The 72089-nt window shown below is 34.1% G+C and overlaps 4 protein-coding genes and 1 long non-coding RNA gene across 5 annotated transcripts; 1 reads left to right on the plus strand and 4 right to left on the minus strand.

The window, feature by feature from the left end:
* Positions 1 to 4902: 4902 nt before the first annotated feature.
* On the minus strand, positions 4903 to 14263 carry LOC131610544 (topless-related protein 3-like). The gene is made up of 26 exons (XM_058882517.1): positions 14124 to 14263; positions 13886 to 13995; positions 12558 to 12737; positions 12333 to 12446; positions 11895 to 12053; positions 11341 to 11521; positions 11113 to 11242; positions 10687 to 10802; positions 10454 to 10586; positions 10255 to 10364; positions 10068 to 10137; positions 9925 to 9998; positions 9760 to 9855; positions 9588 to 9680; positions 8704 to 8831; positions 8362 to 8596; positions 8111 to 8278; positions 7941 to 8024; positions 7191 to 7343; positions 6988 to 7098; positions 6697 to 6876; positions 6483 to 6611; positions 6296 to 6391; positions 5830 to 6012; positions 5574 to 5749; positions 4903 to 5400 (listed from the first exon to the last, which is right to left on the minus strand). Exons 2-26 carry the CDS (start codon positions 13963 to 13965, stop codon positions 5184 to 5186), a joined length of 3396 nt encoding a protein of 1131 aa, XP_058738500.1. The 5' UTR covers positions 13966 to 13995; positions 14124 to 14263; the 3' UTR covers positions 4903 to 5183.
* Positions 14264 to 25485: 11222 nt separating this feature from the next.
* LOC131612811 (uncharacterized) lies at positions 25486 to 28599 on the plus strand. Its single transcript, XM_058884559.1, has one exon. The coding sequence runs from the start codon at positions 25499 to 25501 to the stop codon at positions 28493 to 28495; it is 2997 nt and encodes a 998-aa protein (XP_058740542.1). The 5' UTR covers positions 25486 to 25498; the 3' UTR covers positions 28496 to 28599.
* A 978-nt stretch (positions 28600 to 29577) lies between these two features.
* On the minus strand, positions 29578 to 31162 carry LOC131612812 (F-box protein PP2-B15-like). The gene is made up of 2 exons (XM_058884560.1): positions 30911 to 31162; positions 29578 to 30299 (listed from the first exon to the last, which is right to left on the minus strand). The coding sequence occupies exons 1-2, from the start codon at positions 31160 to 31162 to the stop codon at positions 29772 to 29774; spliced, it is 780 nt and encodes a 259-aa protein (XP_058740543.1). The 3' UTR covers positions 29578 to 29771.
* A 2527-nt stretch (positions 31163 to 33689) lies between these two features.
* Positions 33690 to 35107, minus strand: LOC131612813 (F-box protein VBF-like). Its single transcript, XM_058884561.1, has 3 exons — positions 34699 to 35107; positions 34492 to 34610; positions 33690 to 34340 (listed from the first exon to the last, which is right to left on the minus strand). Exons 1-3 carry the CDS (start codon positions 34972 to 34974, stop codon positions 33881 to 33883), a joined length of 855 nt encoding a protein of 284 aa, XP_058740544.1. The 5' UTR covers positions 34975 to 35107; the 3' UTR covers positions 33690 to 33880.
* A 21008-nt stretch (positions 35108 to 56115) lies between these two features.
* LOC131610545 (uncharacterized) lies at positions 56116 to 58352 on the minus strand. Its single transcript, XR_009286525.1, has 2 exons — positions 57803 to 58352; positions 56116 to 56700 (listed from the first exon to the last, which is right to left on the minus strand). It is a non-coding gene; the product is annotated as an uncharacterized LOC131610545 (long non-coding RNA).
* Between the last annotated feature and the right edge of the window lie 13737 nt (positions 58353 to 72089).

Genomic DNA, 72089 nt, shown 5'->3' on the forward strand with positions numbered 1-72089 from the left:
GTCATTTGAGGATTGAAATTGGTCGTGTATTCTTAGAAAGCTTTCAATGTAGATTGTACTAATTGAAAAGTTAAATTCAAATCTTTCCAAAATCTTCTAATTTAGAGCGCGTCTGATGTATGTTTAAAAAAAATTACTTTAAAAAATAAATGTAATAAAAATATTTTTAAATTCAATTTTTAATATTAAAAAATTAATTTTCATATTTAATATCATAAATATATATTATTGGAGATTAAAATTGTTTAAATTTTTTTAAAAAAAATATGAATAATTATTCGAAATAATGTCAAATTTAAATAATATTTTAAAATTTTAATTTATAATAAAATATTAAAATACTTAAATAATATTTTAAGAAAAATTATTTAAACCAAATTCACATTGAGACTTTTTTCACAAAAAACAAATTTTATTTTTAAAAACAAATATAATATTATAAAAACAATTTAAAAAAACTGAAACAAAATAAACCCTTATATTTATACTTTTCACAACTCTTTTGATTAGATCCATCGTCAAAATTGTATCCAAGTAGACGGAATTTGAATATGTGCTTACCTAATTAGGCTAACTTTATTATGAATCACCGTTTTCTAATTTTTTTTTTCAATTTCTCTTTTCATCCTTATATATTCTCCTAGGCCCTTTGCGAAATTTCAAAAATGTTTCATATTTTCGAAGATGTAAACGCATCAAATTCCAGTTTTTAAAAATAAAATTCGGAGATGCACAACCGAAGTAATTTAAAGGGTAATGTTCGAAGATGCATCTCCAAACATCCTTTTTAAAAAAAAATAAAATAACTAGTTTGGAGATGCATCTCCGAACTAGATGAACATATTTAAAGGTAGCGCCAAACCTTCCCTCTTCTCCTTCTTTATTTTTCAAAAAAATAATAGTTTCTGTCTACCTCTCAACCCATTTACAGTATGAATTTAATTGAAATGCACTGATAGTGTAAAGAAGTTTTACACTGTCAGTTAATCACAACCGTTAATAAGTTAGTAATGTTTGACTTTTATTTTAATTTTTTAAAAAGTAATACAATTGAATGGTCATGATATAGTAATGGTGTAAAAAAATTTACAGTGACAATGCATAGTAATTAAACTCTTACAGTATACACTCAAGATCAAGTTTTGAAGCTACATTCACGTGTTTCTTACCATTCTCAACTCCTTCTACCTACTGCATTCAACATCAGAGCACTCTAAATCCTCACCAACACATTTAAGAGTAAGTTACTCATTTATCTATTTTGATTTTTGAATAATGTATAAGCTCAAATAGGTTAGTTTTAGTGCATTAGCTTTCTCAAATAGGTTAGTGTATAAATTTGGTGACTCTATTTATATGATTGGGACGAGTTTGAATGTGTTTGCATGCTAGAGCAGTTGCAGAACGAAGCTTCTGCCATTAAAGCAAAACAAAACTTTTTTTAAAGATGCATCTTCGAACTTGGTTGTTTCAGGTGTTCGAAGATGTATCTGAATTCTTTGTTGTGTTATAATTTTCTATGTATTTTTCAAGATATGGTTGAAAACCAAGAAAATCAAGGAAGGATGAGGCTTGGGCGACCCACCCTAACTGCCTCAGCTCGTTGCGAGAGGGCTAGTCAGCACCAGCAGGCTACAATCGTCCCCCCTTTGGCTCACGATAGGGACGCGCCGGCCTTTAGGAGTTACTTTCATGGGGGTCGGGATTATTGAGTGGTGTGACCCATGACGAGGATGAACTTATTGCACCCCAGATACCAGTTGATGCGGATGCCCCCCTTGCAGACCCGTTTTTAGGAGGGCGGACAGACACTTCCTTATTCATATAATTTAATGACCATGTGTCTCCCCGTGTTTGGGATGGAGAGGTATATTTCTGATCGTCCTATATTATTTTATCTGTATCCAAATTAAACTCAACTGACCATGTTATATTTTATTTTCAACAGGAGAGTCCAAGTCTGAAAAGTGTGAATCATGCAAGAATGATTCACCATCTTTATCAGCTCAAGGATGTTTGGTTCCAAAATATACTCCAAAACTTAGGCCTTGCAGGTCTTTATGGGTACACCAACATCATAATTGGCATGCAAGTTTCTTTTGCGGAGAGATGACATAGTCAAACATCATCTTTCCATTTGTCCATTGGCGAAATGACTATCATGTTGGATGATGTAGCTTGCCTCTTACACCTTCCCATCAGAGGAAGGTTGCTTGATCATTCTAAAATCAGCACGGACGATGCGGTTGATATGATGGTGACTTTGTTGGGAGTTGCCCCCGAAGAAGCATTGATCAGTGTAGAACAACCAGGGGTGCACATGACAAGTTCTCTTGGTTGGAAACGTTGTATCACAACAACCTGGAATTATCTAAAAACTCAGACGCCGGTGATTTATGGGTTGTATACCATAAGGAGTGTGCCCTAAGGTGCTACTCCATATTTTTGGGTGGCACGTCCATGTTTGTGGAAAAAAGTGCAACCTACGTAGATGTGGCCTACCTCAAATATTGCATCAACTTTGAGTCCATTCGTGAGTGGAATTAAGGGGGAGTGTGCTTGATTTACTTGTACCACAACCTGAACGAAGCTTGCAAGTGGATGGCAAAGCAGATGACAGCCTCATGCACCCTGCTTACGATAACTTCCAAATCCAACTATCATGTTACAAACTAATTTTTATTGCTTACACTTGTTACTAATACTTTTTTTCTTATTGATTTCAAGGATGGATCCTTGCTCTTTATCACCGCATCCACGGGTTTTTACGTTCCCTGGCCTACACTTATGATTGTCCATATGCTTGCAAGTTTGTCTCTAGTAGAGGGAATGATTATATCTTGTCGTACCGTGTGTACATTGATCGCACTCAGCACGACGACATAAAATAGAAGTCATACGGTACTCACAAGGAGAGAGTTCCATTTGACCCTATGTCATTATACTATGGATGTTGGCATGTGGGGACCAACATCATGTGCAGATATCTGCCCGAGCGGTGCATGAGGAATTTTGGGTACATGTAGATTATTTCCAAGTCACCCTTGCAGACTGCTTCTATCCATACTGTCTGTAGAGACCTGGATGATATTTTGATGGACTAGAAGAATCATCTGGTACTGGTGGAGTATCGGACTCATGATGCCACCACTCAGTGGAGCTATGTTGAAGGGTACATTACATGGTGCCATAAAGTGTCACACCCTTACATGACACGGGACGCTCCGGGGACACCCAGGTCTGCTCATGAGGAGCTCTTGGAGGATCAACATGCATTGGACGGCCATGTCGTTGATGTGTTATCGCGTTGTCAGACCATTCAGCGACTTACACTACAAGGCATCGAGTCGGATGTGTTTGCGAGAGGTGGGGATGAAGCAGTTAGCCTATCAGGGTCTATTCTTGTAAAGGCACAGAGTGCGATGGCTTAACGTCGGCAGAGGAGGAACCAGGGTATTAGGGTTAGGCATACACAATAAAGTATGTATTTAATTTGTATTTTGTTTATTTTTAATCGACTTTGAGTACAATGATTGTACAAATATATTCGATTTTTATAATCTTCATATTTCTATAACATTCTGTTTTATTAAAGCTTTACGTGATTGTATAATATTCGTTTTTATTAATCTTTGAAAAAAATAACAGTAATTCTAATCGAATTGAAATTAGTTTCGAATGAAAACACCATAATCTTAAAAAACGGATAATGTCTAATTTTCACACGGAGAAAAATTCGAAGAAACATCTTCGAACAACTCTTCTTAAGACAAAAGGTGACTTCGATCTGCAAATTTCCCAAAGATGTATCTCTGAATCAAATTTTGTCAAAAATAATATTTATTGCGTTCGAAGATGCATCTCCGAATTAATCCAAACGCATTTTTAAAAATTCAAGGGTGCGTCCTTTTTTTTTAAAAACCAGAAAAGAGATTATATTAATAATCAAACAAGAAATGGATCCAAGATCTATAATTTGTCTATGGCTTTCTTAAATCATAGGCTTGGTAAACCCTGATTGTTGTATTTTATTGTTACTATTGTAATTGTAAAAGAAAATTCTGCAATGATCTATAATTTGTCTATGGCTTTCTTAAATCATAGGCTTGGTAAACCCTAATACAATAGAATTAGCATTGGGGGATATCACATGTATAATAAGCAACTCAAAGAGAACTTAGTTCTTAGATTATTTCTCCAAGCCAAAACAAGCAATTTGTTAGGATTACATAATCTGGACTAAAAAAAAAAAACACGCTCCAATTTAATGTTCTATTCTATAATAATTCGAACTTGCAAAAAAAACTCCCTCCATTTTCATGTTCTTATTATATAATAATTCGAACTAGCAAAAAAACTCCCTCCATTTTCATGTTCCTATTCTATAATAATTCGAACTAGCAAAAAAAACTCCCTCCATTTTCATGTTCCTATTCTATAATAATTCAAACAAATTGCACGTTTTGAGAAATGCGGGGAAGGGAGGAAAAACTATATTCAAATCTACCAAAATACACTATCAAATGAATCTTTTCAGTACACTCCCCGCATTTTTTGGGGGTGGAATGAAAACTCCCTGGAAGAAAACATGTTGTTCTTAACTCATTTTAATCCTCAACCTCAAGTCCTCCCATACTGTCCTTGGTACCGGATCCTTTCTTATTGAAAGGAGGGTTCGGTGTAATCTTAACCACTCATATATTGCCGCATGCCGCAAACATCATTCAATGGAATGGATTCCAAATGAACCTTCCAGATACAACCCGTATCATTATAACCCCTAATATTAACTGCCTTCTAGCTATGCATGTTCTTCCATCTTCATTTTGGGCTGTATAGCAATACTCAGTAGGAAGGGGAGGGGATTATTTCCAACGTCCCTAGGTTGCAATATATATAATCTCTATTTGATCAAAATTTCATATAAACAAATTTGAGAATGCACAAATTCACAACGTTATCAAGAAACAAAAAAACACTGCACTACAGTAAAGTACAGCCAATGTGCTAGAGCTGTGACCATGTACAAGAGCTTACAGCTAAACATTTTCCTTTTTTATGTCCAAGCTGACCTTTACCAGACATTGGTGAGGGACAAATGAGAAGGGCAATCGAAATCTAAATATCTATGCTGCTAAACTTACAGATGGAAAGAATATGCTATTATGATACAATGAATGTTCTTATCGTTGTGTGCCCTGTTCAGGTGTGTGGTTGCTTGTTGTAGATGATGCTGTCCTACCATTCATCATTCCATTGTCCATAGGGGGACTAGATCCCCACTTTCCGTCTGATTCGTTAGGCTCTACCACTTTCACTGACCCATCAGTCAGTCCAAGAGCAAATTGGTTGGGCTCGAGTGGATGAGCTGCCACAACAAAAGGATACACAGCTTGGCCTCTGCAATATGACATTTTACAACACCACTAACGAGTCAAGTTCCAACACAAATATTGAACAATCGTGAATCACAATTTGAAACTAAAATTTCACAACACACCCATGATTAAGAGTTCAAAATTCAGTATAATAAAAACTAAAAGTTGGGTCCAGTCTGTTATACTGAAACTTACCCGTTTAAAGTCGCAGGTGTGAAGTATGTTGATGGTGCAATGCGACATCTTAGTTTCAAGCTGTCAGCGTCAAAAACCCCAGTATTGCCATCACAAAATGTAGCATAAACTAACTGACTATTGCAAGAATAAGCTGCATATGATATGGGAGCAGGCAGAACATCTTGTGGGACCCACTGCAACAATTAACGCACATATATCAATTTAGTTTTATCAGCAGTCACCTCAGTAATACTAACTAAAAGTATAATTTTACCTGTCTAATACGTTCCATCTTAGAGGCATCATATATTGCCAACTGGGTCTCATGGGAGACCAATAATCGGAGTTGGTCTGAATGGAACTGCACTCGAGTTTCACCAACAGGAGCCTTCCCCACAGGTAGTTGTATAGGAACGGATTTTCTTTTCTCCCATGTATCAATACTCCACACGCAGAGCTGTCCAGAAATTATTTCAGTTGAGTTAATGGTTTTCGGAATGCACACTGTATGCTTAGAAACTCAACAATAAAATAATTTCTATGAAGTATATACAAGTTCAGAAAACATAAGGCTATTTTTTAGCATCATTTATATTACAGGAAGCAAAACCATTGATAGATAACTAACAAAGAGATCTTCAAAATAAATTATTATTGTTGGGCACTAAATGATATGAATAAGAGGTTTCGTTTCGCATGTCATTCTGAACCTAACATGAAAGAACCGTTACAAGACTTACATTAGCATCAGCACCAGATGAAACCAAGATGCCAAGATTGGTTGAAAAAGCTAAACCAGAAATTCGCTTTTGGTGACCCTTCAATCTTGATTTCACCTAGAAGATATCCCAAGAAAAGACATGAGATTATTAAAATAATAATGATTTAACTCTTAAAATGATGGAAGCAATTGAAGATAGTAATCACCTCATCCACTCTAACATTATAAATGTGAATAGTTGAATCCTCCATCCCAATGGCGATGATATTGTTATCCATAGGGTGGAAAGCCAGATACGTAGAGGCAGGAGGTGGAGACATGAATGTTGTCATTACCTATAAGAAAGTAAACTATAAAATACAGATAAACTTCGCAACTAGGTGAATTATGAATATCCAGCTGTTCTTCAGCAACACATACCTTAAATGTCATCATGTTAAATAAAGAAACCTTTCCCCCACATGCAGACATAACATATGAATCATTCTTTGAGAGTGCAATGCAAGGAACAGCTTCTTCAAGGTTGACACCCGAGACATCATTGGTCATAAGAAGACCACTGTTGGGTTGCCAATGTTGTGGGGCAGCATTGGCAGTCGCCTAAAATAATATACACTTCAGAATTTAGTTACCTATTGAAAGGGGAAAAGTAATAAAAAAAGCTTTATAGAGAAGGGACTTGAGAGAGATGCAGGTAAATATTTACTTTACCTTCCCACTAGGATTCTGTTCATTCCGCGACCACTTCCACAGCTTCTGAACACCATTTGAACCAAGGGCCAAAATACCAGCTCCAGAATTTGTATATAAAAGTCGAACAACCTATACATGCTCCAGTGTTACAGAATTTCACAGAACACATTTTGTAATAGAAAATAGCTTGCTAATTGTCACATACTCAACAGTCAACAAACCTTGCAGGAAGTATCTGGGCTGTCAGGCATGCTAACTAGTCGACAGTGGGCAGGATCTACAATTTCAGAGAGCTGCCATGATTTAGTTCGATCTATTACATCTTCCGTTGTCCTGGGTTTATCCACATTTCTAACCGTAGGATCAACTCCGTTCTGTATTGAAAATAGAAAAACCATCAATGTGTTGTAAACAAGTTATCAATGTTACTCTAAGAAGCCAGTAAAATGGATATTATATAGTATATTCTAGAAGGAAGGAGGGCCTAGAGGAGAGTTATTGAGTGGCCAGTGGTATAAGGAAAAACAGGATTGTGTCAGAGAGATTGTTAGGATAAAAAATATTGGATAATTACATTTACATTAGTTAAGAGTTAGTTAGTTGGCTAATAAGTTTGCTAGGTGGTTGTTATGAGTTGTTACGTTGGCTATTCTTAGAAAGTCTATAAAAAGCCCTCAATTGATAGAGGGGAACGATAGCTTTGAATAATTAAATTGTAACTAGAAAAAGCTCTAGTGAAAGGAGAGTGCTCCTTTGGATAGCCTTGAGTGCAAGGTTATCATATAATTTTCATTGTCTACCTTTGGTATCTTCTCTTTCAATCTCACTACACAAATAAAAAATTCTTCAGTTGTTTGCAATCTTTATCCTTATCCATTCAAGTTTGTTTTACCAATTCATGAAGATTAGAATTATGAGGTTCCTAATAAGAGAGGAATTTAGGAGAAGGAAAGGATTATTGGGCTCCATACAAGAATTTGAGAAGGCCTCGGAGGGGAGCTCCTTTCCACTTTACAGCTGACGGGACCAACATTAACAACAGAAGAGCCAGATACCTAAATAACAAATATAATAAACTTGTTAATTCTTGTTTTGATCCAAATATCAATAACCAAAGAAAAGCATTGAACTATAGCACAACCTTGTTTACAGTGGATTCAATGGGAGACCTCAATGCTTCAAATGCTGGAGTTTCATTTGTTCTTAGGGATCTAAGACCACCAGCATTAGCGAGAATTTTGAATCCATTATCTGCGGTACTGACAGCAAGAAGATTTCCTTTTTTATTGAATCTCAAGTGTGGAAGTCCCTGAATAAATTCACCCAATCATGTGAGGAATGTTACATGAAGTGCAAGTTATGTTCCAGAATACATAAAACAGTAAAACCCACCTGTAGTCCACCCTCTGCATCGATGCTTGTTAGAAGATTAACGTTGTCCATGTCCCAAAACTTTATTTGGCCATCTTCACCAGCAGCCAAAAAGCGATTCTGGGTTGTGTCAAACTGGACTACACCGGCAGATTTCTTTCTGAATCCATTATATGTTCTCCTAATTGCTCCCTCACTTTCATTCCATTCAACAAGGAATGACTCTCCATCTTTACTCGTCCCACAAGAAAATAATCTAGAGAAATAGGGTGAGAAAAAAAAAGGCATGTTGATACAGTTTTCCATTTAATACCATCACAGTTATCTAACAATTTGACAATTATCCCCATTAAAATCTCTTACCTTGTTCCATCAGCACTGTAAAGCATTGTAGTACACCAGTGACCAGGGGCATCGTAGTCGACCCTAGAACCCATATTATCATATAGCCAAGCTTTTATTTTGCCATCAATGGCTGTTGAAAATATGAACTGCGAAGTTTCAATAACAAACTTTAGTAACGTTGAGCGGTGTTAATGGAATAATACAATTATAGACAAAATGCATATAAAACTCATGTAAAGAAAGAGCACTTGAGTTTCCTAGATTCTGAATTTTCTTCGCTTCCAAATTAATAATGAAAGAATTGTAAGTGTGGATTAAAGATGGTGCAGGAAAGATGGGAAAGAAATAAAACAGGTTTCCATCTTTCTTTATTATTGGAAGCATTTTTTGTATGATACTTTTTTCCAAAACATGAGAAGACAACAGAAAACCTAAAATGCTAGAAGATTATGTACAACAAAATTGCATGTAGGACACGCCGGAAATTTTGTCTTATTTGATATGCCTGTTGACTTTGAAGAAATCATAATATCAATGACAATGTACAAGAGGTGAGAGGATGTAATAGCAATCCTGTAAACAATTCGATGGTCCTGCCTGCTCAGTTAGGATTAGTAGTACGGAAGTGCATATTTAAACTGTTGAGTGCTGACTTCAAAGTCATGGATGAAAAACAAATGATATAATAGACACAAAATTGTGAGGAATTGCAAACTGCAACTTTCTAGTGACTACAATGAATTAATGATGTTTATATATCTTCATAAATTAAATCACAAATCCCAATGGAGATGGCTAAAGTTACATGATAACATAACTAGCAAATTACTATAATCTATGGAAAGCTGCACGATATCTTCCGAAGAATAAACTAACAGAAAAAAATATATATATCTTCCTACCTGAATGTTCTCCTTGTGATGAGGACAGACAGAATATACTGGAGCCTCATGCCCTTCAAAGTTAAATAACCTTCGTCCCGTTAAATCCCACACCTGATAAGAGTTTCATTTTCAGAAAAAATAGACAACTTATTTGCATAATAAAAAATGACAATTTGTAGATCTTGTGCACCTTAATCAACTTATCATCTCCACAAGTCACAATACAAAGTTGTTTATTTGGATGAGCAAATGCTAAATCATTCACACCACCAATATGGGCATCAATCTGCACCAAGAAAGAAATATAAATCAAACTGCAATTACAACTTTAGCTACCTTAATAAGAATAACTCACCTCTATACGTTGGGTAAGCTCATTCGATCCAATGAAGGCATATATGTGAATCAAATGTTTAGCAAATGCAACACCTACACCAAAGCAACCAGTTAGATATTGAATCAAACAGCTTCAAAATATGTTTTGAAAACATAACATACCCACAAAACTTCCATCAAGGCTCCAAGTGACACGCCTGACAGAAATAGGTGTTTCTTTGACCATAGCTGCCTGTGAAATTAAATTCTCAACTATAAGATTCCAATGGTTTTCAATTCTCAGAAAACAAACACCCCATAATATTACATAGAGAAAATACTGAACAGTATTAACAAATGAGATTCAAACCTGAAATGGTAAAGAGCATGCTGATATGTCCCATATCTTGAATGGTTTTGACACCAGCCTTTCTCGCAACCCGAGTTCCCAAAGCGAAATTTCACCATTGTTAGAACCGACTGCTCATGAAAAAATGCAGTCACATAACACTTGTCAGGATTTTAGTAGTGAAACATTATAAGTGAAACACCAAAATTATAGGAAATACCAAGGAGTAAGGTTTGGTGAGAAGGATGAAAATCCATGCTTGTCACAGAGGATCCTTGATGCAAAGACATAGCTACTGTTCTTGGAAGATCATCCAGCGACCAAGAGGCTTGTCGAGCCGAAGGATAAGAAACCTAAGATAACATAAATGAACATTAGTGATGAGTTAGACAATTTATGTGCGTAGAGAAAAACAATCTAATCATATCTTAAACAGAAGATTACTGATATTACCTCCTCCACAGAAGGAGCAGGCCGGAGTCTTTTCATCAGCTGCTCATGATCAGTATTCTGATACTCAACCATGCCAGGAGTGGTTGAAGGTGTCCTTGGACGCTTCAAGATAGACACTGTTAACCAAATGACAGGAGCACAAATCACGACACCCTCTAACACCGAGGTTTTTGAATATCTAAAATACTAAGCAAAACTTCAGAACATGCTATCCTGCTCAATAATTTACATAATTTTGTTTTATAAATGCAATTTGAACGGCTAGGCCACTAGTTACCATAATTTCGTTCAAATGAAGCTAAAGAAGTGAAAAAACTAGAATGTGTAGAATAAAGTTTAATGGGACTTATGATGCGAGTTATTGGCAAAATAAGGTAAACACATTTTTTTAAAATAAAAGGGCAAAAGGAGAACCAAATTTTTAACCTTGATTCTGTAGGACAGGTATGCTTGATGCAGTGGCAACAGCGGCTTGGACAGATGAAGAAACTGAGGCATTGGCCATCCAACCGGCCAAAGCATTAGTATTAGTAGTGGCTGCGGCAGGTGGAAAGGGCTAAAGAAATAAATGAAAACAAAATATTCATTAATCCGCATGATAAATTAAATAAACAAGTGTAAGGAACCAAGTTTTTGAAATACAGGGTATCATACACCATGAGCTCCCACTCCAAGGGAAGTATAAGCAGCAGGATTTGCAACAGCAGAAACTGGAAGATTGACAGGTGTTGGTGCTAGAGGACCATTGGAAGGTGAACATGAGTGATCAATAAATAAAGTTTTTATATCTGGGTTTGGCCTTGGGTTTTTGCAAAGCTGGTGCTGCCAGTTCAAACTGAATCAACGAAAGGCGAAGAAAGATTAATAATAGAGAAGGCAAGGCATAACACACAAAATCCAACAATTAAAATTAATGAAAAATGTGGCCAAACTTCTAAATTCTTACCATTAATCAAGTAATCTACAATCAATTTTATATAAGGAGTTAAAATCTCAAGCAAAAGTCAAAAGATATAGTATTTGTATGTATCAGGAAGGCAAAAGCCACAAAAACTTCTTTCCATTTTCCATGCAAAGAGACCCCAATGAAGTATGAAGCAGCAGTTATAAAACACAGTAAATTCTAATGAACTGTGTGGGCGGGGTGAGTGAGACTAGGTTGAAAACTTTAACCTGAATATTTATCTACTATTGTAGCATCTATATACCTTTGATTGATTAATGTCCGCAATCTTGATGACTTCAATGCAGGAAAGATAAGCTTATCACGGAACAGAGGATTTGCCTCTATGAGCTTTTTTAGCTCTAACAGCATAATCCCTCGAGCAGTTTTGGTGTCACCGTACTTGGATAGCTGCTCATTCTCCCTGACATATGAAATGAAAAGGAAAAACTTATCAGTCTTGCAACTTAATGGATCTGGTAAGTCTACTGGTCATAAAAGGCATTTAGCACAATTAGATAAACTTGGTACTTTACAATCTCCACACTGTTATCATTTTATGAGTCTTGAATGAATATTAAAGAATACTAATGTTTGAATCAGACTAGATTAACTTCATTTTTCTCACCAATGTAACAGACAAGATAAGATATGACATACAAACGATATTGTATTACACCGGACTATGTATTCAACACATTACCTGAAATTAGTAAGAGTTAACAGCTGGGTTATTTCTTTGTATAGTTCTTCATTGAAGGTGGAAAATGCTTTTAAATCACCCACTAATATCTCAACAGCCTTTGGCTTGTCTTGCCTAAAATTTAAAAACATCAAAGATAAAGCAACATGTTAAGTACTTTAATAAACTACAGATACAACTAGAAAAATCCAAAAAGGATTAAGAATTGTAGGTAATAATATATACCTATCGAGTGCTTCCAGATATTTCTGCTTTCTGATTTCAAAGAATATTTTCATGGAGTATCTATTATCATCAACTTTGGTAAACCCTGATAAATACTTCTCAACTTCTTCCCACTCACCAGCCTGTACTTTTTCCTCAAAGTATTTCATATTGAAGTAAAACCCAGATTCTTTCTCAAGCCTGTGCGGTAAACAAGCATTATAAAGAAAGAAATAAGATGCAATGATGACGTACAAAATGGGAAACATTCAGCAATGAAAGAGAGAGTTTTCAGTTAATTTTATCATCATCTACATTCCAATTTATAAGTGATGGGATGGTGGATCTATCTCAGCCCTTGTTGTTACCATTAGAAAAACTACAAGAGCTGCACCTGATATGTACAGCTTTCATATTCAAAAAATAAGTTTCTTTCTGCATTTTGTAGGGCAACCCTGACAATCTGGCAAGATGGTTAAATCTTGATCAGTGTTGTCCATGGCGGAAAGTCAAAATCCAGCAATCCCAGCAGCTTTGCGGCGCCATTATAGCGAATTATTGGCCGATATTTACTATTACAGCGGGCCCAAATACTGCCATGTTTATCCGCTATAGCGCCGCCATGGCCGCTATTTGATAACACTGATCTTGATACAAAGTTTAATAAACAGGCTACGATTTCGATGTGCGGAAAATACTTGTCTATTAATGTTTCGATAGATTACGATAATTCACTATCATGCACCTATTCCACTCATGACTCAGTATTCTATACACAAAGAACTCAGCATTAAATTAATACAAAAACGTGAAAGAAAAAAACAAACATTCCTTTCATATCTTTGTTATTAAGCCCAATTCAAATACAATTCACAATCCAGACCATAGCTAAAGACCAAAACCAAAGTTTTTAAAATCGATCCGATACCGCGAAAACGGCCGCAACAAAACAATATCAAGAGATACTGATACCGTTATTCACCGTTTTTATGATGGAAAATATATTATGATTAATTCACATCGCGATGACCGCAATTAATATCGCAACACCTGTACCAACCCGACCGAAATCACGATTTACACAACCGCAACGAGACTGCTACCGTTATTCAAAACCTTGACCAAAACTACTACACAGATAAATAAGTCGATTACCAATAACACCATCCAACATCAAAAAAATAATGTCATCTATATAAAACAACAATAACAACAGTAATAATTAAATATCAACAAAAATCAGGAAAAATTCAAAAAACAAAAAACAAAAAAATTCACCCAAAAAGTAAAATTTGCAGGAGAAAAACACAAGAACAATGACAAATAAAAGGCCAAGGAAGATTATTCACCTATGCACAGACTCTTTGAATTTCTCCTCTTCCAGAAACTGGAGTATCAGAAATACCAGCTCTCTGCTCAAAGAAGTCATCTCCAGTGCTCAAATCGAAACCAAACAAATCTACAAACACCGATATTCAATTTCAAACACACAAAAAAAAAAAAAAACCAGTATAAGAATTCAATTCCACCAACAAAATACAAAATTAAAGATGAACTACACAGCTTAAACTCGAAATCTAAACTTACAGAGTCGAAAACCTGAAAAATTCAAGAGAATTATTACAAACGGAAAATTTCTAGGGTTTGAAAGACTGCGGATAAGAGAGAGAGGGGTGAGAGGAGAGAGAAATAAAAAGACTCCGTTTCGCTATCTTCGATGCATTTATATAATGTACACAGAAGGGTCTTTCATTTTCTACTGACCTATCAGAGATAAGTAAAATAGCTTATCTGATAATTAAGTTAGGTTATCATGATAAGTTATCGTGTTCTGATTGATAAGTGATAAGTAGAGAGTTTTACGGATTCGAAACTAGTGATTAAAATCTAGTGAATATTCGGACACACGTCCACTCCGAACACTTTTTTTCCTCTACCATCGCTTTCTTTTTTAAAATCATAATATTTTTTTTATTTAATTTATTGAACACTTTATTTATGCTTCTGTTTTCTCGTTGCTTTTGGAATTTCTCGTGAGAAATTGGGGTTTTGATGTTTCCGAGGATGTGAGAACACGCGCTTGTAAGTATTTGGTGTGGGGACCACGTGAAATTTGTCGTTTTGTTTGTTTTGAGGGTTTAGTTATGTGTTTGGTAATGAGGCATTTGTATCGGGTGAGGGTATTTAACCAATAATGGAACTGAAAATTCATCTCACGAGAATCAAGCAATGTCGTATAACCACATATACATGAGTAAAACAAAACTAAAGAGCAGAAATTAATAATGGTAGTAATAAATTTTAATACGGTTATTTTTTATATTAAATTATTAATACTCTCTCTAATCTTTTTGAGAAAAAAAGTTTAATTTTTTAAATATATTAAATAATAAATATATTTGGACTATATATTAATCAGATAGGAATATATCTAAAAAAGATAAGTTTTTTATGATAAAAATTATAAAAATTAATATTATTGATTATTAATATATTTCCACCATCATAAATATGATTTGAATTATAATATTTAAATTTTTGTAGTGTAGTATACAATGTACTTTTATTTTTTTTATAAAAAAAAGTATAATATTTATATCTTTTTCTCTATTTCAAAACAATTGTTATATTTGTTCTCGTTATATGATTTTCTTTATTAAATTTATCATATTAACTATAATTAATAAGAATGTTCCACTAAACAATATTGATTTTACTATTTAATTCAATTTAATTAACTTTAAATATATAATTCATAATTTAAATGGAACATTTGAGGTTGAAGTTATAAATTGAATAACACAATCAAGAAAATAATTAATTGTTACATTCAAAAGTAAAACTTACATTCATTTTAAAATAATTAATTATTTATTAAAGATGTTTATTATTAAATGACTAAGAGTATTTAAAATAAAAACATATTTAAAATAAAAACATAAGTTTTACAAATTTTATAAGAATTGAAAGCAATTTGTTCAAACAAATAAGGGTAAATAATTGGAAATTGAATATTCAATGTATCAATTGAAATTTTTATTTTATAAAAAAATATTCTTTTTATTTAAAATTCTTATATGGTATATATATGGTCCTCTTTCACAAGGATGGTCAATAAAGCATATTAGTTAAATCCTTAACTTAATATATAATTTAGTAAAATGGTGTATTTTAAGATTTTATTTATATTTTTTATTAATGATATGATTCTCTTTATTTAATACATATTATTGTTTATATATTTTAAGATTTGTTATTACATGCGATTGACATCATTTTATACTAGAAATATAAAATAAGATGTCATGATAAAGTGTTAGACATCGTGTTTTGATCGTCTCTCAGTGATCAAGTAAGGACATAACATGTTGAGCATAATGTTTATCATTTTGTGAGACATCATGTCTCGCTTGGAAGAAGTAGATTCTCGTTGAGTGAATCTCTGGTTGATTAAAGATTTGTTTCTTTATTTATCGAATTAGGTTTAATCATTTATGCATTTTTTGGAATAAAGAAGTTTTTCCAACGATCATTTTGAGCAAGATTAAAATTGAGGAATTCTGATATGATCAAGATATGAGCAAGATTAAAATTGAGTAATTCTAATATGATTAAGATTTTAATCAGTCAAATATTTTAAAACAACATAATGGAAGGTTGATTGCTTGCGCTTTGTGAAGTTCATATGTGCTAAAAGACCAAAACCCTAATGGATTTTTTAGTTGGACCTTGTTGCTATTTGTTTTGTACTCAAACTAGAATGGAGTAAGGATCAGAGATAGTGGTGGACCTTTGATTCTAATGTGGTGCCGATAAGGCTGACAAATTAGCTCTATAATGTTCAAGCCAGTATGTGAGTGAGAATAGTGAATTAAAATTGTATTTTAAAACTCAATACCTGAATTGACAATTATATATATATATATATATATATATATATATATATATATAATCCAACCACAATGGTTCCAGCCGACCACCTTTGAAGAAGTTGCAACTCTTATAGAATCTTCTCAGCGTACGAGAATTATCCTACTAATAATCATAAAGGATCTAAACTTCAGGTGCATCCAATGGTTCTCTGTGATCTACGTATGGAAAATACCAATTATGATATTGCCTCTCTATTATATTTAGAGAACATGTCAATTCAGATACTCAGTTTTAATTCACTTTCTCCCTCACATATTGAATTGAGCATTGAAGTGCTAACCTTGCATATTAGCCATATCTCTACTGCACTTGAAGCTCTAATTTGCCATTATCTTTGACTCGCATTCCTTTTATGGTTCCAGAACGAAACAGTGACGTTGTCTGTGGAAATTTGCTTCTAATTCATGTGCTTTCCATGATTTCACGTTCGCTCTATGATTCATCAATTTGAAACCTTCTTAGGTCAACGAATTAAGAGCACTTGAAATCGATCATGAAGATTCATCGTGTTGGATTCAATCAAGCACCATTTAAACTTTGATTTCCTGAATTTCCAAATCTATGACTCATACGCTTCCAAGTAATGGTTAGATCCAAAGTTACTCATTTCGCCACTACGCAAGAAGCCATCGTTGCTGTCGCAGCTCAAGCAGCAATCAATCAACCATCTCCTCCACAAAGGCGTTACAAATCTAGGAGCATAGGTTCCATTGCATCCAGATATGGTCTTGGCTTCTTAGATAGTTAGACGCGTCCAAATGCCTCTGATTGGACCTCTAGTTCCACCTCTAGTCTCAGAACTTGAAGCCTTACCTTTTTTTCTAACTATTGTGCGCAAACCTTGAATTGTAAGGCTAACAAGGTGTTGAACAACATGTACCACATTGTTTGACATTAGAATTTCAATCAATTGAGAAAAGGTTTTTGCGCCTCGAAGAAAGTTTCCATAATGCTCCTCCATGAGAAAACGTTGTTCAAGAGGTTGTATCAAGGAGAACTCAACCGCGATGAAGAAATTTGATACTCCTAAATTAAGAAATCGGAAGAGGAGTAAGAAAAATCAAAGTCATCCCCAAATCCCCGAGGGATATTGAAGCAGTCACGCTCTTCCCCTAGATCAAGTAGAAAATCAGTTATCAAAGAATCAGGAGAAGCATCCTCTGTGCGGTAGGATTTTGGAAAGCAAAATACATAAATCCATGGAGAAATTGCCCAAGCTAGTGGATTACAATCGAAAGGGAGATTTAGACAAGCACGTGCAATTCATCAACAACTGGTTTAATCACTTCATGGTGACAAAGCCTCTAAATGCAAGTTGTTTGCATTAACTCTGGTCGAGTTAGTCATGTTATGGTTTAGTGGTCTGTTGGGCACAAGCACTGAATCATGGAGAGATTTCTAGAAATGGTTCTTTGCGTGCTTTATTGCCTGGAAAAGGCAGTCGATGATTGTATTTGCTTTGAGTGAGATTATTCAAGAGAAGAAAGAAAGCATGTAATCTTATATAGACTGATTTACAGAAGGTGTAATTGATGTCGACAGAGCCAAACAAGGCCTTAAGTGTTGGATCTTTAAAAATGGCTTTCTATGAGACCATCCCTCCAAGTTGAAGATATAAAGGAAGAAGGTACAAAACACTCATGAGATCCTAAACATGGCTTAGTACTACATGATCCTAGAGGAAAATTAAATACACATGATTTAATAATCCAGTTTTTGCCAAAATGGAAGTCAATGGTATCTTCATCCCGCATCGTGGACTGAAGGATGAGTATGGATTTTACGGTGGTCTAAGATGAATTTGGTAAAGCTAGTACGCTAAGAATGGAAGTTAATGGTATCTTCATCCCGCACAGTGGGGTCGAAAACATCACTAGTTTCTCGAAGACCAGTTATTGTAGCGACAAATAATGGGCGTAATACACCCACAGCGGAGCTGGAAAGTGTTCGTCGTACTTTCCTAAAACTGCAACGTTGCGAAGATCATGTTGTAACAGTACGTAGGGCCAACCCTATACAATTGGATCAAATTGAACATGCCTTGTTCTCTCCAAATTTGCGCTTTCTTCGATTCTACCTTGTTTGACCACTTGATGTAATCTTTTTGCATAGGGTAAGGTGCGGAACGAAAGACGCGACAAGGAGTGCTCATGAAGCTTAGATCATAAGGTTGATTTAAGAAAACAAGAGGTTTAGTACGATAATAACAAGGAAATATTTCCTCCACTTTCTTAGTTTTTGCAGTAGAGTCGGGAAGTGGACCCAAAAACACATGTATTTTATCAGAAATGGGGAAAGGAATGAGTACTTGAGATTTACATATTCGAGATTTTTCTTCTTACATGGGAGCTTTTTCTTCTTCCATGGGTGGTTTAGGAACATAAACTTGATTTCCAGCAGGAATTATAACTTTGATAGTTGCGGCAAGGGGTAGAGTGTCCTTTGTTTTTGATGAAGATGTCATTGTTGTAAAGTTTGTGAGTAACTTTGAAGAAGATGAAGACTAAGAAGATTTTGGAGATTTTTCTGAAATATTGGAGAGCTGAAGTAGAAATAGAGAAAAAGAAAAATGGTGGAGAAGAGAAGTATTTATAACTGTTTGAAGGAGACTCTTTGTTTCTTCTCTCTTTTTTAAAAATAGGCAGTTGGTATTCCCTATGCTGACAAGTGCCTCTTCATTTTATTATTTTTAAATCCGAAATTGGATTAGAAAAAGGTGGATTTTTTGTGTGGCCGCGATCAGCCTGGGAAAGCTGAGCCATGATGAAAATCCTTGGGTGCAAGTCTCAAAAATACGTTTTGCTAAAGTAGTTATGATGGCGATGACGTCGGCGCACTACTTGGAACAATTGTGGAAGTTTAAAAAATGTCACCTATCTCCCAAATGGTTGAAAGTGGTATTTTTTGGGGGACAATTTGTTAGCATGGAATTCTCAATGTGATAAGTTTGATGAAGGAATATGGTGTTGAGATAAAACTTAGCGGAAAATAAGAGCATTTGATGAAGTGTTTGACAAAAGCGATTTTGACAATTGATGTCAAGTTCGCCACATTAACCCTAAGACCCGAGACTTAGCATATTTTCTAAATTTATGAGAATAATGTTCTCATGAGCTCGACAAAAATAATTATCGACAATGACGCTTGAGATAAGACCAAGATATTAGATTGAGTAACTGTTTTTTTATCTTATCCATGCATTGAAGACGTGTGGAAGCAATTTAGAAGGTTGGGAACCATGGAACAAATTATGCGTCGAATGATAAAAACATAGCCGCTGCAGACAGTTATTTCTGTAGTAGTATATATAGTGGTTCTAACATTAGGATTCAATGTGGCAATCTCATTGTAAAACCTTTGTAAAACTCAAAGTACCCATGTTAAAGCGAGAAATGAGTTTGTGAGAACTATATATGATTTTGCACACCAACTTTTATACATTTAAGCAAATTCTTTTTTTCATTTACTTTCGCCTATTTTTTCCAGCCTTTACTTCAATTTGCAATTTCTTTTATAGTAGACGTTGATCTAGTTGAAGCCTTTGTTGTCTTTCATACATTTAAATTCTTCTAAAGTCATTCTCTTAGTCGATTCTTACGCTTACAACAACATCCAAACACTTTTCTTTGAGAAATTACGCACAAAACGTCTTAGGATTTTCTAGTTGGATCCTGTGAGTAGCTATTTAAAACTAAGTCATTGTTTAACCAAAATTAGTGGTAAACACATATATTTACTAGTATTATAAGTGCATAAAATTTTAATGGAAATGTCAATTTGGTTTTTAATTCTGGTATAAAACTCTTGGAATATATAGAAGACATATGGATGGTTTTCATCAAAAATAAAAAGTACATCGTGAAAAATCATCGATGAAGGTTACGAGGTAACAATATTTGACTTGACACGACTAGGGCCTCATATATTAGAATGAACTAAATCAAAATGTGACACAACACTTTTATTTATTCGTTGACAATAGGTGTGACAAGTATGTTTGTCTAATTGACATGAGTGATACTTATATGGCGAAAGCTTAGGAAAAATAGGAACTAAAAGACACATTTTATTAAGGCTAAGAGTGACTCAAACCTTGATATGTAAGGCTTAAAGAAGCAATAGAAGCACATGCCATAATGGTTATAGACTATATAATCTTCCAGACTCAGTCCTTGTCCCAATCGTCCGTCCCGTACGTCGATCCTAGGCATAAACAAAATTATCAATAAACAGAACTGGACGATCAAGCGTACAAATGATCTTTTTGACAATTATTAGATTGAAAGGACAACCGAGAATATAGAGCATAAAATCTAAAGACAATTTTGGAAGTGGGTGTGTTTGGCCAAGGCCTTGAACTTTGATTTTAGATCCATTCACCAAAGTGACTGAAGACAGAGAATCAGAATAAGACAAGTGAGATAAAAGAAATTTATTATCAGTTATATGATTAAAGGCATTAGAGTCAAGGACCAAGGGAGGGGGATGTAGAGACAAAGGCTACAATTTTTACCAGACTGAGCAATGGTGGCAGAAGATGATGGTTAATGGGTTGTTTTAAGTTGAAGGAACTCATTGTAATCAGCGGTCGAAATAGTAACTTCTTTGGTTATAGTTGGTTGAACAACAACCTTAGGTTGACGTTGTTGCTCTCTTGCCTTTGTATGACATTTAACTATCCTAGTTAATTTTTCGCACATGCTGGGAATAACTTAGGTAAAAGTGGCAGAATCGGTGCCAAAGTGATCTTCCGTGAGAGTTGGTGGTTGAAAAGCGTGCAAACAAGGTTGCTGAATGGTGGGGAGAACAATGACGGTCACGATGAATAGCGAAACATGACTTGTTTGAATTGGAACATGTACTTCTATAGATGGAAAACAAAAATTATGTGCAGGTCTAGAACCATGACAGAAAACCGAGCATGGCGGAAAAAACGACAGCGACATCAGAGTTTGGGTGCATCGTCCCGTGCTGAAGGAAAGTGGGCGCGTGAGGCCCATGCACTGAAGAGATGGCGCAGTATGTGGGTGCATGCAGAGGCGGATGGCGCCAATATTATGGGGATTTGACATATCTGAAGATTTGCTTTTACTGATGGTGTTATTTTGCCGGATGGTCTCCAAAAATAGTGGCAACAATGACAATGTGGTGGTGATCATGAAATCAATGTTGGAAAGACTAAAGTAAGTGAATGAAAGGCAAATAGGAGTTGGGACACATTTTGTCGAAAAAAAGTATTTTTATCACCGGGAGACAATGGGTCAACTCAGTAAAGCACGATGAAATGTTGTCTCTCAATAGGCTCTTCATACCACTCTTCATACCATGTTGAAAAGAGGGAGACTGAGAGACATTTGAATAAAACTGTGCATTTGAATAACACTACAGAGATTATATTATTTAGTGAAATTTACAGCTTATTGTATTAATTAGATCAAAATATACTACGGTATATTCTATTTTATTCTAGATAGGCAAAGGAATATTTTAGATACAAATATTAAAATAATTGATTCTTAACGTATGATTTGCATATAAATTAGATACATTACAGTCCAATTCAGGATGCTTGTGAGTTTTTGGTTTCAAAAGTCAATTTTAAAATCAAAACATGTTCATCAAATCATGGAGTTGTTACACTTTTGCGCTGAATTTCAAAATAAAAATATATTCATCAAATCATGGAATTGATACACTTTTGCACTGAATTTCAAAATCAAAATATGTTCATCAAATCATGGAGTTGATACACTTTTGCACTAAATTTCAAAATAATCCTCTACAAAAACATAAAACCAAAAATAACAAATTTTTAAATTCTTATTTTTGTTTTACGACCACTGTTATGACCACTTTCGACCACCACTACTCTAACCACTGTTACGATCACTGTTGTAACCAGGCCACTTTCGACCATCATTCTGACTACCTTTAATCACCACTTTAACCACTATTATGACTAATACTTTGACCACCTTAACTGGCCACCATTTTGACCACCTCTAACCACTGCTTTAACCATTATTTTGATCAATATACTGATCACCACTTGACTATCATTGACCCTCACAACCACTTTGACAACTACTCAAACTACCACTGACCCTCGGTAACCACCAGTTAGGCCACTACTCTGACCAATATTTTGATCACCACCGCCAGCTACCACCTCCGATTACCACTTAATTCATCTATGATCTCTAATTTAATCACAGTCAACCATCACCCTACTTTGGTCACCATCAACTATTACTATAACCACCACCAACCACTACTATGATCATCGTCAATCACCATCGACCACCACTCTGAACATCGTCGATTGTCACTTAATCCACCTCTAATCACCAATATCAACTATCACTCTAACTGTCACTCTCACTATTGTAAACCACAAAATATGTATTTAGAGAAATGTCATTAATGAGAGAAATTTTTGATATTCATGTATTTAAAAAATACTTAAATGAAGTTTTGGCCCTCCAAAATTTTCAATTGTTTGATTTTGGCCCCCCAAGTTTCAATTGCTTGATTTTGGTCCCTCGGGTTTTCTAATTGCTTGATTTTGGCCCCTAAGTTTCAAGTTCTTGACTTTGGCCCCTCAATTTTGTCCCATTTTACATTTGATAGTCCCCTAATAACATGTAGACAAAACTTATCTTTTTTTTGTTACTTTTTCTCTTCTTTTTTTCTAATTTTTTCTCTAAAATTCTATTTTTCTTCTCTTTTTAATAATTAAGCTTTGAACATAATATCTTGAAAATCTTAAATATTTTATTCAACATAAATTTGATGGCAAATTGTTTTGACAACAAAAAAGATAAACCACTAGCTAATTAAAATAACAAACTTTTTTTGCCAATAACTCCATCCTATTTAAGCATAAAGTCCCAAAATCTAACATTCTTATCGGTCATATAGAATTTGAATATTTTTATAAGGAATATTTTAAGCTTGTCTCTATATTCTAAAATAACTTTTTTAAAATGTTCCCACATGTATTGGCTAAAGAGTTTGTTATTTTAATTAGCTAGTAGTCTATCTTTTTTTTTTGTCAAAACCATTTTTCATTAAACATATGTTGAATTAAATATTTAAGATTTTAAAGATATTTCGTTCAAAGTTTAGCTAATAAAAAGAGAAGAAAATTCTAAAAGAAGAGGAAAAGTAAAAAAAAAAAAAATTTAGTCTACATGTTATTAAGGGACTATCAAATACAAAAAGAGACAAAATTCAGAGTCCAAATCAAGCAATTCGCAAATTTTAGGGGTCAAAATCTAACAATTAAAAAACTTTAAAATAATTAAAACTTATAGGAACAAAATCAAACAATTGAATAAGTTGAGAGGTGTCACCATTTATCATTTATTTATTTCTTAAATGAAAAAAAAATGGGATATTTCAATATGTATCAGGGCATATCTTTAGCATATCAATACATGCATTCAGCGGAGATAGTGGCTTAGTATCCATGCTTCATTAGAAGGGAAAAAAATGGAGTTTTCCTTCATTCATATGGATTAGTTGTACATTTTATTAAATAAATTTTATGTAAATTTGTCTCCCATATACAGTATATATATTTCTCAATTTCTGGGGTGTATTAAGGTGCTTCTTTTTCCCAATTCCTTTGTTATTGTTTTTATTTTCATCACCTCAATTCTGTTTCACTTGTTGTTGAATTCATATTCATGTTCTGTTCTAGTTTTCACTTTGTTTTTTTCTTGTTTATTCTTTTAAAAATATGGTTCAAATTAGTCTCTTCTTATGATCATTTTCTTAGTCTTTACGGTGGACCGATTTTACAAACATTTGAAGTTCCTACTGCGAATTTGTGTTTTTTCTTTTCTTAAGGACCAATATTAGGTTTAGTTCGGCGGTGAAAATTTGATTAGGAGTAAATTGATTCTGAATATAAGTGAGATAAGGTAAACAGATTTTATGTTTGGTGAGTTTAACATTTATAGACTCAAAAACTACTATAGAGCAATCAAATATGTCGAAATCAATTATAGATATCTAGAATCTATTTTAAGTGCTTCAATTGTGAAACCAAACATACACATAGAAACTTTTGAATATTCTAGTAAATTATATGTAGGACAAGATGAGGTAAGAAATTAGAATAGTAGTAAAAGAGATTTTGAACTTGGGAGTAAAGAATATTGTCGTTGAAACAAAATTATTCAAAGTAAAATTAAAATCAAAGCTAAGAAAGAGGCCTAGAAGATGACAGTGAGCAAGCAAGAATTTAAGCTTTTGATGAATTATAAAAATTCTTGAGAACTAAAGTGTGAGAAAAATCTTTATGTAGGTTTGCTAATGGAAGATTGGTTATTTATAGGTGCAACGTTGAAGATGAAATCATATAAATTATACCCTCTAATACTTGTTTCTGGTTTCATATTGAAATTGCTTATTGTTTCTGGTTTCATATTGAAATTGCTTATTATTTCTTTGCAGTACTATCTCAACTGATTTGGATGGAGCACCCTTTGGATAAGCATTGTTTATACAATTCCTTTCTCTAAAGTGAATAAGATTCTGCTGTATAATGACCATCACATCTGGATATATGCAGCTATGTGGTATCATTCAGTGATGGACTACCGGACCAAGGCATCAGCATCCCATACTTCAACTTAACTACTCTCGACCCAACATCAAGACATGCATTCAAAGATGCAAGAGCTTCCTTCACAGTCAGCGAGTACTGATAGGGAGATTAATAGAATAATTGATTATTAGTTAAATGAGTTTTATTAGTATTTTTATGTATTGGGAGTATTTTATATTATGATGTTTTCTAGAATTAGTTGGGCTTTACTTAGTTATTGGGCCTTTAGATATTATCCTCTACTACTATATATGTACTCATTGAGAGATGACAAGATTAGGAATGAAATCAAAAAAAGTTATTTTATCTTTTATTTTATTAAGTTATTTTAGTGTTCTTCCTCTTTTCTAGTAGAAAACCCTAGTTTGCAATCTTGGTAGGAATTGATTCCTATCAATTGGTGCTTTCATCCATGTACTCAAATCCTCCAATGGATTATGCTTATCATACACCTTCATCTCATCAATGGAGCATTCCTCCAACCTATTCCACACTCACACCAACACCTTCATTTCCATCATTCCCATGGGAACTCTTTACACCTTACTACACTCATGGATCATCATCACCAAATTTGTATCCAAATCATGGATATTCACCACATCCACCTAACCCTAACCCATATTCATCCTACTCATCATCTCCTTATTCATATGACTACAATACTTATTATCAACAACTCCAACCAACAAACACCTCTTTTCACCAATATCAATCTCGTTCTAAAAATAGAGGAAGTTTTGGTAAGAATCTCCAAGTCACTCAGCCCCCTTTTAAGAAAAACTCAAAAAAAGGTTCACAAAAACCTTTGGATCTCAACCTCAAACCACAGATGCAACATTTCATTTCGTTCGTGAGACTAGGCGTAGAAACAAACCTAACCTCACCACACCTCACCAAACCCCAAAGCAACCGCAAAAATGGTCCTTTCAAGCCTCCACCACGTCTTCACCTTCGAGTGCCGTTCCGATCCCGATTTCTCCTCTCTTCCATCACCAAATCCACACCCTATTCTTGCTCCATATCATCGACCAGAAATCTCGACCAACTGGGAAATCTCGACCAGAAAGCTGAAGCTATCATCGTTAAGACTCCTCAATTGAAGCGGAAAAGTGAAGCAACTGGTTTGGAAGCTGATTCAAGTATTAGGGTGACTCATGGATCCACTGAACCAGCCAACAGTTCTTCTCATACGCCGGTATCTGATGTAGGGAACGATAGTAGTTTCGGAAGTGGGAAAAACATTGTCGTGGTAGAGGAGGATGTTGGTTCTGATGAGGGTACCAACTCTGAGTTAAGCAATCAGGAGGAAGACGACTTGCCATCAAAGGTGTCTTCCACGGGAAATTCAGGTTTTCTATCTATTGGCGGTCTCCCGTTATACGCAGAGGACATCTCAGAGGATGGACGCGAAGGGAATGATGTTGAACCACCTTCTTTCAAGGTAAGAATTTCAGGTGCTCTCATTGAGACTTTAATACATACGGTTGCTGCTGGGATTTTGTGTGGTGGAACAACCGAATCAAAAAAACATAGTGACATTGTCAATCGCACAACTGATACGTCAATTTCTCAAATTAAGAGGCTTATTGGGAAGCAGTTTTCGGATGTTGATTTGCAGCGTGATCTTAAGTCTTTGCCTTATAACGTTACTGAAGGAACGGATGGGTATCCGTTGATTCAGGTGAGATACTTGAGGGAAGTTAGGGCGTATACGCCTACGCAAGTGTTTGCGATGATGTTGTCGAATATGAAAGAGATTGCTGAGAATAATCTTAATGCGGCAGTTATTGATTGTTGTATTGTGATTCCGGTTTATTTCACTAATCTTCAGAGGAGGGCTGTTTTAGATGCTGCGACTATTGTTGGGTTGAACCCGCTTCGGTTGCTTCATGAGACTACTGCTAATGCGTGGGCGTATGGGATTTTTAAAACGGATCTGCCTGAGAATGATCAGCTGAATGTGGCCTTTGTGGATATTGAGCATGCTAGTATGCAGGTGTGCTTTGCTGGGTTCAAAAAGGGGCAGCTGAAAGTATTAGCACATTTATACGATAGGTCGTTAGGTGGTAGGGATTTTGATAAGGCTTTGTTTCATCGTTTTGCTGCAAAGTTTAAGGAGGAGTACAAGATCGATGTTTATCAGAATGCCAGGGCTTCTCTGAGGTTGAGGACCGCATGTGAGAAGCTGAAGAAAGTTCTCAGTGCAAATCCCGAGGCACCTTTGAACATTGAATGCTTAATGGATGAGAAGGATGTGAGGGGACATATCAAACGTGATGACTTTGAGCAGCTAGCTCCTCCAATATTGGAACGTGTGAAGGGGCCTTTGGAGAAGGCACTGGCAGAAGCTGGTCTTACAGTTGAGAATATACTCATGGTTGAGGTAGTTGGTTCTGGTTCGCGTGTACCGGCAATTAACAAAATATTGACAGAGTTTTTCAAAAAGGAACCTAGGAGGACAATGACTGCTAGTGAGTGTGTTGCCAGGGGAGCTGCATTGCAGTGTGCTATTCTCAGTCCAATTTTTAAAGTCCGAGAGTTCCAGGTCAATGAAAGCTTTCCCTTCTCTATTTCGCTCTCATGGAAAGGTTCTGGTTCAGATACACAGGTCAATTCACCATACAATAAACAAAGTACCCTTGTTTTCCCCAAGGGAAATTCCATTCCAAGTGTCAAGGTACTGACATTCTTCAAGGCAGGAACCTTTTTTGTTGACGTTCAATGTCATGATCAAAGTGATTTAGAAGCATATCAACGTGCCTTCATTTTTATCCTACAGCTGGCCATGATTTTGAGGGACGCACTTAATACAAAAATTGAGGAAGCTTTTCACAAAGTTTATGAACTTTGGACTAATGCTATCCGTGCTTACGGTTCACAATCTGACTTTAAGCAACTTGCATATCAGTTAACCCAAATAATTTTTGGGGTAGCCCGTCTAGTTCCCATAGCTAGATATATTTCCCTTAGGTTGAGATGCATCTCGATGCTGAACCAGCTTGCTGCTTGCACTCAATCATTTGTACCAGTATCTATGCTTCTTTTGGAAATGCTCGAGATGAAAAAGTTGAGTCGACCCCCTACAGGAGGTGTTGGCAAAGCTGTTGATTTACGCAACATATTGAAGGTTTCTTTTAAAGATTTAAAGTTTATTGCTGGTAATGAGTCTGATAATTCCTATTTGAGCTACTTAATAATGGTTAATCATGAGAAGGTTGGGACATTTCTACAGCTGATAGCCACAGTCATTGGTGGTTTTGTGATAGCATTTACCAAAGGGTGGCTTCTTACTCTTGTTACTCAATGGGATCCGGGAACAATATCTCCACTCTCATATTTATTTTCGAACCTTGAGGACAAGGTTCATGTGAACCCCGCGGCAATGATAGGGAGATTAATAGAATAATTGATTATTAGTTAAATGAGTTTTATTAGTATTTTTATGTATTGGGAGTATTTTATATTATGATGTTTTCTAGAATTAGTTGGGCTTTACTTAGTTATTGGGCCTTTAGATATTATCCTCTACTACTATATATGTACTCATTGAGAGATGACAAGATTAGGAATGAAATCAAAAAAAGTTATTTTATCTTTTATTTTATTAAGTTATTTTAGTGTTCTTCCTCTTTTCTAGTAGAAAACCCTAGTTTGCAATCTTGGTAGGAATTGATTCCTATCAAGTACCCTCTCGGATCTTGTGGCTAAATCGACCCTGAGAATCCTACATGTTCGAAAATTACTCTTACAGGGAAGGTTTGTGAGTGAGCGAAGACGAATACTTTTGCATTTCCTTTTATTATTACTTGGAAATTTGATTTCAACTGTGTGTTTCAGCTGAAATTGGTTGATGAAGAGTCCCAGGAAGCCGAATTTTCCAGAAATGCCTTGTTTTCCAAGCATTCTGAGATGAAGGATGGGTAATTGTTAATCCATCATGTGAATGGTTGTAAATTTTAGTTGTTAAGCACTGATTCATACTAACTTCTGGCAATGTTTAACAGATTGGCCAGAGGATCATGATTTGAGACTTTGAGTGATTGCTTTAGAAGAAACACTTTGCATTGAAAGCCACCAGTTAGTAAATATTGTTTTGTTGGTTGTCAAACAAATTTATTTCGAATGCATGGATGCCAACCTGAAGACAATCTGCTGGTCTATAAAAATCCTCTTTAGGCTAGAGACCATAGAGTCATAACCGAGCGAAAAGTGTTGCATACGGCCAAACTTCCTCGCACCACGGTGAAGGTTTTTCTGCTCGCATAAGTGACCTAGCTAGGGATGCCGAGTTCCAAAAGGTTTGGAACATTAGCTGCTGGACTTTAGAGTGAATGGAGTTGTTGGTAAATGACACTGCAGGCCAGGACTATAAGGGATAATGAAGAAGAGGCTCTCATAAAACACAAGATGAGAGAGTTGAGGTTAAAATTCATCTTCGAAAATTAGGAAAGAAAAAAAAAATCAGAGTCTAAATCAACTAATATCTTGTACAAAAGCATTATTGCAAATAATGTGTGAATAACCCTTCATTCTTATTGCACTCTTTTTTTTAAGAATAAAAAATACAAGATGACACCTATTAATTTATATAAGGTCATGAACGACGACTTAATAACGAACTATGAAAAAATGAAAGTGATTATTCTAACAAACTACTACTAAACAATATAAATTAATTATTATTAACAAACAGGTCTTAGTTCAATTCCATCAATGATTAACCCGCCTTTCAAGTGCACACCTTCAACTTCCTTAAGACACATTCTCACCTCTTCAACTTTAACTGATGATTCAGTGTAGAAACTCCCCAACTCAATCTCCAACCATTCTTCATCACACTCACACTTACAATGAGAAGAGAATTTTCCATTTCTTTTGCAGTGCGAATGTATATAAACCTTTTCACATGATTTAAAATCACCAACCTCAATAGAAACCTCTGAAGGTAACAAATCTAACCCATAAGCACGATATGCAATTTTCACTTTTAAATATGCTTTGTATGTTGTTTTTGGAGATAGCATTTCAATGTTAATGGTTCCCTTGATTTCTAGCCACCAAATGGTTCTGAGTTCAGCAGCTTCTGCAAACTTTGAGCCTTCAACATGTTTCCATGACCAATAGAGAGAAGTGTTTCCAAATGTGATTGATAGCTCCCTTGCACCTAACATGTAACATATTTTGCCTCTTCTTTTCTCAATCCAAAACATCTGTTTCATTCATAAACATTTTTAAATATTTATTCTTTCATGTTTATAAAAAATTTAATACTAATATTATATACATACGTATAATAAAAAATACAAAAATTATTAACTTATAATTTATATAACCACAAGCAACGGAGAAAATATGGATATAAATTTACATTCATATTTGCTCCCCCGCCTGAGAATACATAAATAATTTTTAGTTAATAATAATTACATCAAGATTTAATAATAATTTATTAATATTTAAAAATTATTTAATATATTATTAAGCTTAAGCAAAAATAATATTTACAAAAATTGTATATTAAATACAATTTTCTAACATATTTTTAGTTATAATTAAAAATAGAGAGTGAGTATATAAATTGATATTTAAACATGTTTATCAACCTTATTTTTATGGGTTGATATATAAATGAGATTCATTAAATTATGCTATCTTACATAAATTTAATAAACTCATAAATTTCAACAAATAAAAAAAGGTGAATGAATTTATCAAAAGATTGCGAATAAATTAACCACAACCAATTAAAATAAATCATGTGAACATCATCATTAAAAAAAGTTGGAAACAAAAACAAAAGTTGTTGAAATGACTATACTACCTTGTTACCGTCGTCAATTAGCAGCGGTTTGCATAACGTGACAAATAACTCTTTCTTTGAGGAAAATGACAAAGGGGGACCCACCAGTCTAGAAACAATTTGTTGATAATTATGTGGTAAGAATTTCTCCCAAACATGATCTGAATCTGCCATGGATTGAAGAGCTGAAGAGATTAGAGAAACTCTACAAACATCGATTGGTGATGTAAATGATAAAATGTGTGCAAAACAATCTTCAGGCACAAGTTCCATAATACTATAATGTTTTTTTGATTTCTATGTTCACATGTTATATGGTTTTATATACATATATTATAGAAATGGTTTGTGATATATCGATAGTATGACGACATAGTATTTAATGTCAACATGCATCCAAAACATGTGAACATCGTCCAAAATTAGATTGCCGTATCCCTTTAACTTATAAAAACATTTATTTTTTGGGAAATATCTCCCATGGATTTAGGAAAAGATACAAGACTTTTGAAAGTGAATAAATTGTCATGGAGATAATATGAAATCTTAGTAAGGGAGGATGAATTTATGAAAATAAGAAAAATAAGATTTTGATTATTTTATTAAAAAATGCACAATTGTGCATTTCAAATGTCTGTTATCTCCTTGTTGATAAGTAAAATTTACACATCATTTTATATAAAATTAAAATAGAAAATATTTTTCATAAAATAAAAAGGAATAAAGTTTCAAATCAACTTATAAAACTATTAAATTATATTTAGAAAATAAAATACATAATTTTTATAAAATTGTTATTTTAGAATGGGTGAGGTAGTTCAATTAATATGTGTTAGTTGAGTTAAATATGTGTAAAGTAAGAGGTCAATTTGTATCGACAATATTTATTTGAATTTATACATTAATGTAAAAAAGTATTGAAATTTATAAATCAACAACTTAAAAAATCGTCATTTTTATTTAATCGAGTTGGACTCACATGTTAACAAATTTGAAATTATAAACTCATTAACCGAATCCAACACTTCAAATTGGAACGAGTTTATTGGAGCAAAACGGAATAAGATGAAGATGAAAGAAGAGAGAGAGAAAAACTGTAACTAACTTTTACTCAATTGAAAACTATTACAATAATGATTCTACACTGTTCTATCAATTACAAAGCAAAACTGCAATATATACTAAATTCATATTGAACCAAACTAATTAAAGCCCAACACAAGGTCCGAAACAAACTAATTAACTAACCCACTCTGAATGTGCAATTACACTTCAACATCATCCCTTAATTTAAATTCAGAGCTAAAACCAACAACACCAATTCCATTCCTCAAATTGATCATGAAGTGTTCAGTCTTGACAACATTCGTCAAAACATCTGCAAGTTGCTTCTGGATGCTACATTGCACAACTTCTAGCACTCCATTATAAACTTAATTCCTCAGAAAATGAAATTTTGTGTCAATGTGCTTGCTTCTCCCATGCAGCATTGGGTTCTTAGCAAGGTTTATGGCAGATTGATTGTCAATCATCAATTTCATATGGTTCTTCACCTTGATCTTCAGATCCTGCAACAAAATCATCAGCCAAATAGCTTGAAACTCAGACAAAGACCTACAATGTATTTAGCTTCACAAGTTAACAACGCAACCATTGGTTGCTTCTTGGAGTACCAAAAAATTAGACTTTCCAAATACTTGAAAAAAATACTTAGAAGTACTTCTTCTATCAAGTCTATCACCACACCAGTCAGAGCTTGAATAACACGTCAGTTTAGATTCACATTCAGCTCTAGAAGGGAACAAAACTCCAAACTTTAGAGTCCCCTTAATTTACCTCAGAATCCTAATTGCAACTTGGTAATGCAACCACTTTGGTTTGTTCGTAAACCTACTCACAATTTAAATTGTGCAACAAATGTCAGGTCTGGTATTACAGAGATATCTCAGTGAACCTCCAAACTATTTAAAAGTTGTAGCATCTACATCATCACCCTCATCATCAGAATCTAGTTTGTGATTTGTCTCAATAGGTGTGACTGCAGACTTGCAATTTGACAACTCGAATCTCTTCAGAAGCTCAAGTTCATACTTCAACTAATGCAGGAATGATACCCTTCTCAGAGTATAAAATCTCGATCCCTAAAAAATATACCATATGTTCTAGATCAATCATCTCGAACTCATTCATCAGCTCCTTCTTGAACTTGGCTATCTCATCAGAATAACTTCCAGTCAGTAATATGTCAACAACATAGAGACATACCAGGATCATATTACCTTCACAAGTATGTTGAACCTAAACACCATATTATATTTCATTAAACATCTTTTTTTCATATTCCATAAACACCATTTTATACCATAATTAGCATTTTTTTTATATAGATACAATTGTTTTTGTTATTATATTAATTTGAGCTAATCTTTACAAAATATTATTAAATTAATTTTGATCAAACAAGTTTATATATTATTAAGTAATTTTAATGTAATATTAAGAAAAAAATTTAATTAATTTTTAACTGATAACCCAAAATAGTTCTTAAATTTTTAATATTATTATAAAGTTAATTTGAGATAATTTATAAAAAAATAATATTAAAGTAATTTGGAACAATAAATATATAGTGTTAATAAATTAATTTAATGTAATATTTTTTAATAGGCAATTTGTACTAGCAGAAATGTCGCTCAAAAATGTCGCTAAAAAATGAAACATGTCATGTTAAAAAAAGATTTTAAGAGACTAGGCTAATAAATTTATGATAATTTGGTTTCTCAAGTCATTAAGAAATTAATACTTTATCCGTCTAATATTAATATTTTTCACTCTATATTTACTATAATAAAAATACAGAAATAGTTAAAAGACTAATTTAATAAAATATTCTCTCATTTATCATATTCTTTTTAATACATATGAAACTGTGAAACACACAACATTCATTTTTTTTCCCATCTAACTATATACACACAGCCAACGTTAACATTATGTATGTTTGGGCCTGACTTCAATGCCTTCAAGAACAAGTCCTCCCTTCAACTGATGACCAACTTCAGCAACACTCATTTCAATCTCTTCATCACCTTCACCACTACAAAATTCACCTATCTCAATCTCCATCCATCCATCTTCTCTTTTACATGGCATTCTAACATTCTCTCCATTTTCTTGAACCATTCTATTTCTTCTGTTTCCATAAAACAATGCTTCCATATTACACTTGTTCTCATCTTTATCACACAAATATGCTTTCCCTCTCTTTACTATCTTTCCTTTCTTAATTGTTACTTCTGAAGGAGCAAAGTCCAGTCCATAAGCTCGATGATGAGAAACTTTCATTACTAAATATGCTCCATATGACGTGTTTGGCGTTAGAACATTTGTTCTCATTCTGCCTTCTATTTCTAACCAGTTCACCGTTCTCAGCTCAGCAACCACCGAGAATCTACAAATTATTAATTTTATTTTTTTAAATTAACAATCACTAATTAATTGCTCAGTACACCTTTAAAAAAATGTGTATCTGTATCAGTATCAGTGTTTCTGGTGTCTGTGCTTCATACATTAATTGAAATCAAAGATGACTAGAAAATTACCTTGATTCAGGGATTGATTTCCAAGTCCAGAACATTGGATCAATGCTCCACGCTATTGACAACTCTGTTGCTGACATCATGTAACATTTTTTACCCGAACACTTTTCCAATTTAAAACTCTGTTTTTATCACATAACAGAAACAAACCGAGTAAAAAATTATCATAAACTAATTAGCGTTACTAACAGATTAATTAAGGTTAATTACCTTATTACCAGCGTCAAGAAGAACTGGACGACAAAGAAAGCGATAGAGTTGTTTACATGAAGAGATGAATTTGAGAGTGAATTGATTCACAGCCCTCGAGAGAATGTCCTTGTAATCAGAGGGCAAGAAGTTTTTCCAAACCAAATCAGAGTTTGCAACTGAAACAAAAGTTTTGGAAACCATTGAAAATCTACATGCATCTTGTGGTGATGTACGTGACAAGATTGCAGAAACACAGTCTTCCGGCAAAGAAACTATTGATGTAGTGGAATTCATTAAATCAATCTGTTCCTTTGTTCTGTTCTATGATGTTTTTTTGTTGGTATTTTATGTTATGCTTGACGAAAAGGATAACATGGATAGAAGAAAACTTAGGGAGAAGAAAACTATTTTAAAATGTGATATTAAATTAAGGGTTTAGGGTTGAAATTTGTAATTATGGTTATAAATGGCACATGTAATGTAGAAAAGTAGTTAGGCAATTTGCACTTGTCAACTATATTAAATTGGTATTATTTTTTTTAATTCATAATAGTGATCGTTAATGAATATACTAGTCAAATGTATACGTGACGTGTTGGAATTATGATGTTATATGATAAATTTACCATTGAATAAACACATTGTTTGTTTTAACATCTTACTAACAATCTATGGGACAAAGAAACTATTCACTAAAAACTATGTTATAAATTTGATTTTGTTATCACCGCCTGCCTTTAAAGTTGAGGTTAAAAAAGTTTAAGAAACAAAGTGAAGAAGAAAATTGATATCATGTTTATCATATGATTTACTGTAGTAAGCCTTCTAAAATCCAAAGATTTTTTTTTTTTAAAATTTAAGAAGTAACTATTCTGCTATTAGTGGGCCGGATAAGTCCAAGAAAATTATTGGAAAATCTTTTAGGAAGGATCATATTTTAATTAATTTTAATAATATAATTTTACTTGTTATTTCAATTTCTTTAACTATGATTTCAACTAATACTTATAAGTAGGGATGGGAATATGTCAGATCAATTAATAGGGCTATGGTCTAGCCTACACAAAAGATCATGTTAATTTTTTTTTAAAAAAAACCTAGTTTTTTTACAAGTCTATTTAGCCAAATAGGTTAGGCCACAAGACATAAAAAAAAGCTTTTAAACTTATCAAGTCGGCCTATTTTAATAAATATGGATATATTTTTTATTTTTTATATTGTATTTTGTATTTTATATTAAAATACAAAAGTAAAGTTTAATTATTTTGAAGAACTTGTGAAAATAAGTTAAAAAAAATGTTATGAATAACGTCATAAGTTATTTTCATAAGTTCTCCCAAATAAATAATCTCACAAAACTTATGCTATTATGTATGCTCAAATATATCAATGTAAACAAAGTTGTCTCATAGAAACTTTAATTCTCTATTAATTTAAACATTAGTTGAATTGTTTATTTATATATGTTCAAATGATACAAGTTTTTTAAGAACTAATAGTCTAATCAGTCATTCGAAAAGACCAGACTCAGGTTGAAAAATAAGTCTATAATAGACCACGGACTAGACTTAGACTTTAAATTTTTTAGCAGGTCAGACTCAGACTTAACAAAGTCTATCTCGACCTAGCCTGTTTTCACCCCTAGTTATAAGATCCATTAGCACCGATGGAGTATTTAAAGTGTAGTTTGTTTTATTAATGAGCAAATATTTCACATGTTATTTTATTTGATTTTATTTTATTTTATTTTTATTTCTTCTATCTAGTAAACTCTAATTTTGTAGTAGTTATTGAATTTTGTAATCAGTGATGTTTTCATTTCCTTCTTCAATGCTTCACAAACTCACACCCTATTCTAAAAGATATTGATGATTATTTTCAAGTCACAAACCAGCATCTTAACTTTGAAACATTCATGAAAAATATTATGCATCGGTCAAAGGTCCAATACAGGTAAACTTTAAATATCTAACCGAACCATGCAAAGCCCAAGTAAAATTATCCATCATATATATAATGAACCCACGTAAAACTTAGGCTATGTTTGGATATCATAAAATCAACGGAGCGGAATGGAGCGGAACGGAGTGGAATGGAGCGGAGTGGAACAGAGCGGAACGAATATACCATTCCATTGTTTGGAAATTTTAGGACGGAACAAGTTAAGTTGTTCATTCCGCCCAAATCGGAGGGTAAGAAAAATGGTGGTAAGTGATGGAATGGAATGGAATCCATACCACTCTATTCCGCTCCGTTCCATCCGTTTTTAAATTATCCAAACAATGGAATATCATATTATTCCATCCCATTCCGCTCCGCTCCATCCGGTTCCATCAATCCAAACAAAGCCTTAAGGTACACTTTCTGATCTTATAATTTCAGTGTTCTCATCTAGGACTCTATAACTGGCTTGGTTGTTGAAATATTAAATTTGCATGTCCACCCTCGTGCCACCTTATCAGAGATCAACACCACCGCGTTTGGAGTCCATCATCATCATCAATCAAACATAATTTTGGTTCCAAGACAGAACATTGGCACCGTCTATGGGAATCGATTCCTAATTCTCATGAAATTCCATGATCTAAGCTCATTTAATCCAAAGTCAGATCGCAACTAAATTGCATCCAAAGCTCATTTCATTCCCAACCTCGTGTTAGAGAACTCCTTCAAGCCTCACGATCCAACTATCAATTATGATAACTGTAATCAGGTAGATCGGGAAGGAAACATTGTGACAGGGACAATCTCCTCATTATTCCTAGATCTCACTCTATCTGAAAGAGAAAGTGAAAGAATCAATAAACAAGTGTTATCGCGGTTAAAGCCTCCACCACGAATTCGAAAGAACACAAACATAGAATGAGAAGAGAGAAAATAATGATGCGAAAGAAAGGAATATGATTACTTATCTATAGTGTTTCTTCTGATGGTTGAATGTGCAAAATCATCATAAAATACTTGAAGATTTGACCCTTAAAATATCATAACAAAAACTTTCTACAACAAGTTATCTACTCGATTATTTTTATGCCCTAATTGATTAGGTAATTATGATTTTGAAGATTTTACGCGTTCTCTATTAATGTTTTGATTTGATTTGCTTGAAGGCAAGGATACAATCTGATTTGATTTGAAATTTGAAACGCAAGGATCCACTCATTGATTAGGTTGATCGATTATTTCCTTTGGTTTCAGCCTCATTGGTCTTTTTGGGCCTTTGGTTGAAATTTGGCTTTGGCATGTTGTTTTATACCTTTTTTCATCATGTTTTCTATTTAATTTAAATGCTCTCCATACCACTGGTTGGTGCCACGTAAGCCCTAAAATCGTGAATGTATACTCTTTGTAACTTCAATTACATCCTTTATTTAATCTAACTCTCTTCTCAAAGTTGAGGTTAAAATGTTGTTCTAGTATTGTCGTGCCAGGACTCATCAGAAGTTATCTCTATACAGGCAACAAACACATAAAAACTCACAAAATAGAGCACATGTTGTGCTCTTTATAATCTACTAAAAAACAACAAAATGCATTAAATTAAACTAGTAAAAAACTAAATAAAAAGGATAAATTCAAGCGTAAAGGTCTATAATAACTCACACAAAGTGAGTTATCAATTATCCCTCTCACAACTGTAGGGATAGTTGAATCCCCGATGGTTGCAAAGGGAGCATGAGCGAAACTGACTGTGTGATCACTTATAACAGTGTCATATGATTGAGAGCGTCAAAGGAATATTCATCAAGGGAACTTTCTTGATTAAGAGAACCTCTCCGACTCAAAACTATCAAACATATTTATAATAATTAGGGATGAGTGTGTTAGACACGTGACTTCACACACAAAATGGGATGAATTATGTGTTTAAAAAAAATGGTAGTTTGAAAAAAATTTAAGATAATTTTCAAACTTTAAAATCATTTTAAAATATTTTAGAAATTAGCAACAAAAATTGAGAATAAAACACGGAAAATAAGAGTTCAGGAAAGAGAGAAGACACCAGGAAGGAACTATATAGGTTTAGCAAGAAGACATAATCCTGTCACCAAAATTTGCTCTTGAGGGTATCCAATAAACTTAAGAGCTTTTTTAGTAGGTTGAACTCTTGAGCTCCCTTTTACAAGGAAAATTGAAGTTTCTTGCTAACTTCCAACCAAACAGTGAACAGAGGAGAGAAGTGACTAGTCTTCCTTTCAAACGGTGAAATTTAGCGGTAAGTCTTCTTTCCAAACATCAACTTAAAATAGTTAGTCCCCAAGCTAAACAAAGATATTACACAAATCTATCTCGAACAAAGTAGATCTTTTAATCTAGGTGGAACCCACAAACTGAACACGAACCTATGGGATTTTATATCGGGCTTATCTCCAACATTAACAAGCTTTTAATTTGGGTTGAGCTTACAAAAGAACTGCATTTTTACATAGGATAACGACGAACCAACTTGAGATTTTAATACTGGTCTGATCTCGAATCGACGAAAGCTTTTGAACTGGTTGAGCCTTCAAACTGAACCGGTGACTTAGTAACAAAATCCCTAAACCAAAATTTTAAAGGGTTTAGCTTCGAACCTAAATAAACAATCCCTAATTGGATAAATTATTCAACCAAGGTAAAAATGTTCCTTGGTGAATTTACAATACTATCCTTCTAGAATTACACAAATGTCTCGCTAAATAAAATACCTCTCTCGAAAGCACTACGACTACATTTAAGTGAGAGAAAGTAAAGAAAAATATTTTTAGAGAGATAGTAAGGAGTGAGATATGAGAGCTCACGTTTCTGGATATAAAAATACGATGGAAGGGACCTCTATGAATTGTCTAGATGTTGGCACAAAAAAGGAAAATTTTGGGGGCCAAAATTGATAAGCCAATGGATCGGCATAATGCACCAAGTGATTCGTTAGCCTAAAAATAATTGTTTAGTAAGTTTTAAAAGGTAAGAAAAGATATATAGTCGTTACCATTCATTGAGACATTGTCCTAAACGTTTAGGGTGCATTTTTGCACCAACCTAATTGATTGGGTATAAGTGTCAATCGATTGACCAATATAAAAAAACTCCAAAAACTTTTCTAACATCTCCCGATTCAACTAGCATGGCTTTAAAACATTTTTAGAAATATTTTCTTGAGAAAAATAAGTTATAAAACTTGATGTTCACTCATACATGCTTTTACAAGAAAAATCTTATGCTTTTGCAACATTTTGTTCACTCAGACACAATAGGGCAAGCTGTCACACTTCTTATCTTTCACACTTTGAAGCTTTAAGACTTGTCAAATGATTCATTCATACAAACACTTGCTTGAATTATTATTGAATATGAGGCTTGAGATGTATTCTTTTTTAGTGTCACCATTAGATGAGTTACATTAATTATTAAATCCTAGCTTAGTATGTTAATCTTATTGCATCTTTGATTGCTTGTTATGCTTGCACTTAAGTTAATAGTTGTCATCATCAAAATCATATCCCAGAGTATGTTGTTTAGATCTTCCTAAACCTGCAAAACATGATTCCATGTTCTCCCCCTTTTTGATAATGGCAATGCATCTCTCACGAAGGTGTTAAAAGAAACAACATAACTTGTTAAATATACCCGAGTATTAATAACACGACCTAAAGTCTATGGAGCATATCTTAGTGTGGGCCTCTTCGTTGAGGGGAGTGATTAGGAAAAACCAATTTTTGAAATGCTTCAGACTATCCGAGTAAACATAGAACATCACAATACATTGTCGAAGAGATATCAGGCCCTCACCTCATGTTGGAGCAGTCTAACTACGTTAAGCATTAAAATGATAGAATAAGAGTGTTAAGATCACACTATTCTTATTAATACACCAATATTGGAAGACTTTGACGTAAGCCCCTCTCACTGAGTGTAATTGCAAAGGGGAGATTAAAAAGTTCTTTAAAACGCCAATTTTGAAACCATTGAAACGAAGACGAACAACTATCAAAGAAAATATGCACTCGTGAAGAGGAATGACCCATTCGTTATAATTGTTGCATACCCTTTAATTTTCATCAAGAATACGCACTCCTCAATCAGAGGAAGGTTCCACCTCGATAAAAGAATGATCTAAACCTCCCCCACAAATAAAAGCAGAGGCTACATCAAACGTCTCATGATCCACCCATACCAACAAGTTATCCCTTTTTGCCTTACGAATTATGGTAGAGGGAATCTACATTATGAAGAATACTATCAATATAGAGAAGGAAAATATGAAGAAACAACATAATACACATTCAACAATAAAGTTCACTACTATGTTAAAACATGCCATTAACATAAATTCATTAGAAAAGAATTAGGAATATCTGAAAGCCCAAAGCCTCTCCAGAATGTATATGTATCGCCCTTTGATGAATTGCAAATATGATAGTCTCTCCTTTACACCATCGAAACCTAATCTTTAGAAACCCTAATACAGAAAGCAGAAATAAGTAAAGGAAAATATATACTTTACCTTAAATAGACAAAGTTAATCGTCTATACATTATAGGTACGCCTAAACTAAATATCGTAGATAAACCTAATTAGCGATGAAAAGCTCTCAAGAAAGGGAGAAGTTGATAATGCATAAGAGGATAAGCTTCTATAGTTTGTAAATGACAAAAAATGGGAAAAAATATTGTGGGAACTCATTATATGTGCATCATTCATAGAGGATTGTACGATTCATGATATTGGGAAGCTCAAACCACACCATCAGATCTCCTCACGAATTATTCAAGGTACTCGAGTATCTTAAGATAGAAGAGATATCACGACTCACTAGTGTAGGGGCATGCTTAGAAGCTCTATATAAAATGCATCCAATTACAAGAAAAGCATTTAATGCGCCTGTTCTCAATGATACTGACGTCTCATTGTGACTTTTCATTTGCTCTATATAGTAACTGACCTTTATATGGGTGTATGATAAACCCACATCCTACAAAGTAGAGGTAAGAGCTTGAAGGAAACTATTTTGGGTCGTTCGCTAAGCGAAAAAAAGCATGGAGAAGGTGGTCCCTCATTCCATAAATAGTAGATGATTTTGTCCTCCATATGCGTTAATCACCGTCTGATTAGATCCAACAATCAGTAGTAAAACACGCCTTCTCTCACACAGAGATTTTAATCTCCCACGCTACATACAGAAGAAAGTGTCACATTTTATGTATTCAAATTCATTTTTGCTTTTGCGTCACTTCTTATTATCTCAGCGACTTTGGCATTAGAGTGTTACCTTAGAGATCATCCCCCTCTCTGCCGTATCGAAAACTTACTCCATTGATCTAAGATCTCATCTCACCGTCTCACCGATCATTTCTAGTTCTCAAATGAACAAATTAAATATTATATATATCATGATCAAATAGAAATAACTTCTTTTTCCTAATATAAAGTAGAATCATTTAAAAAATATGAATTTATTATTTTCAAATAAATAAGTTAGTGATTTAAATTAAAACTCTAAATATTAAGAAAAAAAAGGTGTTAGAGGGATATTTTCATAAAGTATCATTTTGGGAAACAAATAATATTTAACATTTAAAAAGAAATAAATTATATTAATTAAATATAATAAATTTAAAGTTGAATGAATAAATATGAACCTTTAAAAATTAGTGTCAAAGAAAACTTTAACACATGATGTTAAAGATAATAATGGATAGGATTTGGATAGCTTGAAAAACATCCTTGTACCCGAATTAATATTTGAATGGACAACAACCTTTATACTTATATTCATATTCTATGGGTACTTAAGTATCCTTATTTGTACCGCTTACCAGTGGTTCTAGCAAAAATAAATCTTTCAATTAAAAAATCATATCATTTTTAATTTTAAACAAAATTAACATAAAATTCAAAAATTTATAAATAAACAAACAATTATATTAAAATGTGTAATAATTTAATAATAATTAATTTAAAGCTTTTATTGTTAAATTATGATAAATGATTAAAGTTCAAAGAAAGGTATTCCCTCTGTTCTTTTTTAAGTGTCGTTTTTATAAAAAAATTATATTGTATTTCTTTTTAATTGTCGTTTTCAAATATCAAAGTAATGATTATAGTTTTGTCAAAATTACTCATACATATTTATTTAGCTGCAAGTTTATGGGAGTGTATTTAGTCTCCCTTGCAGGTTGATGTATGGAGTATGATAGTTTTAGATTTTGGTGTAATTGCTTGTATGACATCCCTTATGCCTTTGTTTTAATAAAAGTGTCTTTTTTGCCTTGAAAGAAAACTCATACATATTTATTATTTATTATGGAGAGAAAAAAAATATATCGAAATAATAAAAAACTAGAATTATTATAGAGAAAAAAAATCAGAAATTAAAAAGTAATAATAAATATTTAACTTTCTTGTGTAAAAAGTAGAAGAAGAAAAATTAAAAAGGGTTGGAGATATAGTAATTAATTAAGGAAGGGAGAGTTTAATTGATTATGGTCAACTCGTGCTACTGAAGTCAAACTATGTTTGAGCATGCAGCTTGCACTCTTCTTGCTGAGGTATAGCTACTTTGACTTTTTTATTTAAAATAAATAATATTTTCAATCTTATCAATACAATTGATTACCGTTCTTTATTATATATGTGGTCAAATATGGAATACTGATAATTAAGATGGCTGCTGTGTTTCTATTCAAAAAGATGAAGATGGCTGTCTGGCTGATGTGTGTATTTTGAACATTCTGTCAACGCCGTGGATTCTTTAATGCAACACAAATTAACGAAAAAAACTTAGATAGAACAACGGTCAAAAACTATTGTGGATGTTCATTATATTTTAGCTCTGTTTGGTAACACATGTTTTTGAGCTTATAGCTTATATCTTATGTCTTATAAGTTGATATGATAATTTAGATCCGTTTGATAACGGTCTTTTCATCACGAGCTTATAACTTATTTTACTAATTTATAGCTTATTTTTTTAGACGTTATTTCAAATAGCGTTTTAGTTTATGTCTTATAGCTTATTATTTTTTCTTCCTTTTTTATCCTTATTATATTAATTAAAATCCATTTTTAACCCTTATAATTTATTTTAATTTAAAATAAAATAATTATATATTAAATATCTTTTATATCATTTTGCATTTATAAGTTAATTGAACCGCTAATTTTATCAAACTCTTCAATTACTCACTCCGTTCCTTTTTAAGTGTCATTTTAGCAAAAAACTCTTCAACCAAGATAGTGGATAGTTAGAGTTACTTTTCCTATCATACCCTTATTTATTTTTCTCTTTCCAAATAAATTCATTCATACACTCTCTTTTTCCAATAACTAATTGAAAAATGTGAGGTGGAGTTATTGAGAAAATAAGGGTATAATTGACAAATTATAACATTAAATTATAAAACGACACTTAAATAAGAACAAAAAAATTCTTCTAAAACGACACTTAAAAAGGAACGGAGGGAGTATCTTATAAGTTATCAGTCTCAATTATCCGCTATAAGCTATAAGCCATCAGTTATCAGTCATCAGTCATAAACTATACGCTATCAGCTAGTTTATCAGTCAACCGTTATTTTTACCAAACAAACCCTTTATAATATATATAAGAGTGGATTTGGATGAGATAAGTAAATTTTTTAAAATAATTTAATTGAGATTTATTTATTTATTTTTATTTTTAAAGTAAAATTAGTTTAGGAAACTATAACAATAAATTGCTTTTTCTTTATCATAAAAGTTATTAAAACTTCCTAGATATTGCTTCTGGTCTTATTTATAACAAAAGGGTCTTGCTAACGAGTGCCCTCAGTGCAATGGTTAAATATTCCAAAAAAAAAATATTTTATAGAAAATTAAATATTTCAATTTTCGAGGCATTAAATATGCAGATTACCCAGATAAATTTATTATTTTTAAAGTCTTAACCATTGCCCTGAGAGCACTAGTTAGTATTTTCCAAGATACATTAATTATTCAACGTATCTAAAATACAAACTTTTTTTTTATAAATAGGACCGGAGATAGTATTTTGTACGTCATTCTAAACTCATTTGTCCAATGAGCATTTAATAAGGAAACTATAATTATCAAAATTGTAAGAAAATGATTAAGTTGATATGATGATAGGTTTTGGAAATTTGGAAGAGACAAAATTAATCTTAGCATTGATCCAATTATCTCTTTTTTGTTGAAGAAATTTTTGATCAACATCGAATGTCTGAAACGCCTTAGCCACCTCTTTGGAAGCCTTCTTCCAATACTCTTCCGCATAAACAAGATAAGCCGTCAACTTCGTTATCTGAGCAGCCAAAATAGACGAATGATCATACCAATCTATCTCTTCCTGCAAAGAGTTAACAAACTCTACTTTTGCTCGTAACAAGGTCAACTTTTCAGCTTCAAAATTGCCCAACTTAAGGGTCTTGCATTTCTACTTTATCTCATCTCGCTCCTTAGAAACGTCGCCACAGTCGATCACGTCATCCTGGCCAGCAGCTACCATTGAGCCCAGGGATCTGACCTTGAATAAAGTGTGGGAAGCATATAAAAAAAGACTATGCCGATCAGTTGCAGATAAGCCCCAAACAAAGGCCCAGTCCTCCTTAGCCATGACCAATGTTTTAAAACCCGGATTGACCCGACCGGTTGAACCGGTTCAACCTTGAACCGTTGTCTAATCCGATTTAATTTGGACCAATAAACGGTTAGGTATATAAAATTGAGATAAAATTGCTCCAAGCGCAAAAAACCAAAATAACTGTAAAATCGGGACCGGTTTTGGTGAACCAGACGGTTAAAAAAATCAAAGATAACTTTTTATGTTTTACTTCATTTTATTTCTTTTGTTTAAATCTAAAAAATCAATTATAGCAAACATTTAAAATTATATAGATGAAAAATAAAGAATAAAATTTAAAGACACAAGATAATGTAAATGTAATAAAAATAGAAGAAATAATGTAATGTTTGTGGACACGGGATAACTGATGTTGGTCTTTAAAGAGATGTGAAAAATTATACCGATGAAGAAGTTATGGTTTTGAGTTAAGCAATTAGGACAAATATATACATATTGGTCCTTAACTAATTTTATGATTTGTTATTAGGTTTTACATTGTATTCTTATTTTTTTAAGCTTGTTTATCAGTATCGCATTTATTTGAGAATTTTATTTTACAAATTATGATATAAATTAATTTTATTAGGATATTTAATAATATATTTCTTTATTTTTAGTTTAAATTTAATATAAGGTTCAACCACGGTTGAACCAGTTGAATCGATTGAACCATGACCTGCATCTTTTAACGGTTCTTTCTCTGGTTCGGTTTTTAAAACATTGGCCATGACCACAAGAAACTCCTTTAGGGTGCTAGGAACCCGAGATGGAAGAATAACAGAAAACTGCAAGAAATGAGTGAGAGCCTCCTACTCGGTACCCTCCGACAAGCGAGCCCTTTTGGAATATCCTTCTTCAATAAGAGTTAATGGGTTATCACCCCGAGTTCCCTTGACGTGAAAGGGGGAATGCGAAGGCGAAGGAAGAGAAAACTAGTCGACATAGTAGTCATTCGTCCAACCTCAAGAGTTGTACTCGAGATAGTAGTCGTCATTGCCACCGGGGCCGTCACTACACCCAACACTTAGACCCTTGGAGTAGAAATAGAAGCAACAATAGGAGCCACCAACATCCGAACGAATAAGTCGGTCATAAGGTCCTGGTCTTTGGTAATCGCAATAGCCTTATTAAACTGATCCATGTTATCTGTTAGACACTGGTAGCATTTAAAAAAAGATGCCCAGACTCCATCATCACCAAATTTGTTTTGTCTTTTGGAATGATCAGATGCACTAATAATAACACAAGTATCTATTTGCCTTTTCTTTTTCTGAAAAGAGAGTACTTCATCCGGACCAAATCCTTATTCATATCCGAGCCCCTGATACTAGGTGTATAAATCCCTTTTCATGTTTACCTCCTAGGGAGACATGGGAGTTAGCCCGACATGGTAATAAGGGATAGGTAGGTGAAAATCACCCTAGACCAATACTTCTATAAACCCCCTTGGCAAGATCGGGCACATCCCACATGGGCCAAAGACAAATAGAAGGCCAGGTGAGCCTCAGAAGTGATAGGTTTCACCAACATGAAACACTGCAGGAAATTACCCTAGTCAGAGGCAAAATGACCGAACCAAAGTACCCAAGGGCGAAGCGAGATCAATCATTGATCCCGAAAATTATCTTTATAAGTACGGCATATAGAAAAAAGTCGCAAAAGAGCCCTAAGGAAGGTTTCTAAGATTTATACTCAACACATAGTTGGAACACCTTCATGAAAGCCCTCGCTCTGGGATGAAGCTACGAGGGGGAAACCTTCAGATGGTCCATGACAGCCTCCTCAAAATCAGAGAAGGGCAAGCATATCCCTAACCCAGCGAGGAGGCATTCATACAGAGGAACCAGACAACCCTAAAAAAAGCTCCATATCCTCTTATCTAGGCCTACTAAGAGAGTCGACTAATCTGAGGGATTGCCAACAGTGATGTCGGCTTTGGTTACAACTTCGACAATGTTCAAAATAGAAGTAGTTCCAACTATTTCAGTGGCTACCCAATGATATTTATTGGCATTAGCTAGCTCAATTAGTCGAAGACCCTTACGGGCTAGTACATCAACTCTATGATGATCATCAAAGGTGGCCTATGATACAACATCCGACTTCCCCTAAAACTCCAAATGACGAGCGATTTCAGCATCTCTAGGTTTGAGACCATACACTCCCCTGTATGTTTTGACAAAGTACCGACATTTTCCCTCCTTCGACAGATAACTTCTATTTCTTCCTTAGTTAAGTAAGGAGAAGGCATCAGTTTCTCGACAAGTTTTCACCCCTGGCAGACTTTGTTGAGAATCTATGAAGAATCCTTAGAATGAGGATTGTCTGAAAGGGATTCTCCAAATGACCCTTCCATATCTGAATCATCACTCAAGAGGATGACTTCCAACTTAAAACTCCCACTTACAGAAGGGAACAAATTCGAGTCAGACTCCATTACCCTTTCTGAATATGAAGAAACATTACCCTCTAAATTATTCTCAATGGTAATTGGGTTATCGTTGATAGTAGCAAAAATACAGTAAAATACTAGAATGAAAAGCTAAAAGGAATAAAGGTACCTCAAAATGTAAGGTTTAGTGTGATAAATCAAGGAGAGCACCGAAGAGTTAAAGCTTTAAAGCTTTGAAATTTTCAATGTGTAATGACGGATACTCCTGAAGAAAATGCTCTTAGAGAAAAGGTAAAGACTTAAATAGATAAGGGAAACTTAGTCTACACGATAGTGAAAAAGTTTCACCATACTCTCTTTCTATCCTTATATAGGCAAAAGAAATCGAGCGAATCAGACTGAAAGCAAGAAGCAGGTGTTGATCAATGGTCAGATTTCATCTTGAGAACTCACTCATACTCAAGTTTATTCGAGTGCATAGTAAGTTACGTCACGCCAACCATACATTTTCAGGTCACACTTCAAGAGGAAAACGACAAAACATTTCATTAATGGGACTGCATTTAATGCTCACATTCTCCACTACTCTTTGGTAAAACCAAAACATCACATGTCAACCGACACTTGGGAAACCATTCTCAAGGGTAGGCGACAACTACTAAAAGACTCCCCCAACATTTCAAGTGTCTAGAGAGTCTTAGGGGCAACAGTTCTGTGCTGGTCAAAGGCCATAGACCCACCGCTCTCCATCGATCAAAAGCCCAATAACACAAGACCCGTTATCCAACCTGTTCCGTCAGGACCAATTTATAAATACCTTCATGAAGGGTTTTCAGGTACACAATCTCTAATCCTCACTTTCACTACCACTATTTTGAACCCTAAACTTACTTGGGTGTTGGAGTGCTAACTATGGAGGTACCCGTCCCCCTTTGATTTTTCGTATCAGAGAACAATGATGCCGAATCAAGATCAACGCCTCTGGTTCAAAAAGCATCGTGATTGCAACCTTCAATCCATGGTGTCGCATCATTGTAGTGCTCGGGAAACATTGCTCCACTGCGATCTCCCCAATTATGTCCATTTCCGATTCTGCAATGGAACAATTTTCATAGGTGTTCCCGTATTTTTAGTTATTTGACTACTCTCCTCTTGATCTATTGTCCTTACTACATAATCTTTAAGTCTTCTCTCTATATTATCAAACCACATAATTTTTAATTTTCACAACCTTTTCTACTATAGGTACTACCCAACACTCTTTAATATTGCAATTTATATATTATCTCGTCTAGTATAACCACACATCCAACATAACATCCTCTTCTCTGCTACACTTATTTTTCTGTGTTGGTTATTTATCGCCCGACATCCTGTCCCGTATAATGTCGATGGTTTTATAGTTGTCCAAAAAAATTCCTCTTCAGTTTGAAAGGTATTTTCGTGTCATATAAAACCCCTTAGTCCTTCTATAGATCTTTTGGAATATTGATCCATGATATTTAAAATATGTCATTTATGGTATGATATGATCTCTAATTTGCACCTATAGGTTAGAAAAACTTATTTTTCTAAATTTACATTCCATATACTTTATCTTACTTTTTCTTCGGAAAAATTCAAACCCTTCCAAGGCTCATTTACAACCTCTCATTCAAATCCTTTCCGAAATCTCCAAATAGAACTATATCAAATGTAAAATGCAAACATCTCAATGCTAGTTCTTGGATGTGTTTTGTGAGTACATCCAAGACTAAAGTAAAAAGGTAAGGACTTAGGGTTGAACATTGGTATCATCCTATTGTCATGGGAAAAATCAATCGTCTGTCCACCTTAGGTCCTCACAATAGTCGAGACCCCCTTATACATTGGTGGTTAAACACTACAAAAGGGGAGGTTGAATAAACTTTCCCTTTTTTAAAGTTCAAAATATAGTTCTTTAGCGGAAGTGGAATTGATAAAAACTTTTGAAAATATTTTTGCAATTGAAAGTATTATATTTAATGATTAAAAATTACCAGACAATGATGATGAGTCATAGCAATTTTCCTATTAATCTAACTATATTCCAATTAAGGGACTTAAATATCTTTATGCCAAGTTCTTAAATAATCTACTTTTACAATTTGTACAAAATAATCACCAAAAGGATGAATTTGTAGGCTAGTTCTAGTCACATATAAACTTATCAATTAAATCACAATTAACGAAAGGTAAAGCATAAATCATACAAAACAACAAAGCAAATAAATCTACAACATGCAAGATCTAATACACAAAATAAATAAGAGAGAGAGGGGGGGAGGGAGAGAGGGGGAGAGAGAGAGAGATTGAGAGAGAGAGAGAGAGACTCGATGCATCATGATTTATACTTGCTCAATTTGTTTGCCCGTGTTTGACATCTAATTTAATCATTGATGGGTATCCATCATAATTTTTTTTATACTATTTTAGATTTTGGTTACACAATTGTTTGATATAAGCAAAATATGCTTAACACCTAAGCTAACTATTCTTCTTTCTTGATCTTCTTCAATCTGCACATCTCACTAAACTAGATGATATAATCCATTTCTTAATTCTAACAACGCCACCTTAAATATCTTAAATATTCACTTCAGTAGGAAATTCTCCAAAAACTCTACTCAGAATCCTTTAAGCATATCCTTGAATTAAAGGTGAAAACAAGAAACTCCAAAGCTCCTTTTGGAGAATAATCTTCCTTTTTCTTCTTTGGAAATTCACTTCTAAAATTTCATAACAGATCCTTTTGCTAAAAATATTCAATCACACATTGACAATTTAGACCTCTTCTTGATTCTGAGGAGGATTTTGGACAGAAGCTCTGGCCTCTACATCTACAACAATTTTTGTTCTCAACATTTTTGGAAGTTTCAACAAAAGTAATCATTTTGCTTCTTCCTCTTCTCTGATTCCTTTGGATGAAGTTCTTTTTTGTGTTTTTGTTCTAAGAGGAATTCCGCTTTTATACAGGTTCTTCTGATTCTTCCTCTTCTATGAACTTTGAAAGTCTAAAAGCCAAAAGATTTCACGCATGTCAAGTTTGCTCATTATTGTTTCTTTAATTCTCTATGTTTTCTTCTCTTGGAAGTTGGAAACCTCGAGTCGTTGAATGATTACATATTTGTAGGTTGTTTGGATCCTAATGGAATTGTGTCATTAATGTAATACAAGTTTCAATTCAAAAATGGGTGTATTGTTGTTTCTGGTATGATGTTGTCATACCCCAATTTTCGACCCTAAGATCCTGCATCTCAGGCTCTGTTTACATCACATCAAGACCATGTGCGAGGTTCTCTTGTGCCTCTTTCATTTTGAGCTCACCTACAGGGGAACCATCAAACACCTATGATTTATCTTGTATATATATATATATATATCACACTAACTAAAATACAAAAAAAAATATCTTGTGTCTTCCATTGCTTTGTGTATTGTAGGTGTGGAACCAAGTGCACTCATCTCCTCTCCTAAGCTAGGGTTTCTTATATCTTGTGCTTGGAGCTTGTAGAGAGTTATCAAGACTATGGTCGAGATTTCCTGTTGAGATTATTCCTTTCCATGCTTCAAGGCATTATTCTTCAAAAAAGTATGAGTCATGGCGCAAAAGATGAAGTTGTGGATTCATTGTGATTAAGGCATTATAATCTCTTTAACTAATTGTGTTGACTTGAATTAGAAGATTGAATTGAAGATGAGATTTATTGTTATTGTGAAATATTCATTCAAGTGTGCTATGAACTCAACATTTCCAAATGATCAAGAAACATGATCTCGTGCACATGATCATTCAAGAATAATTCAAGAGAATTCACCTATACGGTTTGTCTTGGATTCAAAGTTGTTAATTCATATCCATTCATAGAAAAACAAAAGTATACATGTTTGTTTTCATTTAAGATTTATAATTTTAATCTAAATTCAATTTAATTTTTGAGTTTAATTTTCATTAAAATTAAAAATCAATTTTATATTTTATCATGTTTTTGTATTATTTTTAATCAAGGTGCAATTAACAAGGAAGGGAGGTCCAATTTCCATTTAAGAATCAATGGCCCATTTTTAGTTCAAACCATTTCGCCCATTAGTCAAGCCACTCTTTCCATGATAAGCCAAGTATGAAGCTGGGACCACACTAGCAAAGAGGTTCACGATTTCTGTTCACAATTTCTAGCAAACCATTTCATCCAAAATTAAAACCATATTTCATTACAAGTTGGTAACAGATTTCATCAAAATAAAATCTCACCCTTCATTCAAACACTATCAATGGACACAATTCCTCCAATCAAGTTCACACGGATTCCTCTCCAAAATTTGTAACAAACTTCTCCAAAATTCTCTTATTTTCCCACCAATTCTTTCACCAAAATTCCAAACTCTTGGCTATAAATACAGTTGCATTCACACTGAAAAGGGGGAAAAAAACTACTGTTATGCTTCCCAAACTAATTATAAATATTTGACATCATTGCCAAAGACAATATGTAAATAAGAGATCTGAGCTTTTCAAATGTAATTAGGGATTCCAATTTGCAGGATAAACAATTAAAATGAAGCACTCTACATGAAATCAAAACCACGACAAGACAACCAATCTTCATCTTCTTCTTCACTTAAAATCGAAAATGGGCTAGTAAACTGAAAAATCAGAAACCTATTTTTGACAAGAAACATTGAAGGATTATTGTTTAGTTATGAAGTTACCAAAATCTTGCTTAGAATCGTAAACAACATAAAGGCAACAACAATACGATTACAAAAAAAACCATGGTAAACAATCTTAAAAAAATCATCATTTTCAGTGATAAACAACAACACAACAATACACGAATCCATGATAAAACGACAACACCACAACATATCATTTTATCGGCAAAACAAAAGTTCAAGCTTAAAGGAATCGATTTCTTACATGAGTGAAGATGAGTTGAATGGGTTGAAGATGAAGATGCCGATAACCAGACGAGAGAGAAATCTGATTTTGGAGAGAGAATGAGACGATAAGGAAGATAAAATAAAGAAAAAGAAGAAGAAGAAGAAGAAGAGAGAGTCAACGAAAGAGAGAAGAAAGAAGAGCAAGAGAGAGTACCAGAAGAGAGACGAAAGGAAGAGGAAGAAAGAGAACGTGATGGTTTTTCAAAATAGAAGCAATTAGGGTTGATAGTAGAAGGAAAAGAAAAGGAAGATTGTTAAGACATCCATGTGGCTGAATTTGGTATCAGAAGGACAATATGGTATTTTCCAAAGCATATGATTTTCTTATATTGTAAATTTTATATACAAAATTTATTAAATATTATTAAAAATTATGAGAAATAGTGTTAAAGACAATGAGATGTCTTTTAGTACAATTTCAATAAAACAACAACTAGTAACATACTCGTGTGTCCGCACGAGTATACAAAAAATAGTGTAGCATTATCTAAATAATATGAATAGCATGAATAAAAGTAAATAACAAAAATATTTTTATTTTTTAATAGTATCTTTTAATTAATATAATTATATAAACATTTTTTAACTTTATATATTTATGATCATAAATTGATAAAATGAATCGGACCTATCAATGATTATTTTTAAAAAAATTTAATAATTCTAACGAATCGGACCTGTCAATCCAAACCGTTTAACCCTCTATTTTTTCCGAGAGGGTTTTGTTTTGTCTATGTATGTTTTTTTTGTTAAAACTTTATTTTTACTTAGAATAGAAATTTAGCAGTGCATTAAGAACAGGGCAAGTCCACTAATTTTTTTCTTTATTAATAAAAAGTTGAAATTTGAGTACTCATATCTAGTGTGGCAATTGGAAATTTTGTTTTCGTGTTGTTTCGCGTACAGTGGCAGTGGTCGTAAGTTGTTAGCGAAAATCAATAATTTATGAGATAGAAATTAAAAATTAAAAAGTAATAAAATAGTAAACTTTTTATTATTGTTTAGTAGTAAAATACTACAATTGTTATATATTTTATGAATAATGCTAAATGTTACGACAGTATTTTTCGTGGAAACCACACGACCGTGTATTCAACCATTCAGTTGTTTTATATTTTTTTCATTTATTGTAATTAATATTTGATTTAAAATAATAAATATTTAGTCAATAGAAAGGATGTAAAGCTACATACATATTCGTTGCTTTCGTTGATGAAATATTTCGCACACTATAGCATCACTCATATTTTATTGTTTAATGACTTTTAAAGGTATTTATTATTGTTTGGGAGGTAACGATATATGGAATCAAACTTCAATTATCAACTAGGTATAAAAGTTTATAAATAATGTAGTAAATGAAATTGTAAATAAAATAGTAAATTATTTATAAAAGATTATAAATAAAGTAGTAAATCAAACTAAAAAAATTATAAATAAAATACAATCTTTGATCTCTACTTTTATTATACTTATCTCGAATTTGAACTAACTTGGGCGTTGGAGAGCTAATCATACATGTCTATTCCGCGTCGCCGTAATGGAGATCGGAGCCACCATTCAAGATCATCAGTTATCTAACTGTATATATTTCTGGTTCTCGGGCGAAACTATGTCTAAAAGGGTCTATTCATCACGTCCTTTTACTTTAACCCGCCTCCATTCAAGTTCTTCTCTTTATCAAAACCTTATCTAATGTTGATTAGGGTGCAGACCCCTGATGACATGAAGTCTACTTTAGGGTCTTGATTCTTCATAAGCCCTAATCTCATTTCTTGGTGGTCCAAGAAAAAACCTTAAAGGAAAGGTTTAGCATCGAGGCTAAATATGGAAGCTTGGAAAGTTCAGTTTCAGAAGTTCTATGGATTAAATCTCTTCTAGAAGTTCCATGGGTGCTTACAAATTTGCCCCTCTGCTTCCGTAGATGTACATCCGGACGCATTATTTTTTACATTTGCGTGAAAACCTTCTGTAGATGCATATACGGAACACTTTCGTATGTCTATCTACGGAATATACCAGATTCAGAATACCAGAAAAACAACATTTGCAACGATAAAAACAACATTCATAGATTGAAATCGGCATTACATATATAATTTCAACAACAAATTAAACATTACACTTCAATATCCCGGTGGACGCTTGCACATCTCTAAGATTTGCTCAACCGTTCCTTGTACCTTAGCACATCTCTAAGATTTGCTCAACCGTTCCTTGCACATCTCTTAGAAACCTAGTGAAACAACTGGATCGAAATCATCAAAATGAAATCAATGAAGTCGCCATCGATTGTTTATTTATCCCAAAAATGGGAAAGGAAAACATCGAGTAAAAACCTAAAGGGAAACAAAGAAAGGTCTTACGACCCAGAGAACCAGGTAAGGGTGTCGGTTACGCAAGGAGAAGGGGTTAGCACTCTTCACGTCCGTCGTACTCGACGGGATCCGCTCTTGTTAGTCTAAATCTAAGGGTGTTATCTAAAAATCTAAACCTAAAAGCTAAAGGGAAACGCACGAAGAAAGAAGAGAAAAGAAACGCGGGGAAAAGAAAAGAAATATATACAAGATTGTGCTCGTTTAGGCCCCGCGACCTAATGCCTACGTATCCCGATTAAGGAATCAGAGCAGCCGTAGTTCGGCCCAAAACATTTTGTGTGTGTGATGTTAAACGTTGTATTCCACTGCTGCTCGACCTTTGGAGACTTATACAATTGTTGTGGAACGGAGTTAACATGTGCATAAAAAGAAAATAAAAGAAAATCGAACAAAGCATTTTGAAAGAAAAATAAAATATAAAAGATGAATATATACAAAAATAAGTAGCTAAAAAGGAAAATAGACAAGTTAAAATATTTTGGTGATTTTTTTATATGAAAATAAAAATAAAGCCTAAATTTAAAATAAAAGCATGTTTTTGTATTTTTGTGATATCATATATATGTTTTGAAAGTTAACAAATATCAAAATAAAAAATTAAAATGAAAACAAAATACAAAATAAAATAGAAATGGGCTTAAACAAAATAGAAGAGGGGTGTAATATGAATGGGGCGCTGGGCTTGTAATTGCAAGGCCCAGGTAGATACAATCTATCCAGCCAGGGGGTTCACAAATCGTAGCAGGGTGTAAGAAGGAAAACGTGTTTGGGCTTAGATCCATGAGCCCAAAGAAGAATAAGAAAACCCTAGCAACTAAACAGATCCGCCCCTTGTCATCTTCATTCGGTCCTCCCCTGTTTCAAACTTTCTCTCAACGTTAAACTCTCCATCTCCTCTCATAATCTCTCTGTTATGAACATAACAAAAATCCTAGAAAATTTCTCAATACTTTCCTCTCTCGGTTTCACTCTCTCAGCTCTCGGTCTAAACTCTCTCCCGCTGAACTTATTCATACGAAATCACAACAATAAAACTCTCTCCTCACTGCTAATCTTCATCGATTCCGACAACAGAATACACAACACAATTCAACACCAAAATCACGGCATATAAATCCACACGATACATTCAAAATGCAAACAGAGATAAGATTCAAGCATTACAAGCAAAACACGGTTCAACCATGGCAGCAAAACATACATGGTAATCAAAAAAGAAACTCCAAAGCTCCTTTTGGAGAAAAATCTTCCTTTTTCTTCTTTGGAAATTCACTTCTAAAATTTCATAACAGATCCTCTTGCTAAAAATATTCAATCACACATTGACAATTTAGACCTCTTCTTGATTCTGAGGAGGATTTTGGACAGAAGCTCTGGCCTCTACATCTACAACAATTTTTGTTCTCAACATTTTTGGAAGTTTCAACAAAAGTAATCATTTTGCTTCTTCCTCTTCTCTGATTCCTTTGGATGAAGTTCTTTTTTGTGTTTTTGTTCTAAGAGGAATTCCGCTTTTATACAGGTTCTTCTGATTCTTCCTCTTCTATGAACTTTGAAAGTCTAAAAGCCAAAAGATTTCACGCATGTCAAGTTTGCTCATTATTGTTTCTTTAATTCTCTATGTTTTCTTCTCTTGGAAGTTGGAAAGCTCGAGTCGTTGAATGATTACATATTTGTAGGTTGTTTGGATCCTAATGGAATTGTGTCATTAATGTAATACAAGTTTCAATTCAAAAATGGGTGTATTGTTGTTTCTGGTATGATGTTGTCATACCCCAATTTTTGACCCTAAGATCCTGCATCTCAGGCTCTGTTTACATTAGGGGTGCTCGCGGTGCGGTTTGGACGGTTTTAGCTTAAAAAATCATCCGAACCGCAAGAGAAAAAAGCATGCGGTTCGGTTTGGTTCGGTTGGCTTTTAAAAAAAAACCAAACCAAACCAAACCAATGCGGTTTGGATTGGTTCGGTTGGTTCGGTTTTTTAAAAAATACAAACTTTTATTTTATATAATCTAGTAAGTTGTAATTTTTATACCTCTTCATAATCAAAGCTTACACAATAAAATCTTACTAAGCCACAACAACAACAGTAGGCGGGCATTCAATATGTTCTTAAACAACACAATAAAATCTTACAACAAACCAAAAATTACATAATAAAGTCTTATAAAGTCTTACAAAGTCACAAAACCAAGCAATTTTGTTAAAGTTTCAACATGTAGACAAAACTGTAAATTAATACATGTTACACAAAAAACACTAACAGCCAACATATTTCCAAGATAGCCCAATATGCCTAGTTTCTATTTATTCTTACTAACAGCCAACATAATTGTCACACAATTAGTGAATAAAACAAAACTGACAGATTTTAAACCATAAAAAGCTAGCATTTTCATGGAACAAAGTCATATACGTGTTATATGATTATCTTAGTCCACACATGGTTGCTAAACTACCATAAAAAACTTATGACTAGGCTTATCTTTGAAATATGATTACATTTTATCAACATGTCATAAACGTTAGTGTTTTTCAAACAAAAATGCTTCAACCATTTCAACCATTACTCTTTGAAATATGCTTCAACCATTTCAAACAACACAAGCACTGTTAGTGTTTTTCAAACAAAAATGGTGCAGAATTTTCAAAGTCTAAAAGATAATAAAAAATACATAATCAGAAACAGAAAAATAATCGAAAACGAAAGATAATAGAAAGATAATCGAAGTTGAAAGATAACCGAAACCAAAAGTTAATCGAAACCGAAAGATAATAGAAATTGTAAATAACCTTCAGTGTTTCGATTTGGAACTGAAGATAATAGAAACCGAGGTCACGAACTTTTGGTTTTGAAACGCTAAACTTTTGGAACGATTGTTGTGCTTGCTTCGTGTTTGTTGTTTGTTGTTGCGATTTGGACTGAAGCTGAGGTCACGAACGATTGTTGCTGCGAATTGCGATTTGGACTGAAGCTGAAGGTTGTTTTGTGTTGCTTCGTGTTTGCTGTTTGTTGTAGAAGTGGAACGATGGAAACCTAGGGTAAGATTGTAAGTTGCACAATGGGCCGGTTTTGGAAATTGGGCCTTGAAGTGTAACTTTGTAAGCAATGGGCTGTAGTTATTTTCTAGGTAAATATATAATTAAAGGTAAAAAAAGTTAAAAATATGGGGTATTATATAAGTTCAGCGGTTTGGTTTGGTTTGGGCCGGTTTCAACATGTAAACCGCAAACCGAACCGAACCGCACGGTTCTGCCACAAAATGACCCAAACTCATCCGAAAAAAATGCGGTTTTTGCGGTTTTCGGTCTGGTTTGGTTCGATTTGCGGTTTTTTATTGGGTTGGTTTGGTTTTGATCACCCCTAGTTTACATCACATCAAGACCATGTGCGAGGTTCTCTTGTGCCTCTTTCATTTTGAGCTCACCTACAGGGGAACCATCAAACACCCATGATTTATCTTATATATATATATATATATATATATATATATATATATATATATATATATATATATATATATATATATATATATATATATATATATATATATATATATATATCACACTAACCAAAATACAAAAAAAAATATCTTGTGTCTTCCATTGCTTTGTGTATTGTAGGTGTGGAACCAAGTGCACTCATCTCCTCTCCTAAGCTAGGGTTTCTTATATCTTGTGCTTGGAGCTTGTAGAGAGTTATCAAGACTATGGTCTAGATTTCCTGTTGAGATTATTCCTTTCCATGCTTCAAGGCATTATTCTTCAAAAAAGTATGAGTCATGGCGCAAAAGATGAAGTTGTGGATTCATTGTGATTAAGGCATTATAATCTCTTCAACTAATTGTTGACTTGAATTAGAAGATTGAATTGAAGATGAGATTTATTGTTATTGTGAAATATTCATTCAAGTGTGCTATGAACTCAACATTTCCAAATGATCAAGAAACATGATCTCGTGCACATGATCATTCAAGAATAATTCAAGAGAATTCACCTATACGGTTTGTCTTGGATTCAAAGTTGTTAATTCATATCCATTCATAGAAAAACAAAAGTATACATGTTTGTTTTCATTTAAGATTTATAATTTTAATCTAAATTCAATTTAATTTTTGAGTTTAATTTTCATTAAAATTAAAAATCAATTTTATATTTTATCATGTTTTTGTATTATTTTTAATCAAGGTGCAATTAACAAGGAAGGGAGGTCCAATTTCCATTTAAGAATCAATGGCCCATTTTTAGTTCAAACCATTTCGCCCATTAGTCAAGCCACTCTTTCCATGATAAGCCAAGTATGAAGCTGGGACCACACTAGCAAAGAGGTTCACGATTTCTGTTCACAATTTCTAGCAAACCATTTCATCCAAAATTAAAACCATATTTCATTACAAGTTGGTAACAGATTTCATCAAAATAAAATCTCACCCTTCATTCAAACACTATCAATGGACACAATTCCTCCAATCAAGTTCACACGGATTCCTCTCCAAAATTTGTAACAAACTTCTCCAAAATTCTCTTATTTTCCCACCAATTCTTTCACCAAAATTCCAAACTCTTGGCTATAAATACAGTTGCATTCACACTGAAAAGGGGGAAAAAAACTACTGTTATGCTTCCCAAACTAATTATAAATATTTGACATCATTGCCAAAGACAATATGTAAATAAGAGATCTGAGCTTTTCAAATGTAATTAGGGATTCCAATTTGCAGGATAAACAATTAAAATGAAGCACTCTACATGAAATCAAAACCACGACAAGACAACCAATCTTCATCTTCTTCTTCACTTAAAATCGAAAATGGGCTAGTAAACTGAAAAATCAAAAACCTATTTTTGACAAGAAACATTGAAGGATTATTGTTTAGTTATGAAGTTACCAAAATCTTGCTTAGAATCGTAAACAACATAAAGGCAACAACAATACGATTACAAAAAAAAACCATGGTAAACAATCTTAAAAAAAAAACATCATTTTCAGTGATAAACAACAACACAACAATACACGAATCCATGATAAAACGATAACACCACAACATATCATTTTTATCGGCAAAACAAAAGTTCAAGCTTAAAGGAATCGATTTCTTACATGAGTGAAGATGAGTTGAATGGGTTGAAGATGAAGATGCCGATAACCAGACGAGAGAGAAATCTGATTTTGGAGAGAGAATGAGACGAGAAGGAAGATAAAATAAAGAAAAAGAAGAAGAAGAAGAAGAAGAAGAGAGAGTCAACGAAAGAGAGAAGAAAGAAGAGCAAGAGAGAGTACCAGAAGAGAGACGAAAGGAAGAGGAAGAAAGAGAACGTGATGGTTTTTCAAAATAGAAGCAATTAGGGTTGATAGTAGAAGGAAAAGAAAAGGAAGATTGTTAAGACATCCATGTGGCTGAATTTGGTATCAGAAGGACAATATGGTATTTTCCAAAGCATATGATTTTCTTATATTGTAAATTTTATATACAAAATTTATTAAATATTATTAAAAATTATGAGAAATAGTGTTAAAGACAATGAGATGTCTTTTAGTACAATTTCAATAAAACAACAACTAGTAACATACCCGTGTGTCCGCACGAGTATACAAAAAATAGTGTAGCATTATCTAAATAACATGAATAGCATGAATAAAAGTAAATAACAAAAATATTTAGAGAATTGAGTATTAATTAATAAATTTACTAATTATACTACATCAAAAGAATAAGTGAAATAAGAAGTAAAAAAAAACTCTTGACATACAAAAAGTGAAGTGGAAGAATCTCGAAGAAAATAAAATGATGTTAGGATAAACAAATAATAGAAGAGGTAATATTATGAAATTGAAACAGAAATTTAATTTAGATATTTAAATAATGCATATCTTTTAAATGATTTGATATTATATGTAATTTGTTTAAATATTTATAAATATTGAATGATAAATATAATTGTATAAAGAATAATGATATTCATGCATTTGAATAGGTTAAAATAATTTTGTAGGATGAATTTGAACTCAAATGCATATTGAAAGCAATATTTATCAATATTTTTTTTTTGCGTAAATTTAATTAATGTCCCGTTATAAATTTTAAAATGTTATTTGATATTTTTGATGATAATAATAAGAATGATTTAATATATGATAAAAAAATGAAATCTTGCATAGCAATTAAACTCTCTTTTTTTATTTGCTAATTTTTTAGAACAATATATTCACATTTAATTTGCACTGAAGTCACTTTTAATTCAAATTAAAGTGTAAGAATGCTTAATATTGAATGGTAAATGTAATTGTAAAAATACCAATCGTTAGTTGGTTCAGTGGTGATTGACGCTGGACTTGGTAGGGAGAACCACGGTTCGATCCCCGCAACTGCGATCGGGAGTGGGCTTGACCCACTTGATGCCAGAGCTGATCCCCCGAACCGGACTATACCGGTGGTGATAAACCAAACAAAAAAATTGTAATTGTAAAAATGATAATGATATTCGTGCATTCACATAGATTAAAATGACTTTATACTTAAATACACGTCGAAAACAATCTTTATCAATGTTTTTTTTTGCCTAAATCTGACTGATCGCATCCCGTTACAAATTTTAAAATGTTATTAGATATTTTTTATAATAATATTTAGACCAAGTGAATAATAGTAATAGTCAATGTTTGTTCCAAAATATTTTCCAAATAGCATACTATTAAATGTCTTAATATTAAATGTCATAATACTATTAAATGGCACTCCGAGAAAATAAGGGGCAAAACACGTTATCATATGCATTTACTTGAAATAACATGGACCGTGTAAGTAGAATATGCAACACAATACTTTTATTATTATTTCTCAAGCTTAAGATTATCATATCATTAAGAAAATGACTATATAAAATAATGGTATAACTTAGATGTATTATATTTAAAAAGCCAAGGTTTGGGAAATAGTTTGATATGGACAATATGGTTACAAACCAATTGCTCACATCAGTCCTTGAGTGTATTTGCAGGCAAAGTTGTTCTGTTTTGTGGTATATATCTACTGAAGGACAATGGGCAGCTGCTGACGTGATGGCTGAAAGAGCTTTGCATTAAATATCTGGATATGAGAAATTGGCAGCATGTAAGGCAAATCATATTCGGTGCAGTCCCAAATGCAAAATTGTGCATATCGATGCATCTACAAAATAACTTTATATCATAAACTTTTTGAAAATATAGCAATTTTGGTTATTATATTAGTAGTTAATAAATCTATAGCTTAGGTCTCACCATGATTACAAAAGTACGCAGTCTAATTCATTTCAAAACTATAGATGTCATGGAATAGGATCATCTCTTGCGATTTTCTTTTGTTCTTTATCCTGCGCGAGTTTTAGCCAATGGATTGATCCAACGGTTTAGCGATAAAAAAGAAGAAAACAGCAGTGAGAGGAGAGAGAAACTTGTGTCAGTCATTTTTTCAATTTTGTTGAAATTTCTTCGGTCTCTATTGTAAAACCTTTTGGGTTTAATTGTTATAATCCAAGTACTTAGGTGAAGATGAAAAGAGCATTATGTAAAATTGATTTTCTTTCTCTTCTCCCACATAGCACCAACACCTTAGCAATTTCCCTCTCAATCTTCTATACAATACCGCACCACCATTATAAAAATTCATTCCACAAAACTGGTAACTATAAGGGTATGTTTGGATTGGTGGTATGTGATGGAATGGAACAAAGTGGAGTGGTAACTAATGAGGTTTCATTATTTGGATTAGCTAATAATGGATGGAATGGAATGGAACATGATGGAATACATTTCATCCCATTCTATCCACATCCCTTATTTTTTGTTCCATCCAATTTGGGGTGTATGTGATGGAATGAGACATTTTAAATAAAATAACCAAACAAAGGAGTGTGATCTATGTTCCGTTCCGCTCCGCTCCGCTCTGTTCCGCTCCGCTCTGTTCCGCTCCGTTAGATTCCATTCTGCTCCGCTCCGTTATGTTCCATCAATCCAAACATACCCTAAACTATATTTGTTGTGATTTAAAAAAATGTTGCAGCTGAGATTAGAAAAAGAGTGGAAAACGCAGTGGTCGTGAAAAATATGTAAGATGGAAACATGGTCACATATTTGGTTTTATAAAGTTAACCATCATCGCAAAAACCACTACAACAAAACGGTATCATTAAATGCCGATATCGACACTGTTATTAACCACTTTCATGTTAAAGAATAAATAATAAAACCGGAAAACTGCAATAAACGTTGCAACATATCGTGAAAGCTATCGATAAAAAACACTTCCCATAATACCATTTGCTGGGAATTTTTAATGATTAAATAAATTGAAAGATTTTAACAAAATGGATATGTAATGTTTTGATTTCAAGTTTTAATAAAGAAGATTGTTCTAAATTAATATATGATTTTACTCTCTTATATTAAATATCTTCTTTTAATTCAATTTCCTTTTTGGTTTTTCAACCGTTGGATTGGGCAGGAGAGATAGCATGGACATACTAAGACAGGAGAGGATTCTATTCCTAGATGTCTTGCATGGATAATCTCCACAAGCTACTTGCAAATTCCTCAAAAAAATATAGAATTGTCATAATTCAACATAACTCAAAATAAAGTTTGACAACAACCAATCCATTTGAATCCAAAACTGAGATTAATAAGACAATAAATAACCTTAAATACAATTTTAGTTCTATAGTTATTTGGAACTTTGTTTTTTTTAGGTTTGATACTTACTTTACATATACAAAGTACAAAACTACAAAATTGAAACCTAGTAAAAAGACAACCTAATCTTAAATAACTGAGACCTAGTAAACAACAAAAAATCATGTTTTGTAGGGAGAAAGAGTGATATTTACCTCACCTTTTTCAACAACAATGGATATATCAGAGGTATCATCTTCAAAAAAGGATCTTTTCTCAGAATGCTTTAATTTAGTTTGTTTTGTTTTTTAGATCTGTGGGCACATAATGCTAAAATGGTGTAAAACAGAAAGTAAAATGGGTGTAAAGCTTTACCAACTGTTGAAAGAGTATTGTGGTGTACTTTTCGTTATTATCGTATCCACAGGGATTATTGCGATATCACCGCCGTTTTATAGCCTATTTTGTCTTGAGTTAATGTTACTTTAGTTTTAGGTTTGCAAAAGATCATTCAATTCTTTTAGTAGCAAAGAGTAAATTAATGAAAGTTCTAAGTTAAAGAAAATGTATCAAGATTCGATTTCATCGACCTAAGTTTGTATGTTTCCTTATAAATATATGCTTATGAACTTGCTAACGATCAATATAATTACGTATCGACACCTATATCGTCCGTGTCCGCAACGATATAGCTAGATTTACCGTATTGTTTAACCGACGATTTCTCCACCGTTTAAACAATACAAATAACGTTTTAAGAACCGATACTTAGTAAACATCAAACTCTAAATCCATGTCTGCAACTTATAGTTTGAAAGATGATGAGTTAGGTCTAGATACAAACATTGATGTCTCAAACATTTATACCAAAGAAAAAGCTTTAATAAACAAACTAAACCATCTATATTGATCATCACTTGTTCATACACATATATTCACAAGAAAAACATACAAAAGGCTAGGAAGATTACATCTTATCTTGATACAAAAGGGATTTAGCTATCCATGAGAATGGTAGCTTGCACAAGAAGGAAAGGATGAAGATCAACAAGCATCAAAGGCGATTAATCAACGATCAAGGCTTCCAATCTTCAACTCTATGTTTGCTACAGTGTATTATGCTCTTGTTTCTCTCTAAAATATCTCTACATACTTTAAAAGTGATCTGGCCCATAAACAAATAAACAAAGTTTCGCAGACCGCGCTTAGCGCGGTGCAGCCCGCTAAGCGCGCTATCAATAATTGCTTAAACCGCCCAACCGCGCTAAGCGGGCTCCAGACCTCGCTTAGCGCGGAACTCTCTGCCAGAACTTCCTTCTTTTCTTCAAAAGCGCGCTTAGCGGGCTCAACCTCGCTTAGCGCGCTACCTCTTTTCAGCAATCCTTGGCTTTGGTCTTGGAACATCTTCAAAGTGCTTTTTCCATGGTCCAAGCTTCCAATTATCTATAAAAACTACAAAATCCAACATAGATTGCAAAGATAAGAACTATTCAACAATAATATAAATATAAGAATAAATATATACCAAATGACAATAAAATACTACTATTAACCACAAAAAGACTTGAGAGTTACCAAAAATTACCTAAGATATTTACACAAATTGGTAACTAACAACTCTCCCCAACTAAACCTTTGTTTGTCCTCAAACGAAAACAAACACAAAAACAATCAACAAGCAAAACCAAGAGAGCACAAGCTAAGACAAGAACAAATGGGTGGTTCAAATTCCATAAGCACACAAGCAACATCTCACCCTTGCTCAAATAATACCATGCTTGAGATACTAATACTAAATACACAATTGATGTAAACAGCTCCTAAAACAAAATAAGTTCAAAATTGAATCACAACCTACACACTTCTCTAGTAAGAGACAAAATTGAGGACCTAACACTCACACAACAATGTCGCCAACATCCAGAATTAAGTATGCAATCATCTACACAACATTTATATAAAAAGCGTAAAAGCAAGAATCACAAAGACTTTAGGGTTGAAACTTGGGTTGGTTAACAAGGAAGTGTCATTTCTCAAGGCCATTGAAACAAAAGGGGTCAATTCCTAAGAGAGCATTCAAATCATGATTATATCCACACATCCTTATCAACCGATCACACAATTTTATTGCTCAAGAGTTCATCTTTTTATTTTAAAGGAACTAGCTATATACAAAGCTCTTCTCTTTTCCTTTTTCTTTTTCTTTTCATTCATTTTTTTTTCTCTCTTGAGCAATTATTTATTTTCTTCTACACACCAATACAACCAAGATCAAAATTTTATTCTCCCCAACTTGAATATTACCACCACATAATCACGAATGCTCCCTATTCTAAGGCGAAAAGGAATCAATCCTAACCACATTTCATGGTACTTTTCAAGGTTCAAAGAAAGTCATCAAGATTCAAATCAAAAATCGGCAATTATAAGGCATGACATGATACCGATTGAATCTTGGCAAAATGGCTCAAAGTGGTTAGCAAATACTCACACACTCACCGGGTAGGTTATATTTGGAAGAGAAGTTATACTCGTAATGCGAAACAAAATGCTTTGATCACTTTCATGCTTTACACAATTAAAATAAAAAACGCAAGATTAAACATAATAAACACGAGTTAAACGCACATTGTTGGTAACCACAAAATAATATATATATGTACAATGGAAAGGCTCCTCACACTAGTTTTAGAGCTAAAATGATTCATTATTGAACTATATTTGTTAAAGAAAATATGACATCTCATTTGTACAATTACAAGCATCTCATTCATGGTATATTAAAGGAACGGTAGAAATGTACCTTGCACGTACTAATTTCACACTATATCATCACCGCCCCAATTGGTTGTAAAAGCTTGCTTCATCAAAGGAAGCACTTTCACAAGAACAACAACAAAAATTTAAAAACACAATTGCATATGTATATAGAAATAAAAGCAATTAAACTAAAAACTTAATAAATTAAAAACAAACACCAACAGGTGTCAAAATATCCAAAAAGGCATAGCAATGCCTAAGGTTCAAAATACCTCATCCTATAAAAGGACGGAACAAAAAACTACAAAGCTTAAGTCAAAAATAAAAAAAACTAGCACTAAACATACTAACTAAACATACTAAGCATCAACTAAAAAGAACTACTCATCCTCATCATCTTCCACATTCTCATCCTCACCACCATCTCCCTCCTCCTCAGGAAATGGACTGACCTCAGGCCAATTAGCATAATCCACCAAATCTTGGCGAGAACTCCACGGATGAGCCACATGGGGCTCCATCATCTGCAACCTCAGCTGAGACATAGCGTCATGCATAAACATGAATGCTCTCTGATGTGCCATATGAAATGCCAAGTTCTCCTCTCTATCAGGATCACTACGGCGGCGAGCAGGGCGAGCAGCAGCAACAGGAACAGCAGTTAACCTGGATAAACAATAACGCTCAATAAAAGTATCATCAATAAAAGTGTCAATGGACATAAGCCCCTCAGAAGGAATCTGCACTCTCGCTTTCCTGCACAGATTCATGATCAAACCCGGGAATATCAACTTGCAGGGAGCACGATCACCATGGCGAGTTCCACTCAAAGCAACCCTCTTCAGCTCATTCGCAATAATGCGAGTAATATCAATCGGCTCATGCTCAATCATACGAGCAACCAAAGCAGCAGACTCAGCAGGTAAAGAAGAAGTGTGACTCCTAGGCCTCAAATTATGAAGGACCACAGACATGAGAATCTGAGCATTAGTAGACAACGACTTCCTAGAGAATTTCTGGGGCTGTTGTGAAGGATTAAGATCATAAGACTGCCCAACCGAACACAAGACCTCCCTCAGATGCTCCCAATCGAAATTACCCCTTGCTAATTGCACATGATACCCACACAGCTCACCATCCTCAAAGGGTAATTGAGTTCCAAGAAACTCACGGATAGCCTGACGAGAAAAATCAATTTCCTTACCACGCACCCAAGTTTTGAACTCAAAGGGAACACCTTCAACCGGAAATTCTTCATTTGGAACGGCATTAGCATAGAACTCTCTTACAATCTCCAAATGAAACTTAGGTGCGGGCTCACACAGTCTAAGCCAACCATACTCCTCAATGGTGCGATGACACCACCCATAGGTTCCCTCAGGATTGATCCTCACAATTCGCTCTGGCCACCATGTCCTAACCTCTAACTTCTTGTACCTCGCCTCCTGGACATGACTCTTAAAACGGTTTTGATTAAACGGAATAGCCCTAGGTGCTTGAGAAGAACTGCCACCTTCGGTTCCGGTCTTTCTTTTCTTAGAGCCCAGGAATTTCGGTCCCATCTGAAATAATTAGGAACACGGCACCACAAAACCAACATGTTAACACAATACATAAAAATTAAACAGCCACAGCAAGAATTAAAGCAAAAGATCACTCCCCCTGCATCAAACAAAAACAGGGAGAAGAGGGGATTTTTCTGAAATCCCCAGACCGCGCTAAGCGCGCCTACCGCGCTAAGCGGGCTCTGCGATTTGCAGAAAAAATCCCCTGCGAACCAGGGTTGTTTCCACACATTTCCAGCACCCAAATTCAATTCTAAACAAGCACAAAGCACTGGAAACCAGATTAAATCACTAAGTTTTCAAAACAACAACCCTAACCACATCAAATCTTTCTAAAATCAAAAAAATTAAAAACTATACAATAGGAAGCTAAAGTCAAAATGGAGAAGAAGATGCTTACCTTGAGAAATTTAAGGAGATAACCTTGATTGAAACCAAAAACAATAGCAAACAACAAGCAAAGGAAAAGAGGAGAATGATTTGAGAAGAAAGTGGTCAAAATGAGGCAAAGGCACTCCTAACCCTAACTAAATCTCCTCACTCTCGTTCTGGGCCGGGTCTAACACAAAAGAGGCCCACGAAAAATTATTATATATTTTTTTTTTTTCTGAAAACTGACCCGCGCTAAGCGGGCTCTGAGGCGCGCTAAGCGCGCAATCCACTGGAACTAAGGGGTCAAAAATTTTCAAAGCGGGCTAGGAGCGCGCTTAGCGCCTGTGACAGAACACAGAAATTTTTTTTTCTTCTACCAGCAAATGCAACTTTACCGGTAGACTGATTTTGGCTCGACCAGAACGCACAAAACATAAACGGTAAAAAACACATAAAACAAGCAGAATATTTACAAATTGGGGTGCCTCCCAATAAGCGCTTTGTTTAACGTCGGTCAGCTCGACGGTCAAAGGCAATCAAGGATCACCAAACGATAAAACACAAGTTTCACGATTAAAATCGCTTCCTCGATAAACCTTCAACCTCTGACCATTAACTACCCATTCTTGCTTAGATTTTTGGTCCTCTATCACAATAGCCCCATGGCTTCTAACCTCTTTGACCAAAAACGGTCCGGACCATTTAGACTTCAACTTTCCCAGAAAAAGTCTTAACCGGGAATTGAAAAGTAAAACTAATTGCCCTACCTTAAAGTCCTTCATTCTAACCTTACTATCATGATAGAATTTGGTCTTTTCCTTGTAAATCGAATTAGACTTATAGGCATGCAATCTCATCTCTTCCAACTCATTAAGTTGGATTTTTCTTCTCTCTCCACACAACTTGTGGTCAAAATTCAAAAGCTTCAAGGCCCAATATGCCTTATGTTCTAGTTCTACGGGAAGGTGACAGCTTTTACCATACACCATTTGGAATGGTGTAAGACCGATCGGTGCTTTGAAAGCGGTCCGATACGCCCACAAGGTTTCATCAAGCTTCATCGACCAATCCTTCCTAGAGCTAGACACAGTTTTCTCAAGAATTCTCTTAATTTCTCTATTGGTCCTCTCAACTTGCCCATTAGTTTGTGGATGATATGGAGTATCCACCTTGTGCTTTACTCCATATTGCTCCAGCACTTTCTCAAGCGGGGCATTACAAAAATGAGATCCACCATCACTAATTAATACTCTTGGCGAGCCAAACCGCGAAAATATATTTTTCTTCAGAAATTTAATCACAGTTTTACCATCCGCTTTGGGTGAAGCAATCGCTTCCACCCATTTAGACACATAATCCACAGCTACCAAGATGTATTCATTTGACATTGAGGAAGGGAATGGTCCAACAAAATCAATGCCCCAACAATCGAATACCTCAACTTCTACAATACTTTGGAGGGGCATTTCCTCTCTTTTCCCTATTCCACCAGTTCTTTGACAACTGTCGCATGAGGCAACATGGTGGTAAGCATCTTTGAACAAGGTAGGCCACCAAAATCCCGATTGAAGGACTTTTGTGGCCGTACGCAAACCATTAAAATGACCACCATAAGGCGAATTGTGGCAATGCCACAAAATGCTTTTTGTCTCCTCATCCGCGACACATCTTCTCAAAAGATTGTCACTACTCAACTTAAACAAGTGAGGATCATCCCAAACATAAAAATTAGCATCGTTTAAAAACTTTTTTCTTTGATTCCAAGTTAGATCCTCCGGTATCCAACCAGATGCTTTATGATTAGCCATATCTGCGAACCAGGGTCTAACTTCTTGTACCATGTACAGTTTTTCATCGGGGAATTCTTCCCTCACTTCTTTTTCATTGTTTGTCACCTCGGTATTCACTAACCGAGACAAATGATCCGCAATCAAATTTTCTGTACCTTTCTTATCTTTCACTTCAAGATCAAATTCTTGAAGCAAAAGAATCCACCGAATAAGCCTCTGTTTTGAATCAGGCTTGGTGAGAAGATATTTGATTGTGGCATGATCAGTATAACACACCACTTTAGAACCAATGAGGTAAGAGCGAAACTTTTCCAATGCAAATACAATTGTGAGCAATTCTTTTTCGGTAGTGGCATAGTTAACCTGTGCCTCATTTAAAACTTTGCTCGCATAATGTATAGCATGGAATTGTTTGTTCTTCCTTTGGCCTAAGACCGCACCAACCGCATAGTCACTCGCATCGCACATGAGTTCAAACTCAAGCGACCAATTAGGAGCAACAATTATGGGTGTGGTGGTCAAATTTGCTTTGAGTTCTAGGAAAGCTTTTAGACATGATTCATCAAAATTAAATTCCATACCTTTGTTGAGCAAATTACTCAAAGGCTTTGCGACCTTGGAGAAATCCTTGATGAATCTTCTATAGAACCCAGCATGTCCCAAGAAGCTCCTTATGCCTTTCACATTCACCGGAGGGGGAAGCTTTTCAATAACTTCAATTTTTGCCGGATCGACCTCAAGCCCCTTTGAAGAAACCTTGTGGCCAAGAACAATCCCATTCGTCACCATGAAAGTGCATTTCTCCCAGTTGAGAACCAAATTTGTTTCAATGCATCTCTCCATCACCACATCAAGGTTTTTCAAGCACAAGTCAAATGACGACCCGTACACAGAAAAATCATCCATGAACACCTCAATGCTTTTCTCGATCAAATCAGAGAAGATAGCTTGCATGCACCTTTGAAATGTTGCAGGAGCATTACATAGTCCAAATGGCATTCGTCGGTATGCAAAAACGCCAAAAGGACATGTAAAAGCAGTTTTCTCGTGGTCCGCCAGATTCACTGATATTTGATTGTATCCCGAATAACCATCCAAGAAACAATAGAAATTTCTTCCGGCTAACCTCTCTAACATTTGATCCATAAAAGGTAATGGAAAGTGATCTTTTCTTGTTGCTTGGTTCAACCTCCTATAATCAATACACATACGCCACCCGGTCACCGCTCTCGAAGGAATCAACTCGTTCTTCTCATTTCTCACAACTGTCAATCCACCCTTCTTAGGAACCACATGCACCGGGCTCACCCATTCGCTATCGGAGATGGGATAAATCATACCCGCCTCTAATAACTTCACAACCTCTTTTCTAACAACTTCTTTCATGGTTGGATTCAATCGCCTTTGAGGTTGTGCCACGGGCCGAAAATCATCTTCTAACATAATCTTATGCATACAATAGGCCGGACTAATACCCTTCAAGTCGGATAAAACCCATCCTATTGCTTCTTGATTCTTTGTCAACACTTCCTTCAATCGATGCTCTTCCTTGTTAGACAAACCACTATTAATGATAACCGGCTTAGTAGAATTGTCACCGAGAAACACGTATTTCAAGTGAGACGGTAACACATTCAACTCCACCTTTTGCTCTTCAACTTTAGGTTCATCCTTCAACTCTTCAATTTGAGTTTCAAATGGATTCATCTCCTCACAAGCCTCTAAATTTCTCAAGCAATCTTCAATTTCCTTCTCTTGATCTTTGGTGAGAACTTCAAGAGCTTCCATTAAAGTCTTCTCAAGAGGATTTGACAAGTGCATTTGATTCTCCACTTTCATAATAGCCCTTTCGGTAGCATCGATTCTAAAACAATCATCCTCATCATTAGGATGCTTGATGGCTTCAAAGAGATCAAGACATAATTCTTCATCTTGGTACCTTA

The sequence above is a fragment of the Vicia villosa genome, linkage group LG6 (genome assembly GCF_029867415.1).
Source record: "Vicia villosa cultivar HV-30 ecotype Madison, WI linkage group LG6, Vvil1.0, whole genome shotgun sequence".
Classification (NCBI taxonomy): Eukaryota; Viridiplantae; Streptophyta; class Magnoliopsida; order Fabales; family Fabaceae; genus Vicia; species Vicia villosa.

What these genes read in the sequence shown, in the direction of transcription:
- LOC131612813 (XM_058884561.1), bottom strand. Translation starts at nt 34,974, where the DNA reads ATGAATTCCACTACATCAATAGTTTCTTTGCCGGAAGACTGTGTTTCT. An exon ending in TTCTTGACGCTGGTAATAAG is followed by an intron (nt 34,611 to 34,698) that starts GTAATTAACCTT and finishes TGATAAAAACAG; the next exon opens with AGTTTTAAATTGGAAAAGTG. An exon ending in AAATCAATCCCTGAATCAAG is followed by an intron (nt 34,341 to 34,491) that starts GTAATTTTCTAG and finishes AATAATTTGTAG; the next exon opens with ATTCTCGGTGGTTGCTGAGC.
- LOC131612812 (XM_058884560.1), bottom strand. Translation starts at nt 31,162, where the DNA reads ATGGAACTTGTGCCTGAAGATTGTTTTGCACACATTTTATCATTTACA. An exon ending in TAATTGACGACGGTAACAAG is followed by an intron (nt 30,300 to 30,910) that starts GTAGTATAGTCA and finishes TGAATGAAACAG; the next exon opens with ATGTTTTGGATTGAGAAAAG.
- LOC131612811 (XM_058884559.1), top strand. Translation starts at nt 25,499, where the DNA reads ATGTACTCAAATCCTCCAATGGATTATGCTTATCATACACCTTCATCT.
- LOC131610544 (XM_058882517.1), bottom strand. Translation starts at nt 13,965, where the DNA reads ATGACTTCTTTGAGCAGAGAGCTGGTATTTCTGATACTCCAGTTTCTG. An exon ending in GAGATGATAAGTTGATTAAG is followed by an intron (nt 9,681 to 9,759) that starts GTGCACAAGATC and finishes AACTCTTATCAG; the next exon opens with GTGTGGGATTTAACGGGACG. An exon ending in CGAGGCCTTCTCAAATTCTT is followed by an intron (nt 7,344 to 7,940) that starts GTATGGAGCCCA and finishes TTTTCAATACAG; the next exon opens with AACGGAGTTGATCCTACGGT.